We start from the raw sequence: 58911 nt of genomic DNA on the forward strand, positions 1-58911 counted from the left end.
CTTTGATATGTAATATATGTGAAATGAATTATATCATAGTCTATTTTTGCCATGGAAATAAATATTTGAAGCGCTTACATACAAGTTTTGTTTTATTGCTGCATGAAATATTTTAAGAGGAAGCATCTTTTAAGTGTGGTCCAAATGGTTTCGTAACCCGAAAGCTGATGCCACAAATGGATTGGTGTTTATTGCTCTAGCTTACTGCTGTATTATATTTTAGCCAGACAATCCAGTGAAGGGAACAAAGGATCCCAAAGCAAGGCTCTCCTACAGTTGGCAAAGGCCGAAGGAAACTAGCTAGTGGGAGGTTTGATATGGAGCTTTGGATCACTGTCCCGCTCTATCAAGAGTAGGGAAGCTCAGGCTCATGGTACAAATGTGGCCCTCTAAGCCTCTCTAGCAGGCCCTCGAGACACTCCTTAGACATACCACTGAGTTCTTCTTCCTTTCTGGAATGTGTTGTTGAATTCTTAAAACCCTGGATGGTGCATAGAGGGGTGTGTAATAATAGTAATAATAATAATCTGGCTGGGTTTCCGCGGCTACTCTGGGCATCTCCCGATGTTTGATAACATTAAAAACTTCCCTAAATAGGGCTGCCTTCAGATGCCTTCTGAAAGATAGTTGTTTATTTCCTTGACATCTGATGGGAGGGCGTTACACAGGGCGGGCACCACCACCGAGAAGTCCCTCTGCCTGGTTTCTTGTAACCTCACTTCACGCAGAGGTGGACCTCAGTGTCCAGGCTGAAAGATGGGATTAGAGACACTCCTTCAGGTACACTGTGCCGACGCCGTTTAGGGCAGGCATAGGCAAACTTGGCCCTTCAGATGTTTTGGGACTACAATTCCCTGACCACCGGTCCTGCTAGCTAGGGATGATGGGAGTTGTAGTCCCAAAACATCTAGAGGGCTGAGTTTGCCTATGGCTGGTTTGGGGCTTTAAAGGTCAGCACCAAACACTTTGAATTGTGCTTGGAAACGTACTGGGAGCCAATGTATTTCAGGATCGGTGTTACATGGTCTCTGCTAGTTTGCAATACAAAGTTAAAATGCACATTCATGCCTCCAGCCATTTTTGCCTCTGCCCCACCTGCTGCTGACATGTGGTTTCAGTGGGTGGCCTCTGTTGCCAAACCCTTACTTTCGCTTCTTAGAACTGTAGAGTTGGAAGGGACCCCGGGGGTCATCTTGTCCAACCCCCTGCAATGCATTTGTTCCTCACTTGAGCAGAACGTCCGCCATATTGTTTCTGATGTCTCTTAATAACAAAGAAAAGTTATTTTCACTGACTGCTGCATGCCTGGTTTGGAGGAGGTATTTGCTCGTAACTGAAAACAACAACACCCTTGTTTGAACCTGAACCCAGATCTTGTGCTTCAAATAGTTTGGCCCTTAGTAGCACTACTGGAAAAAAAGAACCCAAACCCACTCCACTAATTCAATTTCTGACTAATTCCATTTCCAGAATTATTTGCCTGTGAGTGGCAGACAAACACCCAAATATAAACCAAACATCTGTCACCCTAGACATAGCAACTTGGTATTATTTACAGTGCTGCATATTTCCAGGACTTAAGGTATCTTGTGCTTAATGAACAAAGCATCTGGGAAGAATTTTGGAGGACTCGCCAAACAGCTTGCTACTGTCTGACATTATTTTTGTGTGACTCAACAAGATTATTATTAGCAGTGGTAAAGTGGGGGCCATGTGCCTTATTTAAATTTAGAGCGCCATTTTCTTTCTTTCCGAGAATGCCGCTGTGCTCATCTGTCCAGTAAAGGAAAACAAAAGATTTTTCACTGTGATTTAAAGTTCTTAAAAGGAAAGCATTTGCCAAGTCCAGCTCATGTTTCTAAATGATCTGATGCAGCCCAAAATACCATATTTTAATGATTCTGTTTCGTTTACTTCTATTTAATGAAATCTATGTTTGACTTCCTTTATTTATTAGTCAGTGTATGACTAAAGGACTATTTTAGAATTTAAAGGAGGGAATTGGCACTCATACTCACATCTCCAGCTATGTAGTCCAGTCTCCAATGGACGCAGTAGTATTTATGAACACAAATGACAGTACTAATAAAGGCAAACACAGAAAACACAGCTGTATGTAAAGCAAACCTAAAAAAACTAGGGCCAAAGTGGTTTTATTGGGTGTTATATTGGGGTGGATGAAGTGATTATTGCTTATATATATAGTGGACAGATGAAGAATTGGAAGTTCTTTAGTTTCAGAACTATGTATTCATTCTCTTTTAAGCTCTTTTCCACCTCTCTCTCTTTCTCTATGTTTTTATCTTATCCAGATTAATGTTGACTAAAAGCGATATTTGATATTAAGTTTTGCATTTCTCTTTACAAACTCTAAGATTTTTTTTTTTTAATAAAAGTGGGACCAAATTTTTTTTGGGGGGGGCTGTATGAAAAGTGATACTGCCTAAGCAACTAAGACACAGATAACAAACAATTTTTAATCTTTTAGAGTAAGAAAGGGAAGGGTACTGCGAGGGATACATATAAATGCAAGCTGAACAAATGCCACCAAACTCTTGCTGATATTCGGAGACTAATGGAATGGCTAATTTACCCCTTACCTCTATTATGACTTTGCATGCATCAGAAGAAAAGGGAATCAGAATTGTATGCAGGCACTGAAGAACCTCGCCCTCTTGACTTTCTCTTCTAAACAGACGGCCTTGATCCAGCACCCTCAACTAGTTGTGCATGCTTATTTGCGGCTCTGGATAGAGATGGGAAGACCTAGCAAAATTAGCCCCATCACCCCTTTATCCTCTCAATGCTACGAATGCCCCACATGTTCTGTGACTACAAAGCTCTCAATGGCAGCCTCATGTCAGAGCTGGAATATACTTCGTGATAGGTACAAACATTTCTGCTGTAGAAAATATTTATCAGACCCTGGGCTGGTTGGAGCTGGGATCAATCTGGAAGCATATTGCACAAATCCGCATTAGCGGTATGTTGATGCCCTTGTCACGTGCAGCAGTGAGCTGTCCTGCTACTGCCTGAAAGGATAGGTCCCACCAAAAGATGGGCAACACTTGTCGTCATGCCGATCACCTGCTGTCAGGTGGAGTGCTGAGACTCAGACCCTACAATCAGCTGATCCATGCTTTCAGAGCTGACGGTACCACACATCTGTTTGGGCACTGCATTGCAGCCACTGAAATAAACGCGACAACCCTGATTCCGAAAACTCTGCACTGGAATGCATACAGCCATAAGAAATCACTGAGCCAGGGCATATGTGTTAAAACAAATGGCTACATAGCGTAGGCACATCAATTCAAAGACTGTATTTTACCGTTGCAAATGTTATATTCATTTATTATAAATAAATCTTATAAATAAATCACACCTGCCTTTAAAATATATAGAAAAGTTCTACATTCAAGAGTTTTCAGCAGATAATCTCATTGTGTTAGATTACATGTCAGCTGCCCACTACAGTGTGTGTGAGAGGACTCAGTTCGCTACAGCCTGATTCGTAAAATACTCGGGCCCTTTTTTTTACGAGTGCATCCAAAAGAGAAGGTTTTTAAAGGGGGGAGGGATCATTTGCTATCGTTTTATTTAGTTTGCAAAGTTCAGATATCTGCACCGCTGGCTGGCTTGGTGCTTTGCTGCTAGTTCTACTGCGCGTTGTCGATGGAGATGGGGAGGGATTCTGCAAAGCTTTCTTTGAGCTCGTCGACTTCCCTCAAAGAGTCGCTCGTTTCAAAGTCAGCATCGCAAGTGGTTGAGCTGAGCGCCGGCGGCAACGTGCACGAGGTTTCTGCAGTTTCATCGGTGACCACAAAGGAGGAAGGATCCAGCCCCACGCTCACTGGTTCGCTCAGATTTGGGGAAAAGCCAGTCTTGCCCTCCACCTCAGAGTCATCGCTGCGTACAGGAGATACAGAGGGATCGTTTCCATTTAAATCCACCGCTTTTAGCAGCACCTCGCATTTTGCTGGCTTGTTTTGTCTTTGCGCTTTGCTGCGATGTTGGCGGTGCTCAGCTGGCTCAGGCCTGCGCAGACCAAACATGTCCAAGCCTCCCGCCGGCTTTTCCTCCTTGCTGCAGCCCAAGTCTACTTTCAGAATCTCCAGCAGGTGGCGCATTTTGGTCTAAGATTTCAAGGAGGAAATAATACGAGAGTTCGGAAAAACAATTTTAGATTTATTTATTTTTAAATATATATATATATATATATATGGTACAATGGTTTTGTTTTTAACTATCAGAAAGATAATCAAATAGGTCATTTTCAACCCAGGCTTTTCTAGGTAATTGAAACTGAAATATATATATTTTAAAAACCTGCTTATTCCGTGTTCTAATGCATTCGCTTCAAAGTGCGATTATCATCTTCCAAAGCATCTACTCTATTCCAAACTTTAAAATTGTAAGCGTAATGCTGGTGGTCAACAAAAGAATTCCAAAGACTCTCTCAAATCTAAAAAAATGTAGTATAAACACTGACAACTGGGAAACACTGGCCTGCAAGCGCTCCAGTTGGAGAACAGCCTTTACCACAGGTGTCATGGGCTTTGAAGACTCAGGACAAAAGGGAGAAATGTGCTAAGAGGAAGGCATGTTTGGCAAACCCTCACCGTGATCATCAACTCCCTGGAAACCTATGTCTCCACTGTGGAAGGATGTGTGGATCCAGAATTGGCCTCCACAGGCACTTACAGACTCACTGTTAAAACCGTGTTTATGGAAGATAATCTTACTCGGCTACGAGTGATCGCCAAAGGAAGAAGAAGATAACGCATCCAAGAATCCAGTTCAGTACAAATTCTTAAATGGGTCTATATAACATGTATATGAAATAAGGAACAAACAGATTCACAGAGCCAAGTGCTTAAATCAGTCAGTAGCTGTCTATGCATTTAATGCAAAGCCAAAAACTATGGTTTAGTTAGTAAGTCATGCTTGTTCACAAATGCTCCATGTGCGCCTGCTTTGCTCAAGTGGGTAAATAAACTACAAACCTAACCTGTTTGTTTTGGCGTAATAACCTACAATTGCCATCCAGCCTTAAGCCACGGTTTGTTGCTGACTTAGCAATAAAGGTTTGTTAGGGCAAAATAATCTCAGGCTGGGTCGTCGTGCTCTTTGTGGTTTGTTTGCCTGGTCATTCCCAGGGAAGAGCAAAGTGGGTGTACAGGATAACAACAGCATTTGCGTTAATCTTATGTGGCCTTATCAAATGGCCTTGTATACACAGGACATACCTCATCCAGGTGGTTCTTATTTTGTTCTATGTGACGCTCAAATAACCTTTCCAGTGCCCTTTTTTAAAAAAGAAGAAACATTTTGCAATGAAGGTGCTGTTCATTTTCCAGAAGGAAACCATTTTAAAAAATTGCTAAAGGTGTCTAAACACCAACATTTACAAGTGTTTTCTAGAAAGAAGCAAAAGAAGAAGCAGCAGCTAAGATTCTCTTATTTATTCTTTGCCAGGAATATTTCTCAATAAAATAAAACGCTATTAAGTAAAAGTTTAAAAAGTTATTAACAAAGTCAATAATTGACTCGGTCACTTGCACCGGCAGAACTTGCACTTCTACAAGTGCCCTGCAGTTTCTATACTGCATTCATCAGGAGTCAGGCCTCAGGGTGGCAGAAAATGTCCTTTGGAACTCCCTGCCTATTGACATTAGGCATGTGCCATGTATTCTTTCTGACACCTGCTTAAAGTGCTTCTGTTTTGGGGGCAGGTCATTCAGATACACGACTCCTTACATGCTTAATTGCCCTTAACTGCTTTTAGATGTTTTTAACACCCTTTGAATGTTTGAATAAGTTTTTGTGTTTTTTTAACTGCATTTTTATTGCAGATATGTTTACTGCCCAGGGCTCCTTTTGAAGGAAGGACAGGATATAAATGGCTAAAAAGAGAGAGGAAAGGGTCATGTCCAATTATTCCCCTTTGCTAATACAACACTCTTTGATCCAGTGGAGGCTTAAATGACTGAAAAGCAGGGGGCAAGCAATTATTGGTGATCCCTGGTTCCTTCTGCAGCCCAGAGAGCTGCAGGATCCGTGGGATGAGCATTGGCAGTTTGCTGGATCCTTCTTATAGAACTGTTTTTGGTTTCCTCTTGTCTGTCAGACGCCTGACCAGGCCTCTTCACTTCAGCTCCCAATCACTTATATAATGCTTTTCACAGCATCGCTGAAAAACTTTTTATATTTTTTTCAAAAAAAATAAAATAACCTCAAATATATCCAAACCTGTTGGAAAACAATCCGAGCTTAAGAATCTCATCTGTTATGTCCTGGATGAAATTTAAATACAGAAGTTCTTCTTCTCTGCAGAGGAAAAAAGAAAGCCGATATGTATCTCTCTCTGAAGCAGTAGATCATATAGATGCAAATATAGCTATCGATAAATTTAGGCTGGAGATCATTAGAAGCAAAGGATGTCCAACACATGCAGGTCCTGCCTGCTCACTATGTAAAAATTATGCTCAAACCTCCCTATAAACCCTGCAAGGAATCAGATATCCAAACAGCTGTATCAGACAAATCAAAGAGCAGGAGAGATCAGGCAAATCAGTTTTCCCTTTATCTCTTTGCTGGTTGGCTGCAGCCATTTCAGAAAGAAATGGGGGGTGAGGGGGGGAGAGAGAGAGAGAAAGAGAGAGAGAGAACAGATTAGAAATGTTCCCATGGGAATCAATGGAAATTGTGGAATTGTTATATTTGCCTAACAAATTACCTGCGGGTAGTTTCAAAATGCAGCCATATAAAGCTATCAAGGTTGAAATGAGTAATTTGAACCTGATAAACTGCTGGGGTTAGATGGGTAATACTCAACAAAGTTTTAGGGAATGAAATTAATGAACATGACTAAATTGGGCCCGTTAATTTCAATAGGTCTGCTCTACACCAGTTGAATACCACTCTCTGCTTCCATAATGAGCTGCAATCCTAACCCACTTTACCTGGGAGTAGCTCTCATTTAATTCAACAGGCCTTGTCAGACATGAGTAGAAGTGTGCTGTAAATGGGTTAGATTAATGAACTTATTGAATGACAAAAGATGCACCAATTAATTGGGCAGCAGATTTTTTAAAGAAGTTCTTTAATAAAAGTACTAAACTGTAAAAATAAAAATAAAAAAACACCCTAAAGATGGCAAGCTGTATTGTAAAAGAGGCGTTCTTTTTTTCCCCTCACGCAAGAGGGAACGCCTATTCTGAGATGGTGCCTATTCTAAGACACACTCTCATCACCTAAAAACAAGGAATGTTCTTTTTATTTTATTTGCTTTCACATTTGAATTCTTTTTATGGCTTCAGAACATTCCCCCCATACACAAATGTGAATCAATTAATCAACAAAAATGTGTATGATTAATTGGGCCAGATTTCTGTTATCAGGCATCTGCCTTCGTTCTTAACCCGGCCTCCTAACAGATTAGATCACAACAGGAGCCACTCTTCTAAACCTTCTATACTTAGGAGTTAACAGATTAACCTACTAGCAAATGGGAATGCTTTACCTTCTGCAATTCCCCACACATCAGAAGCAGGTAACCTCAAGGCTGTTCTCTCCCTTGTTCCCACTCAGTCTTCTCTTATAATGTTATTATATCTCCTCCCCCCCCCTTTAACAAACGTGTTTAATAAAACAAGACAAAACATTTCAAGTCACAGGAATGTAATTTAATTGCTCAGATGTCTAAATAGTAAGCAAACAGATGCAAACGAACGTCGGGGAGACGCAAACACTTAATAGAAGTAATCAACCATCAGTATGCAAATCTGTTGATAGGGGCTGCTGAATTTCCTTCCATAAACAGAAATGGCATCTGTAAAGGAGTTGTTGCCTGAGTGAAGGGTGCTGAGCATCGTGAACACCTTGAATGGCTTTGGCACAGGCTCCTTTGCACCCGCCGTAAATCATATAGAGGTTGGAGAGTTTCCAGCTACTTGGCGTTCTGATCAGACCCCACGTTGATGCTTATAATACTACATTCCTGCAGTGCCTTCCAAGGAATACTAGAACGCCTTTCAATATTGTGTCTTGCAGCCCAGATGTCTTTGAAAGACAGAAAGAGAATGCAAACGGCCTCCCCGAAATCAGTAGCAAAGCTGGGATAGGGGAGACTTCTTAACACCATTTCCCTGGCTCGGCCCAAAGCTTTGTTTGGGCAGGGAAAGAATCAGACAGTTTTTCCATCTTGGGTTCCCAGATTCAGCTGGACTACAAATCCCATTATCCCTAGCCCAATGAGCATGGGATGATGGGAGTTGTAGTCCGACATCTGGGGACCCTAGGTTGGAGAAAGCTGCTTTATCCTGTGGTAGCATGCCTTTCTTTATGGTGAAGGAGTGGGCATACCATCGCATCTCCACCATGAAGCAGATGATGCTGTGTGAGCTGGGTGATCCACACCAATGCCTAATTATGCTGTGATGCTCGTTGTTCTTATTTCTCAAAGAAAGGGAGGTGTGTGAGCCTGTGTTTAAAGTACACAATTCTCTCATGCAACAAAGTGCTGGCACACAGAGCTGCATGTTCACTCCCACTCCTTTCCCCTCATGTGTACAGAGCTTAGATTCAAGTGTCTGAGTATTTTCCCCACCAACTCGCAAGGCATCTCACTGTTAGGATTTTACGTAACCGATGCTGGCTAGTGTGATTAGTATAAATCACATGAGATGTCTGAGAAGAGCGTGGGAACGGAAGACTGTCTTATCTCTTCCGTCTGAGAGTGTTATTGGACTATACTTTCGCTTTTGCTGTATGCTTTCTGTTTTCTGCCAGAGTTTGGAGAACACAGACGGGATTATGGATTCTCTGTATATACTGTGAATAAAACGTAGTTTAGATCTACGGATGTCTCTATCTTCTTGCTGAAGACTTGTGTGCACTTTTCATAAGAGAAGTGTCGCAGATGGGCACTCTGGAGTGAAGGGACATTCCATTCCAGAGACGTGTCTACCAGGAGACGCTCGGAGGTACTGGGGGTCTGCCGTCCCCCCAGGAGCATTTTCCACAAAGAGGATGGTTTGACGATCCAGTGCCCTCTGCTACTCTGGAGTAACGACAGCGAGTCTTCATTCCGGGGGTGCCTATAGTGTCGAGGCTGCGTTCCTGCCGGAGAAGAGTGAAGTTGGCTGTGTGCTGTCGGACTGTGTGAGTACCCTTTGATTTATGAGGGCAATAAACCTCGGAGAGATAAGCAAGCCTTAATTGCCACTCCCGAGCTTGCTGGAGACTGTTTGCTGCTGTAGAAGTTGTTGTGGGACCTTTTGGCTGCAAGTAAAAGGCCAAAATGGATTCCAAGCAAGGAGTCGGATTGCGCTCGTGTCCGCCATTATCGGACGACAATTATGCTGCGTGGTCACAGAAAATGGAGGCCGTTCTTGTAAGGCAGCGGCTGTTCCATGTGATTAAAGACCCCATCCCACTGCAGCCGGATAGAGTATGGCATGACCAGAACATGCAGGCGAAAGCACTGATCACCCTGTCTGTGTCTGATGATCAGTTGATTCATATCCGGGATTTAGCCACCGCACAAGAGATGTGGCAGGCTTTACGAGATGTTCATCTCAAAGCAGGGAGTGCTTTCTTGCTTTTCCAACGGCTTTTTAATTTGAAGTTGAAAGCTGGAGATTGCCTCCAAAAGCATCTCACGCAGTTGAAGTATCTGCGCGGTCAGCTGATGCTGAGGAACTTTGATCTTTCAGAACCTGTTTTCTGTCTCCTGATTATCCACAGCCTAGATGGGAGGTACGGGACTGTTGTGTCACAGCTTGTAGCTCTGCCAGTTGCAGACCTCACCGTGACGAGGATTTGTTCTATGCTGCTGTCAGAGGCTGATAGACAAGCTGCATTTGTGGCAAGTGAGGGGGAGAATGGAGCTTTGAAATCCCCCCCTCTGGTTGCTCAAAGGGAGGAGGGAGCGGTTGCTCTTAAGGCCATACGGTGTTACAAGTGCGGGGCCATCGGGCACCTTCAACGCAATTGCAGGAAGGGCCAAAAGCCCAAAGGAGCGACAAGGAGCTCTGGAATGGGAGGGGCCGGTGGCAGAGAGCGTGCTAAGCCCCGTCCTACACAAGCACTTGCTTTTGGTTACACCACAATGCTTTTGTAGTGGACGCAGGAACCACAATCCAAATGTCTGGGCAGAAAGGTTTGTTCACCTTCAAGGAGTTGTGGAATACTGTCCAGCAAGTGGACGGTCAATCTTTGAGAGCTACAGGGATTGGAACTGTGTATCTGGAGAGCATCCAAACCACGATTAACAATGTCCGTTATGTTCCAGGACTGTCTTATAATTTGTTGAGTGTCTCAACTTACTGAACAAGGTTTTAGTGTTTCTTTCAACAGGGAGAGAGGCGTGATCACCAGAGATGGAAGAGATCTGCTGTATGCCTACGAAGAAGATGGATTTTATTTACTTTCTTTTGACAGTAATGACTGTAAGAAATGTGATGGTGCATTTTGTGTTACAGGTACAAAGCCAAAAGGCAAGAAGCCTGGTAAGGTAGTAACGAGAGCTTTCTAGTGAGTGTATGCTGATCTGATTGGTCCTCTATCACCTTCTAGAGGCAAAGCCAAGTATTACCTCATTATGGTTGATTGTTTTTCTCAGTATTCATGGATCTATATGCTAGAAAAACAACGTCAGGCTTTAACAAAGTTCAGAGAATTTTGTGATAGGGTGCAATTTGTTCATGATGCGAAAATTGAATTTCTTTTCACTGGTGAAAAGCAGGTTTTTGTTTCACAGGAATTAGAACATTTCCTAGGTGAACAAGATTGCCATCCAGGAGTCTTCACGGAACAATGATGTGTGTGTGAAGGTGAACGTAGAGTTACAAAAGGGCATGAAAGCACAACTGCTAAGTGCAGGTTTGCCACAAGAGTTTTGGGCTCAATTGCTGAATGTTTTTGTTTATACACGGAATAGAAAATATTCCAAAGATGTAAAAGGTACGCCCTATGAGAAACTGTTCCAGAGAGAACCTTTTGTCAAATACCTTAGAGTTTTTGGGTCTGACATATGGGTGGAGACACCGCAGAGTATGCGAGATACACATGACAATTTTATGGGTTATGCGAAAGGACAATACAGAATTTTATTGCCTGACACTGATACAGTGATTCTCACTAGGTAAGTAGAACACACTGCTAGAAAGGAGAAAGATATTCTCCACAGTTACCCCATTTTTGCCACTTCAGATGTAGCGTTTGACATTGATATTGATAGTGGCAGTTAAGCACCACTCAGAGTTCTGATACAGGTGACACAGTTATTGCTAGAAGTACACGTATACTGTCCAGACCATCATTAGAGTCTGAACTGGAAGAAGAGAAAACACTGTTCACTGTAGGTCGCAGTTCTCCCAAAAAGGAGGTGGTCAGTATCAGTGCCTGATACGCAGATAGAGAGAGCTACGAAGGGTAAACCACCCAATACACGTAGGAATTTGCCAACACAGCTGTTGCAAATATAGCTGTGGCTTGCATTCCAGACCAGGTTACAGAACCTGAGATCTTGAACAGAGTACAGGGTTTGTCCTCAAAGGGCAAGAAACCATGCCTGAAGGTTGCAAGAGTCAACACTGTTTCCTCAGACCAAGGAAAAACAAGAGCTCTAATCCCATGGAAGAATGGTAATCAGAGGTGTGAACTGGTCAGTCCAATTGCAGGGAGTTCCAAAGGTGGAACTGGTACAACAGATGTATACTATGGGTATGACAACTGTTTAAGTCACTTAATGCTGCCCTTGCTTACGCAGCATCGATTACCTAAAATCGGGGTGGATGTTAGGATTTTACGTAACCGATGTTGGTTAGTGTGATTAGTATAAATCACATGAGATGTCTGAGAAGAGTGTGGGAACGGAAGAATATCTTATCTCTTCCGTCTGAGAGTGTTATTGGACTATACTTTCACTATTGCTGTATGCTTTCTGTTTTCTGCCAGAGTTTGGAGAACACAGACGGGATTATGAATTCTCTGTATATACTGTGAATAAAACGTAGTTTAGATCTGCGGATGTCTCTATCTTCTTGCTGTGTGATGCCAGAAGACTTGTGTGCACTTTTCATAAGAGAAGTGTCACAGATGGGCACTGTGGACATGCCATTCCAGAGATGTGCCTACCGGGAGATGCTCGGAGGTACTGGGGTCTGCCATCCCCCCAGGAGCGTTTTCCACACTTATTTGTGTTTTTCTCACTGTGTGTGATGCATCTTTGCTCCTAAAAAGCACGGGAGGGAATAAGGAGGACAGGGTTTCTTTTAATTTTTATTCATAGCAGTGGTAAAGGTAAAGGTGAAGGGACCCCTGACCATAAGGTCCAGTTGTGGCCAACTCTGGGGTTGCGGCGCTCATCTCGCTTTATTGGCCAAGGGAGCCGGCATACAGCTTCTGGGTCATGTGGCCAGCATGACTAAGCTGCTTCTGGTGAACCAGAGCAGCGCACAGAAATGCCGTTTACCTTCCTGCCAGAGTGGTACCTATTTATCTACGTGCTTTCGAACTGCTAGGTTGGCAGGAGCAGGGACCGAGCAACGGGAGCTCACCCCATCGCAGGGATTCGAACCGCTGACCTTCTGATCAGCAAGTCCTAGGCTCTGTGGTTTAACCCACAGCACCACCCGCGTCCCATAGCAGTGGTAGACACTGTTTAAACCAATCAGCCAGATAAGGAAGCATCATGTTACAATTGGTTCTCTCCTGACACTATGTGCCTCGCTTAGGCATCAAAGGTGGAGGGCAGAAGAGGAGAAAAAGGAAAGAAAGAGTGCCTGGAACAAAGGAATGATTTGCCAATGAGAGGTTTTTGCCCCCATTGGGCTGATGGGATCTGGAGTCCAACTGCAGCTGGCAGGCCACAGACTCCTCTTCCCTGGCATAAAGTGACCAGCTCAGAAGGTGCTCCCTCATTATTGGTTCAGCTTTGTTATTAACAATTCTGAACGTTCAGAATTTTCGCAATGCTGAAATGAAAACGGCACTTACTCAGCTTGGATTCTTTTCATCGTTGGGGACTGCGCAGAAGACGGTGACGTCACCCTGAGCCACAAGCGGGTGGGAGAGAGGGCAGCAGAAGTCAGACACTGAAGGCAACGCACTACCACAAAGCCGTCATGCATTTATGCTCATATATACCTCAATGAACAGACTAAATGTGGAGGGGGAGGCTCCTATTGTCAGAGGGTGGGCTGAATACCATGTGTTTAGTCTACATGTGGCGAGGAACATGTGTAAAGGGTTTTTGTCTAGCTGTTATTGCTTTACTAAATAATCCTGGGTATTTATGGCTTGGGAAGAATGCAGAGAATTTTGTTAGTGATTCCTAGCCCTCCTAACGTAACTACATTTCCCAGGATTCCTTGTGAAGAGGGGTATCACCATTAACCTGGTTTCAAAATGTAACATACACGTGGTGAAAATAAGGTTAAGCAATATTCTAGAGACTGGCTTCATTCTCTTGCATTCATCAAATTCTGGCAACTCTTTCTGAAATGACCTTCACATAAAACCTTCTTTTAAGGAAGATGCCCAGGGATCTCTTATAAGCCTAGGAATGCCACTTCTGATGGGCCTCAAGTACGTGACCTGCATGCTATTTAGACTGAAATTTTTTTAGCATGAGGAATTTATCCAATGAATGGCCCCGTTGGTGTGTTCTACATACTAATGCCTTCGTGATCACAACAAAAGGTAGTTTGAAAAATCACTTCTGACAATGCTGCTTTTCAGCTCAAGAAAAGTACATTGACTTTTATAAGCTTCTGAATTTGCAATATCTCGTTTCCTAAAGGGAAATGCTCCTTAAGTAGGTCTTTGATTCAGTGATTTTACAGCATGCCTATCATAGAGCTCTCATGTTGCCGAATATGCCACCCACTAAATCTATTTTATTTCAGTGCTTTTGTCCTCGATGCAGACGGAGAGCGCACAGAATGCACAAATACCTGCTGCACCTTTTTATTTGGGGGGCCTCTGTGCCTCAGCACAGGTGAGTCATCAAGAATATGAGTAGGCTTGAGTTTGGCTATAAACTCAAGAGGTTTATCTGGAAAATCAAAACAAAACACAATTGAGCTGTATCTAATGAAGCCGTCTTCCATTTGTGGAAAAGAACTTCCCTTCTCAGTCAAAAATCAGTCATGCAGGCTCCTCCAACCTTCTGGAGTAGATTTGGGGGAATGTGGGGGCCGGGAATTATGCTTGCATTAGCAGGGCAACTTTGTTGACTGGTTTGTATTCAATGTTACTCATACAGAAGCAGATCCATTAAAATGGATGGACACAACTAACTTATGTCCATCAATTCCAAAGGGTCTACACTTGAGTAGAACTTAGCTGGATACAGCCCAATGAGTGGTATCCAACTAAACTGTCACATCAGTGCATGAATTTGTCTTTCCCTTCTCTCCTTCCACGTGTGCCCTGCACCCTCTATACATTTGCTTTGGAGAGTTGGGGGAACCCCTAGAACAGATTGGGGGGGGGGGAAGCTGCATTGCACAAGTGTGAATCTTTGTGCAGCTCAGTTTTGTGGGGTGTATGTTTGTGTGTCGGGGAGGGGCAGGACAAAAAGGCATCTCAGCTATGGTAAAAGCCAGTGAAAAGAACTGCAACTTTCTTTGAAGAAGGAATTTGGAGTTTTTAAATGGTATATCTGATGTCGCGGCCATATTGGTGCTGGAGCATAAGAACAGGACAAAATTTGCCTCAAAGCCCTCAAGAGGCAGAGGTCAGGTGTTTCCTCACTAGGCCCTTAACCCTGACTCTGTCTGGTGATACGAGAATCACATCCTGAGAGGGGACGTTAGTCTAGCAGCCACATGACACAGCTACTTCACATGCTCCCTTTTTAATACAGTGGTACCTCAGATTACATACGCTTCAGGTTACAGAATCCGCTAACCCAGAAATAGTGCTTCAGGTTAAGAACTTTGCTTCAGGATGAGAACAGAAATCGTGCTCTGGCGGCGCAGCAGCAGCAGGAGGCCCCATTAGCTAAAGTGGTGCTTCAGGTTAAGAACAGTTTCAGGTTAAGAACCTCCAGAACGAATTAAGTACTTAACCTGAGGTACCACTGTATGACTAAATAAAGATTATTTGACACACAAGCCCCATTTAAATTTCTTCATATGTATTAATATTCATAGCTCTTCCACTCCCACCCCTTTGCCTGGTCTTGTTTGTTATTATACTTTTTATTAAACATGAAGGCATCAAGTATTTGGGCCACACCCAAATGAACTTGAACCTCCTTTCCATCTTTTGTTACCAACAACTTGCCCGAAATATTTCCTGGTGTACCACCCTGGGCCCAGAGTTACTTCCAATAACCATTTTGTTTTATCACATTCTCTCCATTTATTGGTAGAGAGAGAGAGAGATGCTCTTGCTGTTAACAAAATTGCCCCTTCCTTTCAAACATGCTTTCCCTCTTACTAGTTTTGCTGCTGAAATTTTGTTTGAAGGAATATGTAAATATGTCTGCTAAGAAAGCATATATAATAGCGTTAATCTCAAAAAAGGCGCCTTTTCTGGATTTCACAGACATGGTCATAAGCCCAGCATCAGCAGAACGGCATGAATATTGAGTATGAATATTGCCACCCCCAAAAGCATGTACCTTGGTGAGGAGAACTGGGGGAAAGACTTCATTTCATCAGCCTTATCATCTGCAGTGTCTTCCACCTACAACCCAGAGAAAGAATCTGCGTTATTGGTGCAAAAGAAATGAAAAGTGAGAGGAAGGAACTGTAGTCTGTTAACATGTGGAACCGAACCTGTCCCCTCCTCAACATGCATGTGCTCTGCCACCATACCAGGAACAACGCAATGCACCTGGACTTTTCAGGTATGGGAAAGGGCCATACCTCAGCAGCAGAACATTTGCAAGCAGAAGCTCCAGGTTCAATCTGTGGCATTTCCAGGAAGAGCTAGCGAAGGACTCCCGTCTGAAACCACAGAGAGCTGCTGCCAGGCAGTGTACACAATAGTGAGCTGAATGACTCAGACAGCTTATTATGAGAACATGAGGCCTGACAGTGTTTCATATTTTAGTTGAGATTCCTCAACTAGTCCAGGGGCTTGGACCAAGATAACTCTCAGCATCCCTTCCAACTGTACAATTCTATGATTCTATGCAGTTGTGCAGCAACCTATTCCTTTTCAACCCCCCAGGACCACAAGCTACTCTCACAAAATATGATGGCCATCTGCAAACATCTCAAGGGCTGTCATCATCATCTTCATCATCATCATTTATTATTTATACCCTGCCCATCTAGCTAGGTTTCCTCAGCCACTCTGGGCAGCTCCCAACAGAACATTAAAAACACAAACAAACATTAGAAACTTCCCTAAACAGGGCTGCCTTCAGATGCCTTCTAAAAGTCAGGTGGTTGTTTATTTCCTTGACATCTACTGTGAGGGCGTTCCACAGGGCAGGCGCCACTACCAAGAAGGCCCTCTGCAGTGAGGGAACCGCCAGAAGGCTCTTGGAGCTGGGCGATGGAGGTGGAGACGTTCCTTCAGGTATATTGGGCCGAGGCCATTTAGGGCTTTAAAAGTCAGCACCAACACTTTGAATTGTGCTTGTAAACAGCTCCATGGAAGATGGAGCAAGCTTGTTTTCTCCTGCTCCAGAGGGTAGGACCTGACCCAATAGATCCAAGTTAAATGAAAGCAGATTCTGATTAAACATCAGGCAGTCAGAGCTGTTTGGCAGTGGGACAGACTCTCTGAGAAGGTGGGGGGCTTTCCTTCCAGTACATTTTAAAGCAGAGGCTGAATGGCCACCTGTCATGGATGCTTGACACCAAGGGTCTAAATAGTGATCCATTTAAACGTTATTACCACTTGGAAGGTTAAGATGTAAATATATCACTTGAATTACCTCCTTTATCATCTTCTGAAAGTCAGCCATATTACTTTTTTCTGACCCTTCAGACGCCACTTGAAAACTGCAAAATGTAATATGATATATTAGGCAGATCTTGAAGTTACCTTTAAACAGTACACTGGTTTTTTCTTCTTCTGTATGTCAGAACATCCAACTTTCAACAAACAAACAAAAACCTAATGGAAATTGTAATGCTTTTAGATACCTGGGACAATCTCAGCTATGCTCTTGCTTGAGTGATGAAGGCACTGATGGGTGAAAAGTGCAAATCTATCTGCTTAGTTATCACTGCATTTTAGTATTGAAGGCAATTGCAACATAGATGAGGAAGCCAGATGATATTAATAGCTACCGTTGCTCAGCTAGGGCACATCCTCAGTCCTATGAATAACAAGCTACACAATAGATATTCATGGTCCTGACAGCATTCAGCAATCCCTCAGAACGGGAAGATTTGACAATATTAGATTGGGAGAACGTGTGCTTTGGCGAAGAGGGTGTTCACCATGTATCACACATATTTCTCAATAATAGGATATATTTCCTACAACACTGTTCCTGCTTATCTTCCATTATTTTGGGGGGAAATTAAAGAATGAAAATTACATGGAGGATATGCAGTAGCAGTGCTTAGTGAATTTATTGATTGAAACAACTCCATGAATGTATATAACACCTCACCGCAGAAGAAAACACATGCATACTAAATAATTTGATCATTGTCCAATATACTTATCGTACCCACAATGCCAAATCTAAGAAAGGGATTGAGGATCGAAACTTCAGTTTTTTTACCTTGCTTATATCAGTGTAAATCCAAGGGAATTGTTGTGGTTTCAATCAATGACATTAGGTTTGTATACCAATGTAAGTCACAGTGGCTCTCAAGTTAGGATGTTGGCCTTGAATCTTTAGAGAATTGAGTTCAACTGTTAAGTCACAAAGTGACCTTGGGCAGGTCACAGTATCCTAGTTTTAGTCTAACCAACTTATCTGTTGACATGATCAGACACTGCATACGGGAACCTCTCTTTTCTCTTTTCAACTCTGGAACAGAGGACACCATTTGCTAATGCAATAATAATAATAATAATAATAATAATAATAATAATAATAATAATAATAATTTAAACCACAGCCACTCTGAGCAGCTTCGAACACATATAAAAGTATAAAAAACAAACATTAAAAACTTCCTGATACAGAGCTGCCTTCAGATGTCTTCTAAAACTTGTGTAGTTCATATATCGCAATGTGAATACATTTCAATATTCACAGCTTTGGAACATTAAGTTTCTGTAATTATGTATTAATATTGAATTCCATGGCTTAGAGCCAGACTAACTTCCTGTTTGCTTCTGAGTTCAATTCATAGCTTAACATGGAAGCCCTAAATAGGTTGGAACATGAGTATTTGAAGCAGCATCTCTCCTGGCATCAGCCTGCCTTTTGTCTAAGCATCAGTGGATGAAAAGTGGGCCGAAAATAAATTTCAATAAATACATTTAATCAGTTAGTTGAATTTAGGACCTATTGAAGTTAATGGGACAAATTAGTTATGATTAAGGCCACTATTGCAATGGAAATCCTCCCTCCAGTCTTTGTGATGCCCGGCACCCTCCCCAAATCTGCTCTAGAGGGTTGGGGGAACCCTCTAGGGCAGTGGTTCTCAACCTGTGGGTCCCCAGATGTTGTTGGACTACAACTCCCATCATTCCTGAGCTCTGGCCTTGCTAGCTGGGGGTGATGGGAGTCATAGTTAAAGAACATCTGGGGACCCACAGCTTGAGAAAGGCTGCTCTAAGGTATGGAGGTGTATGTGGACAGAGTAAAGGGATGTGGAAGTTTGCATCCAGTACACTGGCTGCAAATATTAAGTCGTGGGTGGCAGGGAAGCATGCAGGTCCACTGCCACATGACATGTGTAGCTTTCCATAGCTGAGATTAGACACGAACTGGTAGCTGGTAGATGCAGCGTTCATTATAAGAAAGTTTGCGGCATGACTGAGCACAGACTGCTTACGAAGGTTTTTTCACCTGCTTATGTCGGTCTGTGTTTCTGCTTCCACCTGCTTGGTGAAATTGCTTATTTTCTGTCTTGCTGGCTTATAATAACGGTACTGCGAAAGGAAGGACTTAGCATCCGATTTCAAAGTGCGTGGTGTGAATGGCTGCCGACCATTGGTGAAACGTTCAGAGTGCTTGTCAAGGAGATCCCCACTGCACACTTTGGGTTCAGGGTTCGGGGCCTTGTGAGGATGCTTGTTTGCAATGCTGTCGGAAGAAGAGTTGGATGAAATTTTGGAGTGCAACCTCTGGAGACTCGATGTATTGACACATGAGGTTGGGTCTGAGATGTTGGAGGCTTTCGGAGCATCTTTCCTGGCAGGATTTGCAGCATTCGGAAGGGCTGTGTTTTGCCTCTCTGGAGTTGCCTGGGGGCCCAACACACACCTTTGTTCACTAGGTGTACATGAGGGTAGCCCAACGTTGTCTTCTGCTTCCAAGGTATCCTAGCAGGGATTAAAAATACATACACAGAGTAAGGCTCCTTCTGCTTTATTTCATTAAAAAGTACAGTCTTTTTTCCAGCTTTAATGTGTGCAGTGGGCAGTCAAAATAATAAAGGGTCTGGAAACCAAGCCTTACGAGGAACAGTTTGAGGGAGTTGGGTGTGTTTAGCCTGGAAATGAGGAGACTGAAAGCAGATATGATAGCCATCTTCAAATATCTAAATGGCTGCCATGTGGAAGATGGAGCAAGCTTGTTTTCTCCAGCTCCGGCAGAGGCTAGGATCTGAACCAATAGATTCGAGTTACAAAAAAGGAGAGTCCGACTCAACATCAGGAAGTACTTTCAGACAATAGAATGGACTCCCTTGGAAAGTGGTAAACTCTCCCTCATTGTCTCCTTCCTTGGACATTTTTAAACAGAGTTCGACAGCTATCTTTACTTGAGATTCCTGCATTGTAGGGGGTTTGACTACTTGACCCTTAGGGTCCCTTCCAACTGTAAAAGGTAAAGGGACCATTAGGTCCAGTCGTGGCCGACTCTGGGGTTGCGGCGCTCATCTCGCTTTACTGGCCGAGGAAGTCGGCGTGCAGCTTCCGGGTCATGTGGCCAGTGTGACTAAGCCGCTTCTGGTGAACCAGAGAAGCACAGAAACGCCGTTTACCTTCCCGCCAGAGTGATACCTATTCATCTACTTGCACTTTGACGGGCTTTCGAACTACTAGATTGACAGGAGCAGGGACCGAGCAACGGGAGCTCACCCTGTCACAGGGATTCAAACCGCCGACCTTCTGATCGGCAAGTCCTAGGCTCTGTGGTTTAAGCCACAGCACCACCCACGTCCCTCTTCCAACTTTACAATTCTATTATTTATATGATTTTTTTCACATTTTTATTGTTCACTATGTATTTATTCTTTGTTAGCCACCTTGAGTATGGTACATGAACAGGCAGGTTATTAAACTGAACAATAAGTGAAAGAACTTGCAACTTAATATCATCCCTTTAGATTTCTGGGATTGTGATACTGCTAGAGAAGAAGCTCCAGCAGCAAAAAAATTAGGAGGACCAGGTTCTTGAAAGCACTAGGCCCCAAGGCCAGATAGCATTTTTTTGAGAGAGAGCGAAAGCAAACCAGTTCCCACCGAAAAAAAACATTAAAAAACAAAATGCAGCACATGCACTAACGCCACACATACTAATATTATCAATGAAGTGCGGATTAAATACCTAAATAAATCCCATTGTAGATTTAAGGCATCTGAAAACTGAATGCTTCAAAGAAAACACCAGGAGTGCTACTTGCTTCCTTTCATCTTTCTTCATAGATTTATCATGACTCCTATTAGTTGGAAGTCTTGTGTCCCATGTGCCCACTTCTTATTAAGGACTCTTAGGTGGAAAGCACACCAGTGTCTTGTGGAGTGCTGTAGCGTGGGTGGGTAGGAATGGCCCCGGGTGCAAAATTCTGAGGGAGTGCAACCCAGCACATCCACAACAAGCTCTCTCACCAAGACCACGTGACTGCCACCCTCCAGAGCCACGGGGAGGCGAGCTGTGCTTGGGCCGAGCCTTGGGGGCTGTGGCGGCACCTCCTTTTCGTGGTCAGCAAAAGGAACCAAAACAGCACATTCTGGGACACCCATTCAGAATTTTTTTAAAACTGTGAAGAAACCTTCTCTTGCAGCTTCCCCTCCCACAGGAATTAGTATCCCCGCGATGTGTTTCCCATCTCCTGAATGTTTACACACTCACAATTGGCATCAGTGCTGTTTGTTGGCAGGGAAACCAACTATTATTTGTTTGTTTATGGATTTCGCTTGGCCTTTCTACACGTAACTTCTAAGGTGGCTTACAAACAGTCTGGAAAAGAATGCAAATGAAATGAAAACGATTAACATAAAAACCAGCTAAAAATCCAATGGCAACGAAAGCCGGCAACACAACCAGCAACAACCTGAGGTTATACACTGCTCCAAGGTTGGAAAAACAAAGTTTGTCATGGTGGCTAAAATATAACAGGCAAATGATGTCTGAGGAGGGAGGGCGCTGCAGATTTAGGGTACCACAGCAGAGGCATCACTGTTCCTTAATCCCAAGGATGGGGCTTCCAGAGCAGTGCCACATTTGATTACCTCAGTGCATGGGCAGGTTTACAGTGGCAATGGGGATTTGCCATGGTGAGACCAAGCCCTAAAGGAAATCTAGGGAAGTTGTGAGAGCTAACCTAGGACACATCTTTGTCTTAAACCAAAATTGTACTCATTGATTCCCCTTTTTAAAAGAAACAACAGACGGATGCTGAAGGTGGTATTCGGAACTGGATTCCAAATCAGACCACTTCCTATCATTTCATAATAGGGTACCAAGAATACAGGCCTCATTACTATGTGTCCTCTTTAGTGTCTTCTTTCAACTCCATTTATTCCTGCTTCTGGCCTTCAGCTGTTTTTTATTTAGTGAGATACAAAGATAGCCTGAAAGACACATCATCAAAATGTAGATGCTGCAGTTTTCTAGTGTACTGGAATTTCTAGCTAGCTTAATCTGAGAAAGCTACTTTGCAGTGCCTTTGAAAGCTGTGATTTATTTTTCACTATCTCTTAAGGGTAGCTTGCTTGGTCTGAATGTGATCGCATTTCCCTCTGATATGATATGACACATTTTTTAAAGGGCTTGAAAAAAGAGGAATGCAGAGAAGACATAAAAGTAGTAGAAGACAAGTAAAATGTGGAAATAATCCATTAAAAGATAGCAATACGAATCTAAGGTAAAGGACCCCGGATGGTTAAGTCCCATCAAAGGCGCTCATCTTGCTTTACTGGCTGAGGGAGCCGGCATTTGTCCACAGACAGCTTTCCGGGTCATGTGGCCAGCATGACTAAACCGCTTCTGGCACAACAGAACACCATGACGGAAACCAGAGTGCACAGAAACACTGTTTACCTTCCCACTGCAGCAGTACCTATTTATCTACTTGGACTGGTGTGCTTTTGGCAGGCGCTAGGATAGAGCAATGGAAGCTCACCCCATCACATGAATTCGAACCACCGACCTTCTGAACAGCAAGCCCAAGAGGCTCAGTAGTTTAGACCACAGCGCCACCTGTGTCCCTTTAATACAAATCTATACCTACAGTGGAACTAGACAAAAGGGAAACGTGGCTCATCAACTTTTGAAGAAGAATTGGGAGAGGGTTTATAATCCTTTTCCTGTCCACAAACTCTCCCCTGAAAACCCCTCCTGCCATTTTTAATAGATCTCCTCTCTACTGCTGTCTCCAAAACCAGAAGAAGGAATAGCACCCTGGTGGGGAGAAGTATGGAATATGCTTTAGAGAATTAGCAGACATGAGCTTGTGTACACTTCCTTCCTACTTGCCAATTCTCCCATGTAAGCATCCCTCCAAATCCCTATTACCTCCTATTGCAACAAATGTTTTGGCAGTTCAACAGAGAAGTATCTCACTCAGCTGTTACTTGAGAGCAAGTCCCATTGAAATCAACAGGCTAGGAGTGCAAGAGTGATGTATATTATGGAGAAAACTTACAAAACATCTAAAACAGAGTTGCTGGTTGGTAAGAAGAATGAAAAAGAATAGTACAAGAGTAGCCAAAATGGTGCCCTGCTGATGTTGTTGGGATACAGCTCCCATCATTCCTGCCAACTGGCCATGTTGGCTAGAACTGATGGGAGTTGGAGTCCAACAACATCAGCAGGGCACCATTTTGGCTACCCCTGGACTATGAGATACATTATTTTGGGGAGGGGAGAGAGATGCAGACAGTCTTGTAATGCTGGAAGCTCTAGATAATGGACCAGACTAAGGAATAATAATGTGAATGATAGCAAAAAAGAAGAACAATTGCCTTGAAGTATGAAACAGAATGAGCCACGCATTTGAGGATGCTCAGAGCCAAATAAAAGCTCAGTATAGATAGATGTGCATTTTTAGAGAAGCTTTTGGCCAGCTGTGGACAGCTGATAAGACCAACAATTGCTCTATTGTTGTTTCTGTCACCTCATGCCAACAAACAGAGCATAAATTACACAACTGAGACTTAGCGGTTATCATCTCAGTTTTGATATTATGTGATAACAAGCTATATTCCTCTCCACCCCGCCCCACACCAAAGGAATCCCTGGGTGTTGTTTGGTTTTGGAAATAATTTTGATTAAAGATTTTCTTGAATTACAAAAGAACATGCAAAATCTCTCTTTTTTATCATAGAGTCTCTTAGTTACATTCAAACACCAGTGATAACCATCCTGCTACTGTGTTATATCTTCCTATAACTGAGGTCTCAGGTTAAAAGAAAGATTTCATCACAAAAATGAGATCAATCATCCCCACTCCAACAAAATCTAACACACTCTTGGCTGTGTACTCTGACCAATAACTTTAAAATGAGCCATTCCACAGTAGGGATTGGCCAGTTCAGTATGGCTATCAAAAACAGATTGTTTTTAGAGGCATAGGAGATATTGTCCTTCTTGTTATGTTATTTGGATGTGCTAAATATTATTAATACAATAAACTATACAACAAAAATTTGATAAAATCCAAAAGATCGGGAGTTCCCAAAATGTTGCCCCCATGGATCACTTGAAAATTGCTGAGGGTCTAAGTGAACCACTTACTGGTTTTTTCTTCCGCCTGTCAAAGCAGAATATAATGTGCTGTGATACCTCCAAGATTTATCCCATGAAAATAGGGATGTCCTAAGGAAAAGCTGGACATTGTGGGATCAAATCAGAAACCAGGATGGCTTCTGTAAATCTGGGACTGTCCCTGGAAAATAGGGACACTTGGTGGGTCTCTGCTAGATGCTGTAGAATTTCTAATTGTATTTTCTTAGCTTTTGTTTTTTTATTGTACTGCAGTTTGAATTCCAACATAAAACATGATAATAAATAATAAAACAAATGTAGAAATACAAAAGAAGGAATAAAAATACAAATTAAAATCAACAAGAACAATTAATGCACTCTGCCCACCATTCATAGCTGCTTCTCTCATTGTTCAGCATAGACCTGCCACTGAGGAACACCTGAATGAAGCCCATGGGCCAATGGTGATCCATGGACCACAGTTTGGGAACCCCTGCAACAGATCAGTCACCACTCAAATAACAAAGATATGAGACATCAAAATCGCAACAATGGGGCAAGAACAAAAGAAAGTGTTTCCAAGTGAAAGAATTATGAAGTGCTCCTTAGCTGCCTTCTGACCTTCAGTGGGTCAATTTCCACAAATACACCTGCGGAACAGAGCCCTGTACAATGAGAAGGAATTAGAAAAGTTGGGTTGCAGATAAAACTAGGGAGTCAGCACTCCTGAAGGCTTTGTCTGACTTTGAACTGCAGAAAGTCATTCAAGATTTACAGAAAACCATGAATCTGAACAGGCGACAGACACATCCTGTTCCTAGGGGACTCTTCCCATGGCTTCGATTCCATACTGAAGCATGAAACCAGAAGAAAGATACAGCTAACCTTCAGCAAAACATATATATCTTTCACACAGATCCCACTGAGTGGTAGAAGCGCTATTGAATAACCCTGACGGCACAAAACAAACCACAAAGCTTCCTAGTTTTGCCTCTCTGCCCAGCCACCCGGACCCAGTCTTAAAAAATACTGTGATCTGCACAAATAGGATATGTTTTATTGAACAGGAGAACTTTGTAACACTTGCTCAACCTGATGAATTGCAACACGTCAAGGACACGGCTGTCATTTTTTAAGTGCACGTAGGTTGCTTTAAGAATTTCTGCATTACACGGGAAGAAGTAAAAAGACTGATTTGGAGATAGCTCAAAGTGTATGGTACACACCACTTGCCAGCTTGTAGCATAGTATTTTGACTCAAAACATTGGGCTGAATCAGACTTAATGCTAAACTATACAGTGGTACCTCGGGTTACAGACACTTCAGGTTACAGACATTTCAGGTTACAGACTCCGCTAACCCAGAAATAGTACCTTGGGTTAATAACTTTGCTTCAGGATGAGAACAGAAATCGCACGGCAGCATTGCAGCAGCAGGAGGCCCATTAGCTAAAGTGCTACCTCAGGTTAAGAACAGTTTCAGGTTAAGAACGGACTTCCAGAACGAATTAAGTTCTTAACCTGAGGTACCACTGTACTGCAATGTTCTGAGAATGCACTGCAGGAGCCCCCAAGCTTCTGTGTTCCCATCTCCTTGGACACAAGGAAAATTGGAAGTTTTCACTTCTGTATTCCAAACCATAGTTTGCCATGCCGCCTTAACCCACAGAAACTGTGGTTAATCTTAACTTTGGTTAGCAGAAAAACCAACTTCAAACCATAGTTTTGTAATTATAGTTTTTTTGTAATTTTGTAATTATAGTTAAGATTAATCCCAGTTTAGGGTTCTGATGTCATGTTAAACTATTTTCCCTTCTGTTTTAAAGTAACTGCAGTTTAGCATGTTGTTCAAATCCTAAATTCTGACTCCACAGTTTAGGGTTGGGAAAACATGTGCTTAATCAAAAATAGAAGCAAATTCTTCTGACCTCTTCCTTGTAGCTTTGCCCTAGGAGATAGGAGAAGGATTGGGGATGGGACATTTAATTCTCCAAAGCTGATTCTCATAGGGATAGGGAACCTATCGCTGTCTAGATATTCTTCAACTCCAACTCTCACCAACCAAAAAAGCCAACGGTCAAGGCTGATGGGAAATGTAGTCCAAAAACCCCTGGAGGATCACAGGTTCCCCATCCCTGTGATCCATAGTTTAGTGTTACATCAGAACAGAGCAGATGTATTTTAAATCCCAAATCTGGCATAGATCCAGCATTCCCAGGGGCTTTTCAAGCTCTAAGGTTTGTTTATTCAATTTTATTGGACAACAAAACTAGTTATAGATGAGGCTTTCCGTTTACATGAACAATTTTTCATACAGGCCAGAAAAGTCTACTATATCATATTAGGATATCTTAAATAACAATCGAGCAATGTGCCTATCCAGTTTATAAGATGCTTCATTTACTCTTTCACATGGGCAACTATTGCACAAAGCAGCTGGTGATCTCTCTGAGTGCAGGGATTCTGAATGGAAAAAACTGGGATCACATGTAGCCTTATGTCTGCAGCAGGTGGATGCAACTGCAACACTAAATACTAATGCTAAAGCTAATAAATGCAAACTCGCTGATGCATGGAAGATTAGATGCCAGCGCTCATCACTATTAATGAGAAGAGAATGCAAATGAATACCACTTAAAAAGAAGCAGAATAGAACAGAAAGTCAGGTGGATAATCAATGCTAAGACGGGCTAATTTGTTTGGACATTGATTTTGTTGGTTATCCAGGAAAGTGAATTTATTATACTTAGATGGAGTAAAACCTCAGAAATTTCTATTCATCCATCACTGACTGCTCATAATACCACAAAGTGCTTAGACAGTACAAATTCATATAGTGTAATTATTTAAAGACTTTTCATTCTGTTGTCTGAATATTAAGATTCATTATAATTTACTTTCCTGGCCCCCAATAGCTGAGAAATTATGAACAGCCTGATTTAGAAGATGAATGTCATCTAATATGTAATCTCTTACAACAATCGAAGCAGATCCCAGTTAAATTGATGGAATTTAAAGATAAAACAGGTGAGCAGAATCTCCACACACCCTGCTTGTTGCTGGGATGTAACACTGAGACAGGTTGCTCTGCTTGCCACACACTGGGTGCCTGCTATAAGTAAGGATTGCATAAACCACCCCCTACACTTTTGCTTCTACAGATATCTTAGATTTGCAGCTTGATCCTAACCATGTCTGCGCAGAAGTAAAACAGATGAACAGGGGATCCATCGGCTTGTAGACCTATTACAAAAATATTGCCAATTTATATGCATAGATGACTCTAGGCATTAAGATGGCGAATGGCTGGGATCTCACCAGCACTGTGCTTTGCAGTCTGCCCAGATCTGGGGCTCATCGCAACAGACCCACAACTTGGGCCCCCAACCCACCCCTTAGCACCTGTGGTACAAGTGGAGGATCTCATTTCTCAACCCGACTCCCTCTTCCAAAACACTAACTGCACGGCATGAAAATGAGTCGGTTCTAGGCTTACGCTTTTTAGACAGATGGTATTGCAGTGGCACAGAATAAGCCATTTTAGCATCTAAGCAGTACATAAATGAATGAACGAAACAGCTGCATCTAAGGCAGCCAAAGCTGCTTCAGGGTGGAAGGTGCCACCAACCCTGGTTTTCCAATTGCACATATGCTGTATTTGGCAAACAAGGTTATTTATTATTATTATTATTTTATTATTATTTATTTGTTGCTATCAAAGGGTTAAAAGAGTAGCAGAAACGCTCTAATCACTGAGCAGCTGGAGGTCATTAGGCTTCCAGGAACATGAGTCTGTATAAATAGTCCCCCTGCTTGTTTGTTCTCCCCCTTCTCCCTTTTGGGTGTGTGTTTTTGCTGAGATGTGTGGTTCGTCGCCAGGGTTGTTTTTGGTGTTTTGTAAATAAACCTTTTTTTGATTTACAAACCGCATGCTCCAGGACTCCTTTTTGGGAAGATGCTGCCTCTCCTGCCCTTCTTAGCTGCTGCGCGAAATCCTCTGCCGTGGTGAGACTTTTAAAGAAGGAAGTGCACTGGGCATTTACATTAAACTAATTAAAGTTTAATGGGACAGGTTATGGTTGTTTGTACGTCAAGAAGGAGATAAGGAGAGCAGTTCAGAGTGATTTATGCAAGGACTGGAGTGAAGACAGAAGCGGTTGCCGACAACGAAAGCCTCCAAAGCAGCTTGAGTCCTGCAACGTGCCTAGAAAAGTTTTAAAGAGGCACTGCGCAGTTTGTACTCGCTGGAAGACGTCTGATTCCTCAAGGAGCCACCTCAGCAGCTGGGAGACGGTCTACAGGTGTGTGAGTATCGTTCCTAAGCCCCAGGGAGGATGGCAGAGTCCCAGGAAAGTTTTACTGTCCCGTTTACGCGACTCAATGGGAAAAATTGGCAAGATTGGAAGGCTAGAGTAAGGGTTTGGTTGCAAGCAAAAGAGTTGTGGAGCTGTACTGAAGCACCGCCTTTACAGGCAGCTGCAGACGCATCTGCAGAAGCCAAAGCAGCAGCAGCAGCTTCACAGAAACGCGACAGGAAAGCCCAAGGTCTACTAGTTTTGGCAGTGGGACCAGAGCAAATGCCTTATGTTTCTGAGTTAAAGAACACGCATGAGGTCTGGACGGTTCTGCAGCGGTTAAATTCCAGAAACACTGCGGGGGCCAAGATCCATGCTACAAGATGTTTGTTTGATTTACGTCTCCAACCGGGAGCGTGTGTGAAAGAACATATTGCCAAAATGGTGTCTGCCTTTAATCAACTAAGACAGCTGGGCATTCCTTTTTCTATGGAGCAGCAGTCATACATATTGTTGTCTTCTCTTGATAAAAGCTATGAGACTCTAGCTCTAACTTTGGAAGCTATGCCTTCAACTGAATTAACCCTTGAATACATTTCTTCTCGGCTTGCGGATGAACAGGATAAAAGGCAAAGAGAAAGAGGTTTGTCTTTAAAGGGGAGTTATGTTGTGCCTAAGAGTGTTGATGCTGAGTTTGAGCACACAGTAAATGCTTTTGCAGCTAGACACTGTTTTCGCTGTGGTTCCCCTTCCCATCTAATCAGGAATTGCACACGTGAACCTGGTCAAGACAGCAACAAGGCCGTTACCCCTAGTTACCAGACAAGGAGTTCCAGGGGACGTCGAAGAAGAGGAGGAGGTCGTGGCTACTCCCACAGCACACAGCACATGGCATCAGCAATGGCGTTGATGCAAGGGCGTGGCCAAGGCAGCAATCTACGCTGGTTGATCGACAGTGGTGCATCTCACCACCTGGTGGCGCCATCTAGTGTACGTTTGCAGAATTGCAGACATTTGCTAACCCCTAAAGTTGTGACAATGGCAGATTCAACTAAACGTTCCTTAGAGACTGTAGGCACAGTGTTCTTAAATTGTTTGCAAACAGAAATTGATGCCTACGTGCTAAAGGGACTGAAGGGGTGTATTTTGTCTGTGTCAGAACTTGATAGAAATGGGTTTAAAACTGTGTTTGAAAATGGGGTTTGCACTATTTCAAAGAATAACGTATCTCTTTTGCAGGTGGAAAGCAGAAATGGGTTATATTATTTTGAGACAAGTCCAGATGAAGTTGAACAGGTTCATGCTGGTTGTGTGAACACGCCTACCCATAATTCTTGTGTTCATTTATGGCACCGCCGTTTAGGGCATATTAATTTTCAGTATGTTAAAAGGCAACCTGAATTATCAGAAGGGTGCAAATTGAACAAATGTACTAAGTATTTGGATTGTACTGCATGCAAAAGTGCGAAGGTTCATAGATGCAGCTATCCCAGTTCAGATAGGAAATCTGACAAAGTATTCCAACTTGTGCATATGGACCTGTGTGGCCCAATGCCTGTTGCTAGCATGGGAGGTTCAAAGTATGCACTGTGTCTCTCGGATGACAAAACAAAGGTTACATGGTTTTTTCCTCTCAAAACAAAAGCAGATACTGCAGAAACAGTTAAAAATTGGGTTCATGCGGTAGAACTTGAATTTGGTACTAGAGTACTTGCTTTTCAGACAGACAGAGGGTCAGAATTTACCGGGTCTGTGTTGCAGAATTTCTTTAAGAAAAAGGGAATTAAGCATCGTCTGTCTACACCTTATTCCCCCCAAGAAGGAGGCGTGGCCGAACGTAAAAATAGGGTTCTGCAAGAGTTGGCAAACTCTATGTTGTTTGATGCTAAACTTCCTCAGAGTTACTGGGCGGAAGCCTGGCAGGCGGCTACTCATATTCTGAACCGAGTATATAATTCGGTAATTGATACTACGCCTTATTTTGCTTTATATGGGAAGAAGCCCAAAGTTAATTACTTTCGGGTGTTTGGATCTCAAGCCTATGTACTTATCCCAAAAGCGTTAAGGAAAAAGGGAAGTCCAAGGGCTAGGAAACTCATCTTTTGCGGGTACGAACCACATGCCAAATCTTGGAGGTTTGTGGACCCAGGTGGGGATACTACAAGAGTGGTCCTCAGTAGGAGCGCTGATTTTTGTGAGCAGTCCGGATGGACTCACTTACACGCTAACCCTGACATTTTGAGAGATGATTTAGGCATTCATGCTGAGAAAGAAAGTCCAGAGAGTGATGAGCCAGAAAGGGATGGTGCACATGGTTCAGATGCAGATTCTGATCAGGCACGAGGTTCTTCTCCTAAGGTAGAAAAGCCAGAATCTAGGAGTGCTCCAACTTCGCCAGTCAGTAGGCCTAGCAGACAGCAAAAGCAAAGCAGGTCACCTGCAACACCAAGCCCAAGGGAGGTATCTAAACGGAGGTCTTTATCCCTAGAGGCACGTCCAGACATAAAGTCTGAGACAGATTCTGACAGCCAACGGTCAGAGGGGGCACAAGAGGAGCAATTGCGCAGGTCAAAACGCGCCACGAAGGGCAAGCCGCCAGAGCGGTTTAAGGTGACAAGTGTATACGTAAATATGGCACAGTGTGAGCCAGAAAGCTATATGGAAGTACAACAGCTTCCAAGCTCAGAAGCCGTAAAGTGGCAGGAAGCAATGGAAAAAGAGATGGCTTCAATGAAGTCTCTCGGTGTGTTTACAAGTACAGAGCTTCCGAAAGGGCAACAAGCTGTAGGTTGTCGATGGGTCTATCGTTTAAAGCCCACAACTACTGAAGAGTTGCAATATAAAGCCCGACTAGTTGCAAAAGGGTTTTCGCAGCGCAAAGGTGTTCACTATTCTCAAATCTATGCCCCTACTTCAAGATCGGAGTCATTAAGAATGCTTCTAGCCTCTTCAGCTAAGAAGGGAAATAAGCTGTTTCATTTTGATGTCAATGTGGCTTATTTAAATGCAGACTTACAGGAGGAAGTCTATATGACACCACCACCAGGTTTTGAAGGAGACAAGCCAAACCAGGTCTGGCGCCTACACAAATCCATTTATGGGTTGAAACAGTCCGCCCGTAATTGGAATTCCTGCTTAAACGATGCTCTAGAGAGCATGGGGTTCAGAAAGAGCGCAGCAGATGCGTGTCTTTATCTAAAAGGCTCGGGATGTGAACAAGAAGCAGTTTTGATATTTGTTGACGATTTATTATACAGTGGAAAGGATGATAAACTTGCACAACAATTTGCCACAAAGCTTGGAGAAAGGTTTCAGATAAAATCACTAGGCAATGTATCTGTTTATCTAGGAGTTAAAATTCAGCAAGATGAAAATGGTAACTATTGGCTTAGCCAAGAAGCTAAAATCCAGCGGTTGCTGGAAAGGTTTAAAATGAACAACTGTGCTGGTGTTAAAACCCCAATGGAGTTAAGTTACACAAAGGATGCTCAAACTGAGCAAAAGGCAGAGTTCTGTAATCCCGGGGTTTACCAGTCAGCGATAGGCAGTCTACTCCACATTGCACAGTGGACTCGGCCCGATATAACATATGCTGTCAACATGCTGTGTAGACAAGCTGAAAAACCATCAATGCATGCTTGGCAAGGAGTAAAAAGAGTTTTAAGGTATCTCCAAACTACCAAAAGCTTTCGCTTAAAACTATCAGCAGAGGGCAGCACACAACTTGAATGTTGGGCCGACAGCAGTTGGGCAGATGCTGGACCAGATAGAAAATCAGTGTCAGGAATAGCGATAAAATTTGGAAATGCACTAATTGGTTGGAGATCAAGAAAACAATCACTTATAGCTTTAAGTTCAACTGAATCTGAGTTCAATGCGTTATCAGATATATGTAGAGAACTGGAATTTTATAAGCAACTGGTACAAGAATTGTTTGGAGAATGTTCCCTACCTATCAGAGTGTGGGAAGACAATCAACCTTGTATTAAACTAGCTAAATCAGGTCAATTCAAGGCGCACACAAAACACTTGGATATCCGTTATCAAAATGTATGCCAAAGTGTAAAACAAGGTTTAATTGAACTAAAGTATTGTCCAAGCCAAGAAAATCTCGCAGACGGTTTTACAAAAGCTTTGAGTCCGCAATCTCATAAATGTTTCTGTTCAGGTTTAAATTTGTATTAAGGTTGGTACAGCTCAGTGTTACGAGCGAGAGGGGGTGTTGCTATCAAAGGGTTAAAAGAGTAGCAGAAACGCTCTAATCACTGAGCAGCTGGAGGTCATTAGGCTTCCAGGAACATGAGTCTGTATAAATAGTCCCCCTGCTTGTTTGTTCTCCCCCTTCTCCCTTTTGGGTGTGTGTTTTTGCTGAGATGTGTGGTTCGTCGCCAGGGTTGTTTTTTGGTGTTTTGTAAATAAACCTTTTTTTTGATTTACAAACCGCATGCTCCAGGACTCTTTTTTGGGAAGATGCTGCCTCTCCTGCCCTTCTTAGCTGCTGCGCGAAATCCTCTGCCGTGGTGAGACTTTTAAAGAAGGAAGTGCACTGGGCATTTACATTAAACTAATTAAAGTTTAATGGGACATTATTGAATTTATATACCCCCCTATACATGGGGGTCTCAGGGCGGTTCACAGATTAAAATCAAGATATAAAACCACAAAATATATAATAAAAATTAAAACAACAACCCAATAGCCCCCCCCGCACCCAAAAGACACATTTTAAAAATGGTATAGGATGAGGCAAAGGCCTGGTTAAAAAGGAACATTTTTGCCTGGCGCCTAAAGGCACCCTCTGGACCTCTTGAGGAGACAGCACATGAAGAAGGGCCTCAGAAGATGATCTCAGGGTCCACGTAGGTTCATATGGAAAGAGGCAACCCTTGAGAGGTATTGCGGTCCTGAGCCGTTTAAGGCTTTATCAGTTGTTATCAGTGTTGATGAATACTGACCCACACGGTTTCATCAACGCAAAGTCCTGGGTCAGTTACCACTGTATCACCATGAAATGGCACTAGGGGTGGTCATGTGTTAAGGAAGAAGTGAGATTGTGCCCACTGACAACACTCCTCCTCTTCCTGCATGTTTGACGTACATGAGGGCCCTAAGTGCACCATCGCAAAGCTCTTCCACATGAGGAAGGCGAAGAAACGCACAGCATGTTGATGTCACGGAATGAGGCCTGTTATTCTGCATGTTAAAGGGAAACGATGAGGAGTGTTGAATATGCAGGAATGACATTTTCAGTGGTGTTCAGAGGCAGCCCACTAACCCACACAATGCGTACTTGCCTAAAAGCAATGTGCGTGCAAGCAAAGGTAGACCTGTCTGAATTATGGCTGACTCCCAGCTGCTCAGCCCCACTCCTTACCCCAGAGGATTTTGGTGGGAGAGCTTCTGCCTCACATGAAAGCAGAGAAGAACAAAGTGGGCAGGAAACATTGCCTGGATAAACCTAGTTCTATACGGACACCATGCAATTTCAGTTCCTGTAGTGGACTTGATTGCAATTTTATTTTGAGCATCGTTCACAAGCTATTTTGGGAGCTTCTCGGGGCTATAAAATGAGACTGAAGTATTCTAAATAAATGCATTTAAAATGTCATATTCTACTTCTTCCTATCTCACTGGTAGAAAGAGCACTTGTTTTTAAAATCTCACATATGTCTTGTAAGACACCTGCATTATTGCAACCCCCACATAAACACGGTCAAAGCAGTAGTTTGCTAGCAAGTGCTGCAGAGCATCTCAAGGTTATAGAAGTATCTTCATCCATGGGCTAAGAAAGACATAACAACATCCTTGATGCGAGAAAATAACAGTGACTAAAAGATGAAAGCTCACATATTTTATCTGACATTCCTCTCTTCTTCTTCAAAACGGAAAACAGAAGTAACTACTGTGCATATTGCATCTCCAGCACCAACAATATTCCAAAGCACAATTATTTTCCAGAAACCTAATAATGTCATCACTCACATTGTCAGATACCAAATAGTCATGCAAGAACCAACCAGCTAATGGCCAGCATTATGCAGCAGCTGGATGCAAAATACACCCCGGTGCATATTTTAAACCGAAAATGAATCCCGTCAATTGTTTCTCCTGCTCTCATTGCTATGAAAACAACATTATTCTTCCAAGTGTTTGTCTTACAAAAAGATTCCTCTCCTGGCTAGCATAATTCTACCCAGTGCTAGTCAACAAGTGTAGCTATGAAGCCAAAAGTTTACAAGAACTAGTAATTTGATGTGATATTATTCAACACGACAATGAAAGCAATTAGAATGAATCCTTCTCTGACAGGAGTGGAATCAAGGGCTAATTAAAAAATAAAAATCATTATACCTACTTTTCTATAGGTGGCTGACAGTGGTCTTCTACTCTCCCTGGAACTAGATCGGGACCCATTTTTAGATGAAATCATCTCCTTTTCACATTTTTCCACTTCTTTCTTGAGTTTCTCTCTTCGCTGCTGGTCTGAAACTTAAGGTAATCAAAAATGAACCAGAGTTAAAAACAGAGGGATTCATATTAAGGCTCCTTTTAGTAATTAAATTACTGGGCTATTATGTGTTGTGATGGACTTAGGAAATTGAAAGTTTTGAGATATAGTCCAGAAATGTATGCTGCTCAGTTTAATTATGTATCACATAAGTGTTATCATCACCCATCTGGGTCTACTACCACACAAATAGTTATGTGTAACAACTACAATTCTCCTCATCCCTGGCCATGATTGCTGAAATTGATGGGAGTTGAAGGCCAGCAACACCAGGAGGGTGAAAGGTTCCCCAGAACTGGAATAATCAAATACAAATAAACAAATAAAACAGTTGCTTCCTTAAAGTCAATTGGAATTTCATTTGTACTTCGACAGTACTAAGATGAACTCTTATTTTGTTGTGGTTAACAGAAATGAGACAAATAATATTTACTTGGCAATGCCACGTATGTGTCATAAATATGCTGAAAATGCCCCTGTGGCCTTTTGACAGCTAAACTTTTAACAATACAACCTACCTGGAAATTATTAATTAATGTATGACAGTTTTCGGTTGGTGGTTTTGTTTGCTTTTAAATTGGATTATTCATGTTGTTGTAACCCAAACTGGCAGCTAATGGCAAAGGTTGGGCAAAGAATCAAACCAAATGATAAGTATCAGTAGGGCTTCATTAAGAACATATTAAACACACAGGTTGGCAGCTAAAGTTATATTTCGCTCTCATAATCAATTTTAGTCAAATGTAATCCAAGAAGCTTGGACTTCATTTTTCCTCTAAATTGTTAACAGTTATTTCAACTTTCAGATAAAGGGCAAATAGGTGGACAACTTGTGGCTTCTGAAAAATGAGTAGATATTCCTTTAAAATAAACACAGGCTCTGAAACATTCTGTGGAAGTGAGTAATTCAGTGTGGCACAAAGTATACAAAGTCAATGAGGCCATACTTCTGTGAAGTGATCTGTGAATCATCTTTATGGATGACACAATAGATATCTGTTAATTAAAATGCTAGGAACCCTTCTGGCTTCATTTCTTCTGGCTGCTCATACAATCAGACACACTATCTTTTATATGACTGCATATGGAAGAAAACGCGGTGAGTGACTGCGGAATTCCACACATCAATTTGTTATAGCTAAAACGTTGGCTCAAATCCAAAGAAAGTTAGTAACCTGAATGTTCCATTGAACTTGGTAGGATTCAAATGAGTTACAAGAAGTTTATCATAGTGATCTCTATGTAAATTGAAACATTGCAAGTTTCCCCTGGGTTTGGGTCAATATGTTTTATATTTAAAATGAATGTACAGTAATTCAGGTGTGCTTTGGATTGCACATGTGTAGTAGTAGTAGTAGTTGTTATTGTTGTTGTTGTTGTTGTGAGAATTTATATACCACCCTATACCTGGAGGTCTCTATTGGAATTTCAGCTCTGGTCCTCCGAGCTGATAAGGCTCATCTTCCTTTGAGCCCAGCAGAGCATTAAAACAATGCCACAATGGAAGGATGAGATAGGTATGATGCTACATTGCTATACTTTATTACTAAGCTATGCAGAGAGCAAAGAAAAATACATCTACTCTCTAAGAGAAGCAGAGAGCAACTGAACAAAGGAAACGAAAGAACAAAGGAAACAGGAAACCAGTAACGTCACATCCCGTCTCCCTTTCCCGTGAGAATCCAACAGTATCTGGACTACTGGAATGTAAACAGTCCTGTGGCTGCAAGCAGCTGCTCAGTGAGAAACAGAAACTAACAGTCTCAGGGCAGTTCACAGGACAAAATCAAAATATAAAACCACAAAAGATATAATCAAAATAAAAACAACAACCCAATAACCCTCTCCTCCAATCCCTCCCCCACATTTTAAAAGGGCTGTCAATCAAATCAACCAAAGGCCTGGTTAGAATGGAACAATTTAAAAGTTTTCATCCATAAATGATCAAAGAGGAAAGTAAGAGGTGAAACTTTGGAGCCGGTGGATAAAATGTATTTATGTCAGCTTGGCATTTTCTTGCAACAGAAAGAAAACCAAGCCAATTTCTTCAAACCCATTAGAACTGAACTGGATAGACCAATGGTTTGGCTCAGTAAATTCTATGTTCTGCCCATGGATAAGAAGATGGCTCCAACTGCCACATAGCACTGCAAGACGATGCATGCATACATCACCTAATGAATGCACAGAAATAGCTAGAAAAATAATGAGTCTGTAGCTTGAGAGCAGATACAGTGGAATTACAGGAGGGATATATTTTTTAATTTGACAAGCAGATGGGTTTCCCTCCCCCCACCTTTGAGTGATACAGTTTGGTGCCTGGTAAGCTCATAATTTTTCAAATCATTACTCCAAAAGTTGCATATGCTTCAACTGTAAAAGTATATTCCTTTATTGTGTTCGCATAGGAAATGCGGGAGACAGGCAGACAGCTGGTCTCTAAATGGTAATTTCAGATCAGCCAACACCTGACATGACATTTTCTGTCATATATTGGCTATAAGTCCAATGAATGAATGAATGAATGATTGAATGAATAAGCAAGCAAAGCAGGAAGGCTCTGAAGAAAGATGACAGGTTTTCCACCACAGCCTGGCAGGCAGGTATTAAAGAGAAAGAGTAAAATATTCCTCCTCTCTTCTATGTTATTATGGAGTGTTTTAACAGCAATGAAGTCATCCGAGTGGGACTGGCTCACCCTCAGAGTCTGACCTTATTTGAGATCTGTGGAGAATTGCCTCCCAAAGCCAAATTAGGTAGCAACCTGAAAGGATTGATGGTATATTTTCACTGTTAGTCCTACTCAGAGCAGACCCATTGAAATTAATGGAGATGACTAACATAGAACCATAGAGTTGGAAGGGACCCTGAGGGTCATCTATGAAAGGATATTTTAAAAGGTATTTTTAAAAGAGAAAATACCATAGTATGCTTTCAGTAACATTTTTAGAAGATGAATGCTTCGGAAATACGTACGTTTGATACTGTTTAACCTGCTTTTTGGTATTGAGCAGTCTACAGCAGCTGAAAAACAAACAACACACCATTAAAGTGAGTGAATCAACATTCTCTTTTAAGATTTGCAATAAACAGACTTTGCTTAACGTCAGATTATTGGTGGGATGTATTTTTGCCAAAGCTACTAAAAATGCAAAAAAAAAAACTTCTATGGCTGAAACATAATGGCCAGTCTACATTTTAAATGTTTTCACTCATTTAACTAGCTTTTTGGTTTTAATGAATCCAGTTAGCTGTGTTAAAGAATGAAATAGAAAGCTTGTGACCGGCTTTTGCAGAAGACGGGCGACGTAATGAGGATTCCGTGCTGTACTTCAACATCTCTGAACTCTTATTACAGAACGGTAAGGCCTTTAACTGTAGCTGTGGATACGTACTGTTCCCTGACACAGTATTACTTAATAAAGAATGTTTGTTCCTGTCCAAGGCTTTAATGGGTATGGAACTTGCGTATTTGTGCCCATGAAGCAACTGCAGAGAATGTGGTCAGTGGTGCATGGAAAACCAGCAACATCTGAATGACCACATCAGCATATTCTAATGGTATATTTATTCAAGGCCGCACTCAGATACATACAGAGCATCTAGTTTCCGATACTGTTAATCCTACGAATCAGCCCCATCTGAAAAAAGAGGTACTTTTACAGTCTATTTATCAAGCAAGATGCTAAAGTATGGATCACAGTATAATTAAATGTTTGGGGCACCCAAAGCAGTGTTTAAAATTTGCACTGCCATTTAGGAGTTTTTATAGCCATAATCAAGTAAAGAGCTGATGCGCTTTAGCCCACTGATTTCAAGACCAAGGCATGGCCTGACTGGGCACTGAATCGGAGGAAGTGGTCTTAGTGTCAGACCATTGATCCATTTGGCTCTGAATTGTCTGCAATGACTGGTAGTGGCTAGCCAGTGTTTCAAACAGGGGTCTCTCCCAGTCCTACCTGAAGGTGATGGGGATTGGGGTAACTGTGCCCCTGAAGGACCAGGTGCGCAGCCTGGGAGTCATTTTGGACTCACAGCTGTCCATGGAGGCACAGGTCAAATCCGTGTCCAGGGCAGCTGTTTACCAGCTCCATCTGGTACGCAGGCTGAGACCCTATCTGCCCACGGACTGCCTCGCCAGAGTGGTGCAGTGGTGCATGCTTTGGTTATCTTCTGCTTGAACTACTGGAATGTGGTCTACGTGGGGCTACCTTTGAAGGTGACCCGGAAACTACAACTAATCCAGAACGCGGCAGCCAGACTGGTGACTGGGAGCGGCCGCCGAGACCATATAACACCGGTCTTGAAAGACCTACATTGGCTCCCAGTATGTTTCCGAGCACAATTCAAGGTGTTGGTGCTGACCTTTAAAGCCCTAAACAGCCTCGGTCCAGTATATCTGAAGGAGCGTCTCCACCCCCATCATTTTACCCGGATACTGAGGTCCCCGCTCTGTGGAACGCCCTCCCACCAGATGTCAAAGAGAACAACAACTACCAGACTTTTAGAAGACATCTGAAGGCAGCCCTGTTTAGGGAAGCTTTTAATGTTTGATGTATTACAGTATTTTAATATTTTTTTTGGAAGCCGCCCAGAGTGGCTGGGAAAGCCCAACCAGATGGGCGGGGTATAAATAAATAAATAATTATTATTATTATGCATGCAAAGCAGATGCTCTAATACAGATGCTATAGCCCTTCTTAGCCCATGCTGAGGCTTAGCAGCGCCTGGATGGGAGACCATGTGATGGAAAGGTTTGTTTACTGAGCAGGTTGAGTCACCTGAGTGCCCCCCCCAGCAAACAGTTAACCAGCAACAGCTTCTGATTGGCCAGAGTTCCAAGGGAGGCAGTTGGAGTGGAGTGAGAGGTGGTGTGAGAGATTCATGGGGTCGGATTCTGTCAGGAGAGTTCGTTCTGACAGGTGGTAGAGCTGAGGAGAGCCAGAACTCTCAGTATATGCTCTAAGGTTCTGAATCGCAGAACACAGTTAAAATAGAGAAGACACAGTCCCACATGGTGTTTACAGGAAAAAGGGTCCTGAGGGAATACTCTGACAGGAAAGGGCAGCAGTGATTCTGAGGCCAAGGAGGATTTGGGGGTCTGTAAGGGAAACAGTCCAGTTAAAATCCTAAGTTCCTGAAGTGTGAGTGGAGAAATCTGAGCTATGAAAGATGTGTAAAAGAAAGTACCGTAACCATAAGCTTAAACAGCATACAGCCTATAACTTGAAACAGTATACGTTTTAATAAAAAGCACCAGCACTGTTTGTTACATTGCTGTGGAAGAAGAAGGAATAAAACTCCTTGTTTACATCTGTTATAATAAAGTTTGTTTGCAACCTGTTTTCCCAAAAGAAAAGCCTACCGTCGCTCATAATTCATTCTCCAGTGGGGATTTCACAGCGGCACCAGGGAGAGAGAATGCCATTGCACCGTTGCACTTGAGAACCCTATGCCACCTTGAGTTGCAGTCATGGAATTCTAGAGCTGGAAGGAACCTCAGAGGTCATCCAGACCAACTCCTCCACCCTTTTTCAGTGCAGAGGCGCAACTACAGCATTCCTGAGAGATGGCTGCCCGGTCTCTGCTTAGATGTCTCGATGTCGTGGATTGGCTGGATACAGAGTAGTGGGAGGCTCCACCTGGCGAACCCCCAAGGGAAGAAGGCTCAGGGCCAGGGGACTGGTGGTGGAATGGTGAGGAGTGGTCCGAGGATGAAGAGGGAGGAAACTGGGAGGAGGAGGTGTCAGAAGCTGAAGAGGTAACATTGGTGAGAAGGAAGAGGCAGAGGGCAGTCCAGAATCATAGGCAGAAGCGGAGGCTGGAGAGGAGTGGGGCAGGCTTGTTGGCGAAGCCAGGGAGTCTCTCTCCTGCTGTGAGCATCTTCCTTCCTCCCTGGTCTCCCAGAAAAGGGCAGAGCAGAGAGAGACAAGATGAAGGAGTCTCAGGTTGTTGGGGAAGGACCTGGGGGAGGAATCTTAGAGAGCGATGAGAAGTCCTTGCAACTGCCTAACTGGGACAAGACTGACTGGGAAGAGTTGCTGTGATCACTAGGCCTGCACCATTTTGGTTTCTTTGAAAAAAAGAGTTAATTTCACTGACACCAGGTGTTTTATGGCTGACCTTCTTCTGACTTTGACTCCTGGCACCCTAGCGAAAGGAAGCCTACCGCCCCCTGAGAGAATCATGATGGGGAAAGGATGGGACACAAATGCACTAAGTCAAAAACCAAAAGTGGTCTGAGTGATGAGGTGGTGCCACGGAGTCACATGGGATTGGGCAAGGCAGCACTGCCAGCTCAGGGCAGCAAGGGCACATGGACGGAGCCAACCCAATGTTCTCCCTGGTGCGCCCACACAGCCCCAACCTTGCCACTGATGTGAGCTAACCTCACATCCAGGTCAGCTGTGCTTCCGCCAGCACTGACACCATTCCACTACACAGGCTGCTACTGTAAGTACATGTGTGTGTGTACATGCACAGTAGACTGCGCTTGTCCAATCAGAAGTTAATTTCCCTCCTCACCTTCTTCTGTGAGGCAAAAGTAGAATTCTGTTGGGTACAGGGGTGCTAGAAATAGCAAAGGGATCTGTGGGGTGGCTGGGAGTCACAGGTCCAGTGTGCACTGGGTGGGTGTGTCAGGAAACTGGGGGCACCCTGTAGTCTAACTCGTCTTCTTTCCTTCCTCTCTTCTGCCCACAAATGCCCCTTCCCTGTTACAAAGCTATCTATAGCGCAGCATTGCATCCACACCATCTGTAGCCATGGCAACCAGGGTGAGATGCAGGTTTGCGGATTCTGGCTAACCACAGGGTTAATGTGGTAAAATTATGCAAACGTAACACTGCACTGTGGGTGGCTCTGAAAAGGGAAGGAGGCAGGCACCCGGTGCAGTGCTAAGGCACTGCCTCTGGACGAGAACCAAGGAGCTGTGGTTTCCTTAAGCTTTGCTGTAGGGTGGGCACTTGTCCTCTCCCCATCCCCTTAATACAGGGCAGTCCTCTTTTCACTCTGCTACCTCCTACATTTTCAAGAGGACAGCGCTTGGTCCTCTGTTTGGCATTCCATCTTGAATTTGGGGAATTATCTGGACTTCAAGATTTTCATCAAGCACTCCAACTAGTACATATTCCGCTGCATATTCTAAGCTTCCATTAAAACAAAACAACACCAGTGAAGTTCAACCCTCACAGTTTTCACAGAGAGAAAAACTCAAGCGAGAAAATGCACAGGTTCTACCATGATGTTCATTTAACAAAGAAGCGCTCTCCTTCTGTCTTAAGCGAAAGGCCTCAAGTCGGATTGACAAGCCAGAAAAGCTGCCAACAGCAATTCTATCCCCCGAGTTAGCCTGTGAGGGGAAGGGGGCAAGACTCTTCCACTTACTGTGGTTGTATTTTATAGCAGTGACTTTACCTGCATGACTGTCCAGCACACTGGGAAAGCTGGAAGATGGGGGAAGACTATTCATGATAGAAACACATGCACTGTATTGAGCTGTTGGCTGTCAGCTCCAACGGCAACAGGTGCTGGTTGGAATGATAAATCAAGGCTTTCTGGGTTTAATTTGACCCAGGTCTTTCCAGAGCCCTCAGCTTTGGAGAAGTAGCAATAGTAACCAAGATTATATCTGACCATGTGCAGAGTGCTGAGTCTTCACTACTGAGAAATTCCAGTCGTTCCCCGAATATCTAGGGCTGGGGACAAAGCTTCCCAGTCACCTGGATGCATGAGAGGCTGAAACAGTTGTCAACAACAGCCGGGACAACTGCCAATTGGTTCTTTCCCTGCCAGAACTGGCTCCATCCGCCGACGTTCCTCTTGGTTGCTCCAGAGGGAGAAATAAGCTTAGCAAGCCCCATTCTGTGGCCTCAAGTGAAGGGATCAGTCACCGTTTGGCTCACTCCTCTGTCAGAGATGTCTCCATCAGCAGCAGAAAAGATGAAGAAGCCCTCTTCCATCAGCCTGGCTAGGGCCAACTGCCATTGGGCTCCTCCGTCCCCAGAACTGTCTCACGCTATTCCGTTGTCTTCCCATGAAAAGGTCGGTGCTTTGAGCTTGCTTCTTTTCCTCTTCCCTCCTGATTTTTCCTTCTTATACCCTTTCATCATAAACTATATGCCACTTTGGGCGCCATGACAGAAGTGCAGTATCTAAAAAAGCAAATAGCATGGCATCCAAGAAAGCTTGAGTTTTATGAGCACAGGAGGAACCAAGTGAAGGGAAACACAGACCAAGCCCAGGGGGTCGGAGGGAGGGCTATAATGATATTTTTGCAGCAAATCCATGAGATAGTCTCCTACTATTGGACTACACTTTGACTATTAGGCTCCATTCCCATTCTTCTTTCCTCCTCCCTCTTTCTCTCCCTCCACTCCTCTCCCCTCCACCGGCCAACTGTCTTCTCATCCCCTCCATCAATTGCTGCCCAAAGTAGCGCCTTAGAAATATGAATTACCTAAACAAGAGAACTCCCCTCCCCCTCCAGGCACAATTACAGAGATAAATGACCTGCTGCACAGGGCACAAATGAGATGTGTTAATTTAGTCTAATTTGCACATTCATAATGTATGCTACCTTCTGCACCTTTTGGACTTCTCAGCAGCAGCTGTTTCCCTTGGAGAGGGTCACTTTGAGACGCGAGTGAGGGCCAGGATCTCAACCAACTTCTTTTTCCACAGATATCCACATCTGTCTTGCCTCTAATCTGGCACGTGGAAGGTGCGTATGTGTCAGCTGGTATTCCTTGGGGCAATAGGTTTTGCCGGAAGGGACTCAGGGCATGTCAAAAGTGGCATGATCCTGGTCAGTCAGAAAACACCCATATCTTTTGGCCCTCTCCTGCTCTCTTTTCAGCTGTGGTTAGTTACTGTTCCCCTGCCCCCTGCCATTGTGCCTTGACTGCTTCCCCAAGAACAGCTACACTCAATGCAGGAAAACAAGCAGTGCTGCCCTTCTTACATCCCTAGTAGTGGTTTATTTTTCTTATTTTCTGAATATCTGATGATACACACAGATCACAACGGCTAGAAAGTTATGGATTTATTTATTTTTTAAAAAGTGACATGAAACTGATAGTACCAGTTTAGACCCTGGGCAGACGATGCTTATGAGCTCAGGAGCTGGGAATTAATTTTGTGCAATGAAGCATGCAATTGGAGGAGGTGCACTTCAACAAAAATATTGGCTGATTTATTTCACAGTGATGTTCACTGAACTGTACAGTTTTCTTCATAAAGCAGGTAGGTGTTGGGCAGCTTGTTAGATTTGGGTGCAGGAGAACTGGGTTCAAATTCACACCAAGGGTGAACATTCTGGACAGCTTTGGGTTCTCAGCTTCTATTCTATGTTTGCAAAATAGGGATAACATGTCAAGGGGCTTGTAGTGAGGATACATAGCTCAGAGACTGTAAAATACCTGGCCCTATAAATTGCACCTTTAATGAAATTATTTTTTAGAACCATCTATTAAGGTCTTTTGTACTGTTTACCTTTAACCCAGTATTTGCAATTATGGTTGACATTTTAAAAATACAAAATGGATACAATAGTTTGGTATGGATTTGTTTTTCTAAGTCACATTGGGTTCATTTTTTTTAAAGCGACTAATATATGTAAATGATTTCATTTAATAACAGGTTGAATATTTTCTGCAAGATGACTAAAAAGTTGTTATATGTAATTTATGTGGAAAACAAATGGATCTGGAGACTAGTTTGATTTGACTGGCTGAGGCTGAACTCTTAAACTCATAGTGCAAGTCTATATATGTCTAGTGAGAATAAAGGCCCACTTAGTTCAATGGGACTTATTTCCAGGTGAAATGTATCTAGGATGGCAGGTGTAAAAAGGAGTAATTGAACACAAGGGGACTTCCTTTCTTCTGGGTAAACATGCATACAATTGCATTGCAAACCCAGGAACCTGAATGGAATTACTACAAATCTGAAAATACATAAGGCAGATGTGTGAGTAACCCCACCTAAAAAGGTATTAAATATTAAAATCAGAATGATTTTGTTGTTGTTGGCATCTGTCTGTCTTGAGAGACAATGGATTGCGCCTCCTGGGGTGAAGTCAAACCTCTGCATTAGCAACACTGAAGTGATCTCCCTGGGGCACAAGTGTGTACGGAGGTCCTGGACTTCCCAGAATACAAGACCCCACCCCCTTCTCAGCCTTGCTCATGTGCTCCAAAGGAAAGCAGAGCAATACGTCTGGCACTGGCTTGGCAGCAGGAGTTGCTGGAAGGAAGCATATAAGGCCCCATCCTACTGTCTTAGGGGCTCCACTCGGGATTTGTATAGGGTTTACTCCTTAGCCTTTTCTTCTCCCGCAAGGGAGAAGAGGTTTAGGAGTTTTCCTTCTCGTAGATGGGCTACCTTCCCAGGTTGATGAGCCCCATCTGCCCCTCACTTCCCTCTACAGCACGTGCAGATACAGCCTACTTGACTGTTGGACCCACTATGGTTCTCGTCCACTCAGTCTGCCAGAGCCTGTCTTTGCATACAGGGAAAAGTCCCTAGCTCATCAAGAGTTTGAGACTCATTGGCTTCTGATGGGGAGAATGATGTACACGAGTTAAAACCCAACTAAGTTAAGACAGCCAGAATCCCAGTACAAACCCTTCTACACCGGTCCCTCCTCACAGCCATGTCACTTTTACTGGACTCATCCCAATTGTGCCTGTATGGACCTCTCCCTTCCACCCACCGAAGAGGCAGCCACTGGGATGCTCAACAGCTGCCAATGGGAAAGCCCTGAAACAGGGCATTCTGAGGACCGGGAGGGTCCAAGCCAGCCTTGCTCCCATCACATGGCAACACTGGACTCCATCTGGGCCCAACAGCGGCATCAGCTCCAGGCTGGCACAGCGATCTGCCTGCCCCACTTTCCACCACTTTCTGTGTGCCGCAAGGCTCAATTCAGCCCAGCAGTCAATTTTAGTATTACCCCCTAAGTATCTGCAGACAGAACAATGCAGATCATAGTTGGAAACCATTTTGTGTGTGTCTGAACACACAACATTTGAAATTAAAGATCATTTAAAAGAAAGGTTGTTTATTGACTATGCATCTTAAACTGCTACAAGGCTTAAGGCAGGCTGCATCCCTATACCTATGTGCCTGGGAGTAAGGTAAAAAAAAGGTAAAGGACCCCCTGGATGGTTAAGTCTAGTCAAAGGCGACTATGGGGCTGTGATGCTCATCTCGCTTTCAGGCCGAGGGAGCTGGCATTTGTCCACAGACAGCTTTCCAGGTCATGTGGCCAGCATGACTAAACCACTTCTGGCATAATGGAACACATGACGGAAACCAGAGCGCACCGAAATGTTGTTTGCCTTCCCGCTGCAGCAGTACCTATTTTTTTACTTGCACTGGTGTGCTTTCAAACTTCTAGGTTGGCAGGAGCTGGGACCAAGCAACAGGAGCTCACCCCATTGTGGGGATTTGAACCGCCGACCTTCTGATTGGCAAGCCAAAGAGACTCAGTGGTTTAGACCACAGTGCCACCAAACCCAATGCGACATACAGTACTTCATAGGAGGCATGCATACAATTGTGCTCTTATTTTAATCTTGCTCCTATTTATGGGATTGACAATTGAAACATAAGAGATTAAAAATATGTTTGTTTTTTAATATTGAACCACATACTGTGATTTTATAGAGGGTGAAAACGGAAGTGTGTCGAGGCAATGCCATGCAATGAGAAATAAAGGAGGATTAATTAATGCTCACGTTTGTGCCAAATATTAATTAGCACATAGCACTGACTTTGGAGAATGACTATCTGCTCACCGATCCAAGAAATAGCAAATGATGTACCCTAATGATAGAAAATCTTTAGACAGACATATTGGCACAAGCTGTATTCAGTCTAGTGCATATATTTTTGATGTAATTTCAGTGGGAAAATAATATCTTTTCAGAATGCACAAACACTAGAGCTTCTGATTAAATTTAGCATTTCAAACACTCAGTTAAATGTTGGCAAGGTTAGGAGTTGGCATTTTTCTTTTAATTCAAAAATGGCAGGCTTTAAATGTGAGTGATTTTTCTTTCCCCCCCTAAGCGACAGATAACAGGGAAAATGTATTACTAAATAATTACTCCATTCAAGGAGAGGTGAATGACTTGTATATGCTTACCTTTAGCTGAAAGTATTTTATTGTAATGGACTGCCATGTGATCCCTGATCAGGTACTGGTTGCTTAGTCTGCGGGAGGAGTCGTCAATGCAGAAGGCTACAAAAGTAAAGCACATTTGATCGTTATTGTGGAAAGTGCCAGTAGTCTTCACCAGCAATTGCAGAAATATAAGTTCAAAGCAGGAACACACAGATGGAAACAGGTCATTGAGAAAAACTCTTTCGAAAACTTGGAATAGTGGCCATAGTGAGGTAGTCACAAGACTTTGGCCACTCAATAACCATGGTCCAATGGGAAAACTTGTGGAAGAATAATTAGAAATTCACAAAGTGTTAAATGATTAGAGAGAACTTTCTAAAAATGCAACACTGATGGTACTTAACACCCTGGAAACTTTCGAAAGTGTAAAAAAATGTGTCAAGTTGCTAGAGATGCAGAGATAATTCAGGAACTTTCTACCACATGTGGTGGTTATGCAAGAAAATACAGGTATTCTGGGAGAGTATTCATTCAGAATTGCAAAAAATTCTAAAGATCTTTTAAAATAAAAAACCAGAGGCCTATCTCCTGGGAGTTACAGATTTGGATATTCTGCAAAAAATGAAGGGTATATTTTTATACGCCACGGCGGCAGCAAGAGTTCTTATCACGGCAAAATGGAAGAATATCGAAATTCCCTCTATGCCTGAATGGATCCAAAAGCTGACAGAATATGCCAAATTAGATGGTCTATCAGAAAAAATAAAGAACAAATCAAAACAGGAATTTGTCTCAAAATGGGAGGTCTTCAAAGAATATTTGAAATATAAATATAGTAGTTTAAAATATGTTGCAGCATTCGAGGAACTTCAGTAATAGTTGCAAGTTAGCCATAAGAGGTAAGCTACATCAAGAAAAAGTTAAATGATGATAAAAGTCTGTATTGGCAATAAGTAATATGAGACTGAAATAAGGAAGACGGGAGGTGGGTCTATAGTGTTAAGACCAACTTATGTTTCATTATTTGTTAAGAAAATTTTGTGTTTATTGTTATTCCTGTGTGTAATTCTGTATCTGTGTTTTCTCCTTTTCTTCTTTTTTCGCTGTATCAATAATTTTTTTTAAAAAAGAGAGGAAAAAAACTCATGAAGAGCAGGGTGAATTGGAATCTGCAACAAAATGCTGCAGTATGGAATGCTCCTGTTCCATTTCACTTTGTTCCAAAAAAATCATCAGGGAGGAAGCTAGATGGATCTCCTGGAACAGAGAGCCTAGGCATGACAATGGAAAAAGACCATGCCAAACAAACTTCAGATTGCAATGGGATATGCATGAGGGCCTCCCCAGATGTTCTAAGTCAGGGATATGGAACCTGTGGCCCTCCAGATGTTATTAGACTTCATCAGCCCTAACTAGTATGGCCATCCGCCAGGGATGATGGCAGCTGCAGTTGAACAGCACATGGGACTCACTGATTCCTCAGTGGTGTTTAAAAGAATGGGGAGACTCATGAAGCAGGAGGTGGCCCCTGTGGTATTCTGGTATTAAGCAGGGAATTCTTCCCAAGATTAATGCAATATTCCATCTAGCATGATCACATCACATGCTGTAGTATTAGAGGCAGCTGTGAGAGAGATTGGATATCTGGTAGGGACAAGAAGCCCCATGCTAAAGCAATATTTTAAATATCTCATTCGGTTAATATTCCTGCTTTAATTAACGGAGTATTTAAATAAATCAAAGCTGTTTTTAGGGCTCTGAACATAACAAGCCTTAATTAGCCAAACTCTTCAACACATGAATTCCTTACTATGGGCTTCAACAGAGTGACACTACGCTCAGCGCTCTTTTATATATATTTTTTGCACATGGCAGCCAGAGCTGCACTTATTTGGACCTCAGATTCCAAGTGGTAAGTAAGTGCACATCTACTGACAATCCGTTCTTCCTCACTGTTTGTGGAACTAGCAACAGGCACACTCAAATGCCACCAAACCTGGTGGCTTCCATCTCTGCAATTTCCACCCGCTTTCAGACCCCTTACAACCTTTGTTTTCTTTTTATATGCTGACAATAAGGTCCCATGTCTTGCCGTGGCAAATCGCAGGAGGAGACTTTGTACTCAAATGGCTTACACATGGGCATACTGAAAAGCTAAGGGTAAAATCAACACTTACACCAGAATGCCTGTCTTCAGTTATGAAGCCATGAACAAGCAAATCACTCACCACAGAGCCATTTCAGTGATGCTTCTGAGATGTAAGGTTTACCGTTTAACAGCCAAAGCAGCAAAACATATCCCTGCATATGAAACTAGGATGAGATCCTCAAAAACAGCTACTCCAGAATAGCCCCATTATGAAGTCAACATGACTACTTTGGAGCAAGTAGTTTAAGGACTGCAGCCTGAAGGCCCTGGCAGCAGACTTCATGCCTATCAGGACTGAAAGGACTGATCAACTATCTGGTGAGGCAAATAACAAATTATACATAAAACATGTAGATTCTAACTGGGTTTTAAACAGCACAAGCTCTTAAGAAAAATGGCTCCATGTTTGAGGTAGTGTTGTACCTAAATTGTATCCATTATGTTGTGTATTGAGTCAAAGGATTTTATATCTGTATTATTATTGTCTGTATTTGCATTAGGGTAAAGTAACTGCCTTTTGGTTCCAGAGGGTACAGCTACTATTGGTTCATTTAAGCTGCTGTATTTGGATCCTCTGTCTTATTGGTTTCCTCCAAAAGGCAGGACTGTGATTGCCTGATATTGTTCCCTCCAAAATGTATCCTTTCTAGCTAGTTCCCTGTTCCTATAAATGTAGCTCTCCCCTCCTCAGGCCCCAGTCTTGTTTGCTTTAATAAAGAAGTGTTACTAGAGAACTGTCTCCAGCATATTATGTCAAGAGAGCTGAAATCACAAACCCCAAGTCACAACACATTACTTGAAATAAATAAGGGGTTGCTGTGGAATAAATACATCCTCTAAGAGGATTTTGTGTCCCCCCAAGATACCCTTAAAAAGCCGTTTAAAACTTTGTTTTTCCTGCTCTGATGAGTCCCCCACTGTATTGCCTTGGTGCCAAAAGATTTTTGTGGCCTCCCGAGCCCCCCCCATCAGAATTACTTAAACTTAAAATTCTTTTAATTTTCACCCCCCTGATTGTTTCCATAGGTACCCCACTGTGATGTCAAAAGTTTTTGGTGATACCCAAGAATCCTAAAATGTTTCCTTATTTTGGCCATGCCAATTCTGACAAGGACTGACCAAGGATCAATGTGGCCCTTGCCCTAAACCCGCCCCCCCCCCACCAAAAATCAACCACCTCTGAAATAAATATATTCCCTCCCCCCCCCCCCCCGATATCTAAGCCAAGCTTCAGCAACAGTCTTCTACACTGAGATGTATTATTTATTTAATTGGTTAAAACCAAGACAATGCAAAGACTAAAAACTTTGGGTCAGCTGATATTCTTGCATTCAGTTTCTGTTTAACAGTTCTGATCAACCAAAAATGACTTCCCCTTTCTCTTCTCCCCACTCCCCCCGAAGCCTCCCCCACTCCAAATATGTGCACTGAAGAATGACATATTTTACTCATTAGTATAGTCTCAGCCAAACTAAGTTCTCACCACAATGCTTTAATGTAAAATATTTTAAGAGTCCACAAAACAAGAATTCGATGCAAAGCTATACTTAAAAAATGTTGCTGTTTACCCCATTATGCAAATTACTTACCATTACTTTTAGTACTTAAATGTCCCCTGAATGGGCTTGCTGGTCCATATCGAGGAATGGCTTGGTATTCAAGCACTGATATAAAAAAGAAACAAAGAAATTAGGGTGGAAGTATAGCTTTCAGCATAGAGATTTTTTTAAAAAAACTCTTAAAAGGCAGTATGTTCATTAGGATGACCTATTGTGAAAAACATGAGTTTGTAGGAAAGCCATCAAAATACATGAGGTGAACTTACTTTAATAGTACATCAACTGAAGAGGGGAAAAAATCTCATTAATAGTAGTAAATCACTGATTAAATCAACTGTGCAACCATACATTAAAGTAATGCATAAGCCTATATATCAATGTACTTAGGCGGATTTAACTCTGCCTATGATTGGACTGAAAATGAAGTCATATATTTTTTCCTTTCATCTTGAAATGAATATACAGTGTCTATTCATTTTACCGTAATTATAGTAACTATACTTTTCAGTTTCAAGCTATCTAAGATCATAGTTTTGGAGCTGAAACATCATGGTGGCAACGGACAATTCACTGGAAGATGTCCATTTTCTGAGCAAAAAAACTTTGCACCCTGAGTTCTGGTAAAATACAAAGTAACAGTAGTTCTGTCTTGAACTACCGGATCTTCCATGGCACTTTCTATATTTTGCGGAGGTGGGAGGGGACATCAAAAACATGGAAAGGTCTGATGACATCCGAATCTGAACAGACAATTGCTTGGTTTAATATGAACAATCCTAGGGCTCACTGGCTTCCTCCTATCATCGCAAACTCCGATTCTCTCCCAGATTTGATTTCGCATGACATACAAACTGGGTAAACCTTGGTTCGTAGCAGTTATAGGTGTACAGCAAGACGAAAAGAATCCGTTCCGCGAGTCTCTTCGTCTTGCGGTTTTATGTCTTGCGAAGCAAGCCCCTTAGCGGATTAGCGCTATTAGCGGCTTGGGGAAAAGGGGGGGGGGAAACCCCCGCAGGAACTCGCGAGACATTTTCGTCTTGCAAAGCAAGCCCATAGGAAATTCGTTTTGCGAAGCACCTCCAAAACGGAAAACCCTTTCGCCTAGCGGGTTTTCCGTCTTGCGAGGCATTCGTCTTGCGGGGCACCACTGTAATACCAAACTATGGTTTGCAGGAAAATCAAAAGTGGTAAGAGAGGACGCAAGGGAAGGCAAGTACATCAATCCAAACTATATTTGGAATTAGCAGCCAGAAGAAGAGAGGTGTGCAGGTGCCAGAGAAAGAACTGTGAGTGGGCAAGTGTCCTATTTGCTATCCTTTGGACCATATGGGAAACTCATCCAACAAATCTGCTATAGCTTGGAATTGGGTGTGTGCAAATGTAGCTGATTGAGTGCTAAACAGGAACCAGCGGTGGGCAGGCAGCCTCACAAAGCTCTATCAACCTTGGGGGGGGGGGTTGGGGGGGTAGTTGAATTGCCAAATATTAGAAGTCTGCATTGGGTCCCTCTAGCGACAGATGGTTTGAGAAGGTATGAGCGCTGCCTTGTCTGATCATTTAACTCACCACGCAAGGGTTCTTAGAGACATGTTGTATGGTCTCCATTGACATCCTTTACAAATAAAAATAGTGTGCTGCATAGGCCCCCAACAACATATGCCTTTATGTGGCAAGTTCTATGTTATCCAAAATGTCCCTTTGTTGAATCTATTTTATGACGTCTGCGAAAGTGTACAGAACCTTCTGTTTATTTGATTTTAACTGCAATAATGTCTACACCCAGGCCTTGTTCTTTGCTTGTTTTTGTCTTGTTTGTATGTATGCATGTATACCTTAATAAACACATCTAAAAAATATAGCTCTGCCAAAATTGGTGCCTACCCATAACAGAAAGCCTAGAGAGTAACAAGGCATCAGCAGGTTTCTGGAACCGCCATTGTTGTGAGTTTTTGAGAGTGTGTTGAGAGTTTCTTTGGCTGAGAGTTGGCATGAAAGATTATTATTATTATATTATTTATTCATTTATTCATTGAATTTATATACCACCCTATACCCAGAGGTTTCGGATGGAGTCCTGGGTGAGATTCCATTCTAGAATCATATCTGTGTAGTTTATTTCTGTAGCAAAGACATATTTTTTGCTTTTTGTGAAATATTTCCTGCTCCAAGTCATTAACATAATTAGTAGGACCACATGTATCCCATCAAAATGGATTATGGATTCTAAGGCAAAAAAAGAAAGGGTTGCCTTGTACTATATTTTTAGTACTCAGCTGCAGTAAACAAGTACAAAATATGTGCATGCCATGTCAGATATGAAGTATGAAATTACCTCTCTCTTCCCTTTTACACCCTCCTTTTCCACATTAAAAATTAAACATATAATTATCTTTGCAACCTGGGCACTTAGTGTGCTTGTGGTTGCTATTCTGGATTTCTTCAATCCCACTCCTCTTAAAGCTACAGAAACTGAAATACATAACTGATCATAAAATAAACTGGGGTCAAATTCTGGGGTCAGTAAAGCAAATGTATTTTGTCGAGAATGAAAGTGTTTCCATATTATTTGGCATTCCTTAAACCTACAAGTAGGGGCTCTGCTGATCTCCACAAGTACAAATGGAAAAGAAGGGAGAGGGAGAGGGAATTAGTAGAATTACAAGTTTCAATTGGTAGTACGAATCACAAGTTTCAAGTTTGCTGTGCTAAAAGGATGCAGCATTTAACTTGTGGGGTACTGCTTTCTCCACATACAGTTTCATGGTAAACTATGTATAGGGTGATATTTTAGTGCATCCTAAGATTTAACCCACCAAACATTTAAAAAATAAAAAAAAACATATGCAATGGCTAGTTTCCACTTACTTCTTGCATACCACGAAACTCCATTCGCCAACTGTACTACATTCAAAACAATTATGTTACTATATTCAAAATGAACCCTTGCATACGTATAATTAACGAGCGGAACTGTTAAAGCTAGAATACTGTACTGTGAAAGCGTCTGCTTAATTGTGGTAGGTATCTGTTTCTGCCACATGTGCTGTGGATTTTTTATCATAATCCATTAAATAGATAAAGACTTCTAATACATTTTATCATGGAGGATTACACGTTCTCCCGTTCCTCTGAAGCAGCAAACTGACATAAAATATGAAGCGAGCCATTTGCAGTACAGTTCTAAAAACTATTTCAGCTATCATTGTCATTTTCTTATTATTGAATTCTAACGGATTGCTGAAATATGTGAGCTTTCGAAAAATATTCACAAATGTTATTTCTTACTTTAGTAAGAAGAGTGGTTTAAAAACAAAAAGCAAAACTCAGAGTGTGAGCTGGGCCTCCTGTTCTGTCTCTCTACCAAAAACGGGTTCCTGACCATCGGTGCCAAAAACAAGCGAGCTTATCACTGACCTTAGGGAGGGGTTGCAAATAGGGATATGAAGAGGCAGGTGGCCATGCTGCTTTTGTACAGGAGCCAAGCTCAACTCCCATCTATTGGTTAGATATAATGAATGTTCTACTGCGGCTACCACAAACAGCACTGGGCGCTGCTCTAGTTGGGTGGGAGGCCCATTGCTGGGAATGTGCTAAGGGCTCCTGGAGTCTGGAACTGGCACTGCCTACCTGCTCCCCCACCCCACTCCAGGCTTTGGGGAGTTCTAGAGTCCCTAGAACTCTGCATTGGAGCGACCACCATCATTTCATTATTTTGTCTTAGTTGGACTTGCTGAACATGTTAATCTATATAGATTATATGGAGTCGTACAGCTGCCGCCCCCCAAGTTGGCTAAGAAAAAACTCCACTCCTGAATCTCCATGCTAAGCTGGTGGGGTGGGGTACATCCATTTAACACCTAGAGAAGTCCATTAGCCAGCAACACAGTCTCTGTTAGAATTAAGTCTCTTAACTTTTAACTACTTGGGAAGTTAGAATTGTAGAGCGGGCAGATACAGCAAAGTTCATCTAGTAGTCTACTGCTCTGGAGACGGTTTTATTAGCTTCAATTAAACGAATTTGCTAAAGGTCACGGAGTGCATGCATGTTCTTCAGCGCAGAGCAGTCTCCACTGAACACGAGGTGGAATTAACGATGCAACTGGGCAGTTGGACACTCAGAGGGCTAAACTGATGCAGGCTTTGGTAGCGCATAGTCTATGAGGATCTGGATGAAAGTCAACACAGATGTTACTTCTCAACAGAGGCTGCTTCTCTATTCTGCCACTCTTGGGTACCTTGCAAGACAATTTTGACATTTTGCAAAATGGAAATATATGGTCCTGAGTCCTTGAGGCACTAGATTATGGTAGTTCAGAAGGCTTTAGGTGGTCTGAGCAGAGGTGGCAAGAATTGAGCTGACAGTACAGGCAAGGAGCCAAAGCCATTAATGCAGTCCATAAGATGAAGGAATACCGCTGGGCTGAACAAACTGTAGAATAGAGTAGGAAGCAAACCAGGGAGGCAAATGAGAAGGAAGTGGTTAAAGGAACAGTCAAAAAAGTTCATTTGGACCAGCCTAGTGCCCCCTCCAGACTATATCAGATTCCTCACACTGATAATGGCTCCTGTGTACATGAATGGAGAAGAGAGAGGTCTGTGCAAGTCTGTGCAGAAACTAGACTGTTATGCAAAAATAAAAATTACATTGCTCCATCCACTTTTGCTTCTGGCCCTGATAAGTATTGGCACATGGCCCCCACTGGTTGCCCATAAGGGAATGCAGCCCTTGGATGAAAAAAGATTCCACCCCCTGGTGTTGAGATACTGACCTAGATGAACCAATGGTTTGACTCAGTCTAATCCAGTGTCCTGTGTTCTTTAGATGCCTCATAAATACATCTTTATTTATGTTGGCAACAGGATTTAATTTTATTGGTTTGGTTTGCTTGGCTGTGACCTGGTAATTTGTAATAGTATGTTTGTTTTTAACAGTAGTTTTATTGTTGTTTTATTATCGCACGTCTTTTTTTGAGCAGTATGTTATTGAAAAAATGGCCAGTACGTTTAAAAACTAATCTAAATATTTCAGTTTTTTTCTTTTATAATTGAACAACACACATAGCTCCTATTCAAACAACATAAATATCTCAGTAATCAGCCTGTAAGTAAATTACGTCTTATTTGCCACAAGTAAAATCACGTTTCTGTGTTACAGATGTTATTTTATTACTGCTTCAACCTTTGGCAAGCAAAGGCAATGGGAGATAAACAGCTCAGTGCAAACCACCAGCTTTGAATAATAAAGCTGTTTTAGAGCAGTTGCATTAATGTCTAGTTATAAATAACACTGGTCTGTCAATAATGCAAAAAATGTTAGTGCTTCTTTCAGTGGTGAACTCTTTTGATTGCTGCATAAGTTAAACTGATCCCAGGGAAAAATTAACTTAACTACACTTCAGCAACTTTGTTCCTAAGACTGGAATCCTTAGATATGTTCCAACTGAGTTGTCTGTCTGTCTTAACCCAATGGATTTTAAGCTTTGTACCAGTAAGCTTTGAAAGCTGAAAAAGGGATTCCTCAATGAGAAGACGGAAGAAGATGGAGAACATTTGTGGAGAAAAATCACCCCAGTTGAAACAACAAAGTAAGGGTTTATGAGTGTCATGTCTTCCAACTAAAATCAATTATGACTGCATAAATACTTCGGTTGAATTAATACCCTACAGCGTGGGGATATTTATCTAAATCATTTCAAAACTCTCTTTCAATATAAATACCCCCAGGCACGTAACAACAGAATCCGTGTAAACATTAAAAAGCCATGCTGTGGATCAGACCACAGGCCTTTCTGGTCCAGCATTCTTCCTGGTTGACACGATTCCTTTGCGAAGCCAGCAAGCAGGACCAGAGAGCAACAGCGCAATATAAAAAGGAGAAAATGTTGGGCCACCAGGCAGGGCCGGATTTAGGTTTGATGAAGCCCTAAGCTGCTGAAGGTAATGGGGCCCTTTATATGTCCAGCTGTCCTTTGTCAACAACACATTGTTGCTGGTTTTGTGTTGAATATATGCTATATGGTAATTTATGGACCAGTCCATGTAGAATGTAGGCATCCTATACAGTGGTACCTTGGGTTACATACGCTTCAGGTTACAGACTCCGCTAACCCAGAAATAGTACCTCAGGTTAAGAACTTTGCTTCAGGATGAGAACAGAAATTGTGCTCCGGCGGTGTAGCAGCAGCAGGAGGCCCCATTAAAGTGGTGCTTCAGGTTAAGAACAGTTTCAGGTTAAGAACAGATCTCTGGAATGAATTAAGTACTTAACCCGAGGTACGACTGTACATAGAAATGAGCAAACTAGTGATATTTTAGGGAGCAGGCTAGCAGGCGGGGGCCATTACTTACACCACAGGAGCCTACACAACACAAAACACTGTTGCTGTATGTAGGTTTTATTTCTTTCTTATCTTATATTTTGCAAATGTACATCCAGCTCATTTTTTCCTTTAATTTTTAGGGGGCCCCAAGAGAGTGGAGCTTGTTTAGTTTATATGTAAATCCGGCACTGCCACCAGGCCCCCCTCCAACCCCCCCCCCAACAACAAAACCATGAGCTATTGGTTCTTTAAAAATAACGAGGGTCCATTACTTCTCTCAAAGTCTAGGTGACACTTGGGAAGAACCTTGGCTCCTCCTTTCAAACGCTCACAATCATTTACTGCACATGCTGAGAAACTGCACAAGAAAACAACAAGGCCATAAGGCCAGGCTTAGGCATGCATAAACGAACCAGCACACCACAAACCCTGCACATGTCTACTCAGAAGCAAACTCCACCCAGCTCAGCAGGCCTTTCTCCCAGGCCAATTTATTATATGGGGCTGCCGTCTTTAAAAAGCACTTTGTACTGGAGTGGGCGGCGATTTCTGTTTCATCCAGCTTGCCCAGAATGGCAGATCTCCACAGAACCACCTGTGTGCAAGGGAGGCTGGGAACCAGGACAACACAGTGGAGGAGGAGGGGTGCATGCTGGGAAACTCCCACGCTCCTCATCCTTTCCCCCCAGCGCGTTCTGGAGCCCTTTCTCAGCCGCGGGATCGGAGCGGGGCGTTCTGGAACCCTCGCGGAACTCCAAAAGAGAAGCCTCGCGACTGGGGCGGCGCGCGCTGCGGGGGGTTCCCTGCGCGCATTTGGCGATGTCGTCATAGTCAAGGCTGGAGAGGAGAAGAGAGGGGGGCGCGCGCGAGGGCTTGTTTATTGTCTGTCTGCTCTTGCGCACGGAAATGCCTGCAGTCTCTGGCGAGAGGGATTTATTTGGCTATATGGCGGGGGGGGGGGAGGCAGGTGAAGGGCGGGCGGTGCAGGATTAGCGACCGCTTCTGCCAGCTGCGGAAGGTGCGAAGGTGTCCTGGTAGGCGCCAGAAGAAAGGGGCACGGAAAGGGAGGCGGGGAGCGCCCCCAGCCTCTTCCTCCAGGTCTCGCCGCCCTCCCATCCGCAGGACATGCCGGCGGACCTCCTCCCCCCCCGCTCTCCGGCTCGTCCCCGCGTTTCTACCTGGGCTCCTCCTCCTGCTGCCGCCGCCACCTCCGCCGCCCTCCAAGCTCACTCCCATCCTCTTGGCCCGGCCCGCCAGGCTCCTCCTAGCCCAGAGGGCCACCGGCGGCCCGAGCCCGGCGGCTTCCGTCCGTCCCTCCCTCTGCCCTTCCTTCCTCGCCTCTCTCGGCCGGCAAGGGGCGGGCCTGGCAGCCCGACGGGTTGCTATGGACACCGCCGCTCGCTTGGCGGCCGCCGCCGCTGGGCGCGTTACGTCCTGGGACCGGGGGAAGGGCAAGGTGGAGGAGGAGGAGACCTGGAGCCGCGGCTCTCTGCGCCGCCGAGTAGGGCTTGCTCCCGTGTAAAGAAGGAGCGCGGGGCTTCAGAGGGCTGAACAGCAGGTCTCCTCAGAAGCAAGTCCCGCCGCGCGCAAAGGTGGTGCTTGAACGCGGAGGGGACCCCTTGCCAAGTATAGGAGCGCGGGTGTCTTGCGCCGCGCAGGGTGGACTGTAGGAAGGGCGGCTGTTTTCCGGAGGAAGGTCCACTCCCTGGTTCATGCCACCCCCTGTTTACGTGGGGTTGGCAGCAGGGCCCCCTCCGAAATCCCGGAGAGCCACAGCCAGGTAAAGAGCACTGAGCTACGTGGAGCGAGGGTCTGGCTTCACCTAATGAGTCGAGAGTGGATTTCTTGCTCTTTATTCAGCTCATAGTGGTGAGGAGGACTAGAAGGTGCCCCAGAATGTCTGCTTTATATAC

The 58911-nt window shown here is 43.1% G+C and overlaps 1 protein-coding gene and 1 long non-coding RNA gene across 10 annotated transcripts; one reads left to right on the forward strand and one right to left on the reverse strand.

The window, feature by feature from the left end:
* Positions 1-3581: 3581 nt before the first annotated feature.
* On the reverse strand, positions 3582-58370 carry SPATA7 (spermatogenesis associated 7). Of its 9 annotated transcripts, XM_081912130.1 has the most exons (12): positions 58177-58326; positions 50709-50783; positions 46992-47087; positions 37817-37864; positions 34688-34821; positions 18953-19428; positions 16910-16976; positions 15641-15705; positions 13006-13059; positions 6253-6330; positions 5250-5307; positions 3582-4136 (listed from the first exon to the last, which is right to left on the reverse strand). In XM_081912130.1, exons 1-12 carry the CDS (start codon positions 58232-58234, stop codon positions 3660-3662), a joined length of 1686 nt encoding a protein of 561 aa, XP_081768256.1. In that variant the 5' UTR covers positions 58235-58326; the 3' UTR covers positions 3582-3659. The 9 variants fall into 9 exon arrangements, with proteins under 9 accessions (XP_081768256.1, XP_081768257.1, XP_081768259.1 ...); XM_081912131.1 differs by lacking the exon at positions 37817-37864 and having other exon boundaries at positions 58177-58370; XM_081912133.1 differs by lacking the exon at positions 13006-13059 and having other exon boundaries at positions 58177-58370.
* On the forward strand, positions 49313-52042 carry LOC309372882. The gene is made up of 2 exons (XR_014169719.1): positions 49313-49437; positions 51852-52042. It is a non-coding gene; the product is annotated as an uncharacterized lncRNA (long non-coding RNA).
* Positions 58371-58911: the final 541 nt, after the last annotated feature.

This window comes from Podarcis melisellensis (genome assembly GCF_964234715.1).
Source record: "Podarcis melisellensis genome assembly, chromosome: 1".
NCBI classification, from domain to species: Eukaryota; Metazoa; Chordata; class Lepidosauria; order Squamata; family Lacertidae; genus Podarcis; species Podarcis melisellensis.

What these genes read in the sequence shown, in the direction of transcription:
- SPATA7 (XM_081912130.1), bottom strand. Translation starts at nt 58,234, where the DNA reads ATGGGAGTGAGCTTGGAGGGCGGCGGAGGTGGCGGCGGCAGCAGGAGG. An exon ending in TTCAGAAGATGATAAAGGAG is followed by an intron (nt 15,706 to 16,909) that starts GTAATTCAAGTG and finishes TCTGGGTTGTAG; the next exon opens with GTGGAAGACACTGCAGATGA. An exon ending in ATAAGAACCACCTGGATGAG is followed by an intron (nt 4,137 to 5,249) that starts GTATGTCCTGTG and finishes TTGAAATCTTAG; the next exon opens with ACCAAAATGCGCCACCTGCT.